Source organism: Citrus clementina, unplaced genomic scaffold (genome assembly GCF_000493195.1).
Source record: "Citrus clementina cultivar Clemenules unplaced genomic scaffold, Citrus_clementina_v1.0 scaffold_7, whole genome shotgun sequence".
In the NCBI taxonomy this organism is placed as follows: Eukaryota; Viridiplantae; Streptophyta; class Magnoliopsida; order Sapindales; family Rutaceae; genus Citrus; species Citrus x clementina.
In genome coordinates this window covers 1,916,032-1,986,077 of record NW_006262075.1, presented here as the reverse complement: position 1 = coordinate 1,986,077, position 70,046 = coordinate 1,916,032, and the positions used below count along the sequence as shown (strand labels likewise).

The window sequence follows — 70,046 nt, the reverse complement described above, 5'->3', positions numbered from 1 at the left end:
CTTCTGTTATATGCATCAATCGGTATTTTGTAGGTGGGGGCAACCGATACCGTGATGGGACTTTCTAAAGCTCTCACTGAAAAACTCATATGGGAAGCTCAACAGCAATGAATTAATCCGTCAAAATTCAAGTACCTCTGAGTTGTGGGATTGAACCCATTATACTCATATCTGCAGATTGATTTATTTTTCCCGTTGAGAAGGCATTTTATTTGATATTCTCAGCACAATTGAACTAATAAACAATGATTCTTGCAAGTAATGTATCTTAGATGTGTTACAATATTTAACAATTGAACCATAAACTGCATGTAATGCATGTTTAGTTCTTTATACCCAAAGGGCCCGGTTTGTTTCCTGATAAAATCCAAGATGATGGATTGGTGATCTGTAGCCATTGAATTAGAAGCTTATCACTGAAGTTGATTCCTGGGACCACTGGAGTGTTTATAATTATTTCCAATTTGAAAAAAAAAAATATGTACCAATAAATAACGATTTGTAGTACCTTCCAAATAGAGGTAAGCAAACCAATAAGGATTTAGTAGATGCTAAATGAAAAATGTCTATATATATAAAGTCTATCATTATTAGGATCCCACATTAATTAGAAACCTTCAAGTCGAATCCTAATCTCAACCAAAACCTAGTTCTTAATAAAAGAGACTAGAATTTTATTATTATTATCTGAGCATCACTCGCTTTAACCGTGTAACGGCAGTTGAGGTTTATCGATCTTAAAACCTGGCCTTTTGCTTAATTTCTATATACAATATTATTATTAATTAAGTTGTATGATTATAGTAGTATTATAGGAATGCTATGTAAATTTTTAATTGCTTTTAGTTCATTGTTAGGATAAGTTATAATACTTTAGGCTTGCATTTTTATGTCAGACTTGTTTATAGTTTTCAGTAATTTTCTAAAACTACAATTGTAAATATGAAACGCTTTAGAATGCTGATCATCAAATGCGACACTAAGCAAGAAAAGTCCAGAAATTACTTGATTAATAAATGAAACTTCATGCTTAATGGCTTATTATGCCTGTTGTGGTCTCAGGAAATAAAATAACTATAAATTGGGTAAAGGGAAGGTAGATTGGTGACGGAAGCCAAATATTTTCGGTTTTTGAAGATTGTAGGAATTGGGTGGAAAGCGAGGACGAAAGCACCTTGTCCTGCTGCTGTGGTATTCACAAACAAATGCCCCACCAGTTTGCTGCCTCCATTCGCAGTTGCAAGCTTCCTAATTCTTACACCAACAAGGGCATTTTGCACGCTGACGAAGCTTTCAACACCAATCTTGGCCCAATACCCATAAAATAATCAAATGATTGATGCTCTACCTCCACCCATTTTTGCTTTAATTATGATCCTTTTCCAAGGCTTTGCTCTGTTATAAAAACTTTTTCTTCATACAAGGCATTTTAATTTTTATAATATTTGTACGTTATGTCACTTATGTGTGTCGCATTTTATCAAATCCTTGCTTGTTATGAACAGGTTTCCATAAAAGGCATGGCTAAAAGGCAGAGATAGTTGTGCCCATTCAAAACTATAGTAAAGTCACCGTGTATAATTCAATTCAATTGGGAGCTTCAGCCTTGAGGGTCGTCTATTATATTCATAAATATATTTTGATAAGCCAATGAATCATAAAGATTACATACAATGGTACAAAATGATTGGTTACCCTTGCGCCTCAAGAAAACAGACACCTTTAACTCATCAGCCTTGGGGCCTTGAGAAAATAAATATCCCTCACGAACCCTTTCCCCAGTTCGCCCACAGCTTTTAGCACACCAATTGAATCTGTTTCTTCTTCAGGTGCTTCCTCTCGTTCGCGTTTCTAGTAATATTCGAGGGTTCAGAACACGTAATTAGCTACAGTTGTAACTTTATAAAGATATCAGACAATATTCTCACAGGACATTTTGGTTATATGTTCAATTTTAATATACCTTTGACCCAACCCTCTCCCATGTTAGTCCGATGGCGTCACCTCCCAAAGAATCATACCACAACTTCAATTTTTTTGAGTACTCTTTCTGTACGTATAATAACAGCATGTTAGTAAAGAATCCAAATCAATATTAAGGAAAAATAAAACATTATAGAACACTTGCCTCTACGTCCCCAACAAAGCATCTTAAAGGATCAAAGTCTACCATCATCTTATTTTTAACTTCCTCTGAGCTTCCCTTCATTTCCTCAGGCACCAAGAATGGGCCAAAAGCCTTGCTAGCATTTACACGAGCCACATGCCTCCCTGCCCAAAATATGCAAATTAAGACTTGCATTAATCAAAATAAGAATATTTGAACAAACTGGACATTGGGATTGGGAAGGGGTAATATCTAAGAAATAGCCATTGGAGGTCATTTTTTTTTTCAATTTTTTCTATATTATTAAATAGGCAAAACATAATCCGATGTAACGCTAATAAAGCAGTCCATTTAGGAAAGATGCAAAAGTTAAAAGGTGTCAAAAAGCCCTCACTAGGAGTCTAGGATATACCTCTGTTTACTTCGGACGGGAAAAGAAGGCGACGTGGGTAAGGTAACCTGTCCCTGTGGAGAAGAACCACTGCATCATAATTGTTCAACGGTGTCCGGAAAAGGCACTGCAAGTGGAAAATAGCACTGCTGTAATGCATATAATCAAAAAACAATGAGTGCAATAACATCTGACAAAAGTTACTCACACACCTCCCATCTGCAAGAATCAGTCTGATCCTCCAGTATGAGTTTAGTCAATAAGTTTGCACTGCTTCGAGCATAAGCTACTAGCCTCTTTAGCTCCTGTTACATCGAGATAGCCACATGCCAATGAGGTAGGCCAGGAGCACCACAAGTAATAAGTCCACATGTATGCCACATAAATTTATAAGTATTGAACAGCATGTAAGCATAGGGTCAAGGAACTGCCAACATGAATTCTTACAATTGAAGAAGTTTCACCAAGGTGACCACTCTTAGTGGATAATTTAATTAAGAACTCTGCATATTCATCAGTTTGTCTCAAATTACAAACCTAAAAGCTGGATAAAAAATCGGCTTCCATGAATTTAAACTTTAAACAGTAAGTTTACAGAGAACAGGTTTGTGTGTGTGTTATATTCTCCCTTTTCTGGGAGGGGGATTGTATGGAGAATAACAAATAAAGACATAGATGATATAGAAACAAGTTTTTGGAAACAGCAGCATCCAATAAAATGTAAGGAGGGAGAGACAAATGTGAGGGAAAAAAAAAATTATTTAGCAAGCATTAAAGATATCAGCATCAAACAAATTTGGAAGGACCGACAAACCGTAAAGTTTGGCGAGCATGTGGTCCAAGCTTCAGATGCCTTGTCATAAGCAGTTGCCAGAAACAATGCTGGGTTTACATTTTGCACATTTTCTTCAGATGCTTTTCTACTTGACATGAAGTTATCCTGAACAATCATGATGTAATTAGAAAATGTTTTTAAAGCTTCAAAAGACCAGTAGTCCAGTATACATTATACAGTTTAATTCTCAATTGGAAAACCTACGTTAATCACTTTAAAGTCCTCTGGGCCAAAGTCATTATTTATGTCAACAACCAAAGCAGAAAAGGTCCAATCATACTCAGCTAGAAGACGCAGAAACCTAACAATAAGATAAGTTTTGCACAAAAAAGAATTGTTAGAGTTCCCCCAGGGGGAAAAAATAGGAAAAGGAAAGAAAGAGGTTTCCAAGCATTTACAGACCATTGTAAAATCAACACAGCAAACAGTCTCCTGCAGCTCAAATGTAACTTTTTTTCTTTTAAACGAAAGGAGCCTAAATGTACATATGTTGAATAAAACAATCAAGTTTCTGCTTGTTTGTAGGTCCATAGGCTTTGTCTGTTCTTAAGGTACAGTAATAGACTTTCAGGATATTGAAAATAAAAACAAAGAACATGCTGACCATTGTAGTAACCCTTGCTGGCCAAACTGAATGTATTCTCAACAAAAGACAATTTTAAGCAGCAAAACAGAACTTAACCTTAAGAATCCAGTAACCCGAGAGCACGGAACATTAAATGGTAAAGGCTTCAAAAACAGATACGCAACCAATAGTTCAACAGCCTCCTCTACCAAGCAAGCTGAAAACAAATGTGAAGCAGCCCACCTCTTTGCAACCCTTAAGGATATCAAAAGTGAAGTTAATATGAATTGATTTTTTCTTGGGAAGACAGGAAGTATTTCAATCATCACCAAAACTGAAAAGCATAAAAGCAGCAAAAGTAGAAACTGGATACATTCATTAGCTTACTAGTAGTTCAAGAAATCTCACCTAACAACTGGGCCAAATACCGGGTAACGACCCTGTAACCCATTAATCATGCTTGCATGCTGACCACGAATAAAAAGTATCTTGTCTGTTGAATAAACCCGCTTTGCTTTATTTCCATCTACAAAATGTAGTGGTTTCAGGATGTCAAACGTCAAAAGAACCTGAATTGCAAGTATGTGAACTAAAAATCATATATAAAACCGTTCTTACTTTCACTTTTCACTAAACTCAACCCTCTCTCATGCAAAATCTTAAGACGAAACGCATATCCAGACATGAAAATATCAGCATCATCCTCGGTAGCACTACATGTCATCCCCCATCTATTCTGGAGACTGAAATAATACCATCATCAGTTAGGACTTTCAACATATATACAGGTGGGTGTAGCAAATGAACATAGAAAGTTAAAAAGGTTAGTCTGATCTACCTCTCTCCAATTTTAATAAGGAAAGCAGATTTAGTTTTCTCTATTGCTACATGGTCCATTGGCCAATTCCCAGAGCCTTCTAACTAGATAAGAACAATGAAAATTTCAGAAATAATCTGAACATACATATTTAATGTATGAAGAAAAATACTATTAAAAAGTGATCATGCCTGAATCATAACTTCCAGTGGCTGAATGCATGATGGGGTGAGCTTATGTAGTCTTGAAACAGTATGTCTTTCATTGGCCAGCGGGTGAGGTTCAGGAGGGAAGACAGATGTGAACCTGAAAGCTGTCAATTATGATAAGCATACATGAATTTTATTGGTCAACAAGGGAGAGAAGGCTAAGAAAGATACAGACAACTAAAACTTCGGCTATAGTTATACATAATATGCCGACCAATCATTTTTCATTTTTCCAATAGCGCAAAATTTAAGCCACTCAGTTAATGAATAATGATAAGCATACACCAATATTTTTTGGCTAAAGAAGATGAAGATGTGGAGAGGCTAAGAATCATTATATTCATAAGGAACAAAACCACAGAAACAAATGAAATCAACTAGGAATTAAATCAAACTTTTCTCTATCCTATAATTTCAAGAACATGTTATTGCCTTCATATTAATTAGCAAGAATTTCATAGAGGACAGTAAATTTACTTCACAATAATTATACAGATACAATGATGGCACAGCAAAATGAAGGAAAGTCTAACATGGAAAGCAACAAAAAATAGCATTAAACAAAAAATTCTTTAATGCTAAGAGGTAATACCCGAGTCCAAAGGCTGCACACTAGATATCTTCAAAGGGATATCTTCAATAAGATGCAAGCGCTTTGATAAAACTTCAAATGCTTCAAGCAAACTTGCAGAAAACGATACAAGATCTGAAAAAATAAAAACATTGCTTTTGTAGAACTATATGATTCCAAAGTACAGGGAAATAAAACAAACAAACAACCAACCAAAAATCACAAATATTATAGCAGTGAATAGTATTACCTTTAGCTCCATGAAGCAGAGAGAAGTCAAGTTGATCAACTATTTGCACTACGTTTTCTTTCGATAGAGAAAGATGACGCAGAAGCACATACTCGATAATTCCTTTTAAAATGAGGTGTCTCGTCCACTGCTCACTTTCCCAAACTGTCAAGTTGAGAAACAAAATTGTTATTTTAATCATTGTTGTCCATTTACTGTCAACCAACAGCAACGAACACAAAAATATTAATGCCCAACCTGTGCTTTCCGCAATTGTACCATCTTTAAATCTGCGAAGCTCTGCCTTCTCCCCCCAAAACTTTCGGAACCTGAGAGCCTGGTGCAAAGGTTAAGTACGATAAATACTTGAATCCAAGAAAAAATAAAATAATAAAAAAATGAACATATATGACTCTTCAAATACCTCTTCTTTATTTTCGGCATTTGGACCAATATCAACTATCCTAAAAAGTTTCTCAAGAGAGCTCACTGAAATACCAACAAGTAATGGCTCCCTATCAAGTACTGCTAAGCCCTGGAATCAGAAAGAAAGAAAGGAGTTGATAGAAGACAGTGTATCAACAATATAAGATGTTTTGAAGTTTATACTTGATTCCATACATTTTCTATATTCCATTCCGAGGGAGAGTTTCTCCAAGTAACACGAATGGACTTTGCTCTGTCAACCAATCCTTGATTCAGCAAACTATGCACCTTCTGCTCATACAATCTCCAACATTCATCATCCAAACAAAATCCCAATGCATGAACCTCAGTATGTCCCCTCAGATTTAATCTAAAAGGGAAAATTTCATAAAATAAATGCAAAGAAGTTATTATGGGCATAAAATTGCAGCTGATCAAGAAATTAAAATCATAATGCAACTACAAGCAACGGTAATGCATTATTCTAAAACCTAGATCTCACACCAATGAACCTCAAGTTGTCTTCTTTCGTAACCAGTTATGCATGGGCAAGGCACTTGTCATCATTTTCATGCAAAGCTATTTGACTGGCAATATGCAACTTTAAGCTAATTCAGAAAAACTTGTCTGACCTTCGCTCTGGCAATTTTATTGACTATATGTTTAACAGTCAACTAGGCCAGGACCAAAAGCAGTCATCAAAACGACAATTGAAGTGTCATCCTTATATAGTGTACAAAAATCATTTTTAAAATAAAATAACTGTATTGTAACAAAATCCGATCGAATGTTGTGGACTTGCAATTGTTTGATCCAACCTCCCCACAAAACGTAGCAAATTAAACCAAAATACCTAACACAGTAGTCATATTTAGCAGGAAAGTCAATCTTGGTAAAAAATGTCTCCTCAAATCCACCATCTCCGCATTTATCCATGCACTGAAGTGTTGAAGCAGCCTCATCTTGGAGCTGAATGTGAACCAAAATTAAAAGAAAAAAAAGATCTTCAGGCACTTGCAATATGGTCTAAAAATATTAGAAATCCCAAAAGAGATCCACTTCCATAGATCCCCCCTTCTGAACTGTAACTAATCAATTCATCAATATGCTGGTTTAAGAGTACCTCACAGAATCCAACACTTGTCATCCGAAAAGCCAGATTTACTTGAGCGGATGGGTCACATATAACAACAGGAAATGCTTCCTTATATTGCAATTTTTCCTGCAAGCCCATAGTAATAATAACTCAAGTATGATAAATAAGAAGCATAAAGATGATCAACATTGCATATTTAAAGTCAGGTAACAATGATAGAACATCCTGAAGTGGAAACTCATAAAAATAATTAGCAGACTTCAGTGAAATTTGGGATTATCTCAATCAATAAGATATAGACAAACCCCTTTTGCATCCTCCAATTAGCTCCTAAATCTGATCAGAGCCATAACAAACTTTAGCAATGGTTAAGTGATTAAGAATTGCACAGCCATCGTGGATCTTATGGAGGAGAGCAACCTAGAGGATGCTCACACTAAGAACATCTCCACTACTTCATCTTTTATTACCGTGTATGGTGAGTCTTGGCGGCGTATAATGGAGTATTCACAAAAAACTAAATTTAAAAAAGAGAAAAAAGATAGAACACGCAAGAGATTCATATTGAGCAGCCAGAAGAAACCACACATCCATCTAGTAAGGAGCTATGAAGTAACAGACCTCCTTTGAAACACCTATCTGGCCTTTTGGTGGAAAGTAAAGCCCACGGTTCCACAATTTTGAAGTGGCTGCATACAAAAATAACAGTTGGTAATCCTGGTTATAAGATAATACTCCTCTAACAATTACAGTAACATTACCCAGAACTTTCTACTAAACTCAATTGTAAGGAAAGAGTATTAGGACTTCAGAAAAAGACCTTAACATACCAATGAAGTCTAGAACAACACGAAGTATCTGCAGCGCTTTCATAGAATTGTTAATTTTATCCAGACTCACAAGGTATGACAACAAGATAGAAATTAGATATCCATTTAAGCAATCGTGAACATATATCGAACTTCTCTGCCGAGCCCAAACCTACAACACCATTAACGAAGGTTCATGTACAAAGAAATTGCAGCAAATAATCAAAATGATTGAGATATCTAGTATTATACCTTCAGCAAGATTAAAGCCTCTCCCAGTTCCTTCCATCTGCTAATAGTTTTCTCAACATATTCTGCATTATCCTCCAGAAACATGTCTTCCAGAATACTACTATTGTACTTAGGTGTAGCCCGAGGAATACCATCTTCAGGATAATTCAAAACACAAGTAACTAACATATGATTAACATAACCACATAGCTCAAAACAAACACCACACTCAAACCAAAGCCAACACACTACCTTGATTAAAGGCACGAACATTGTTCCGCTTCAAGTTCAACTTTGCAATGTTGAACAGGGATGCTGCCGTAGGAATTATCCTTACAAAAAATCCAGGAGCCTCAACAGACTTCACGGCTACATTATTATTTTCCCCATTTCCAACAGTGTGATAAGGGTTACCAAAAGTTATAGAAACAAGAATCTCGTAACTCAAATTAATGCAATGTGGTCAACCATTTTTTCAAAAACATGCAAGGAGAAACAAACCTGGGTAGACAACTAATACAGGTTTTCGGGCCTCATTCTGCATGGCAGACCATTCCACCTTATCAAATGATGGGGAGGATTTCAAATGTTTTTTTATTACACATAGGTAAAGGCACCTTTTGGCATGATACCGGTGATTAAGATAATCTTTCTCATGGAAACACTCCTGTTGGCCAAAAAGCTCTCAGAAAATAAACTAATAAAAAGACCTAAAAGGGATGTATATATCCAAAGTACTGAAGCAGGCAAAATAGTATGGCAACTTCACAAATGCTTATATCTTCAGGTTTTCAAATAAAGTAATTCATCTCAATTCTCAAATCTAGCTGTTGCTACCCAACTTTTGGATGGTATATTCACACACATATTTTATCACTCATAGACTGATATATCATCAATTTAAAATAATATTCCACATATGTAGCATTATGTTTGATGGTATTCACCGTGAAACAACACAAAGCTTGTTGTTTTGAATAATGCATTAGCTAACCTAATTGAAAATCACACAATCCATCCATACTTCTTCCTAATTTTATCACAGTTAAATGGAAATTTATAATCCCATCTATACTTATCAGTTTGATTTGATAAATTACCTTTGGCAGCCCAACAAAAAGATCCACATTCACAGCAGGCTTGACTACACAATTTATTGAATAACTACCGCCAATTTTAAAAGTTTTGGGCTTGTTAAACTTGAACTCTACTTTGTCTGCACCAATGTCTCTCACAAAACCAGGAGCTAAATCCGCCGTAACCTGCACATATTGTTGACGCAACAAAAATTCTCAATTAAAATAAACGACTATATTCAATTGAACTTCATGAGGTTTTAACATTACCGGAAAGGCATCGGGGATTTTACTGATTGATTTTCTTACGGCCGACACGGTGTCGTCGACGAGCTTGGTAATAGCAGGTGCTCGGGCGAAGTGGACTTCTTTCAAAAGCTCTTCTACTTTGTAGTCCATTGGATCCGTTAACGTGACAGTGGTATCAGCATCCATTGTTGTTCGCCGGTGTATCGTTCCGTTGGGTAAACGGCTTTAAAAGGAGCTGACTGTTGGTTTATCGGCAACCGGTTATTACAAATTAGGGTTTAGTAGGGGTTTAGCAGAACAGAGGTGGCTGGCGGGAGAAAAACAGGAGCGAGAAAACGAAACGGCTGAGAATTTAGAATTGCGTTATTTTTGGGCCGGACTATGAACATCTAATACATCAGTGGAGCTTTTGACACCCCTCCAAAATCCTTGTAACACTCCTTTTAAATTATATTTTTTAAAGTTCCCCAGCTTAATTTATAAAATACTAACCCACAAACGACTAAGTATTTCTTTTAAATTTATATTTATAAAATGTATACTAATCCTAAAATCTTAAGTTATTTTCTTCTTGTCATATAATTTTTATCTCTATAATTCTAAATTTTTAAAAATCTCTTTAAAATTTTTCAACTAAAATTTAAAATATTAATATAAATTATGAAAATGGGATGGGTGTAAAAAAATTGTAAAAAGAATAATTTATTTAAATGCTTAATTAAATTTTCATTCAAAATAAAAAACAAATTAACTTATGTTTGGTTATTTAGGTAATTTTATAAGGAAATGGGTTATTTTTTGCCGCCCCAATAAGAATCAACAAATTTTACCGCATACTCACTTTTTTCAACAACTATCACCGTGCACCCAGTCCATTAAAATTACTGTTGGGTTATTCTTTGAATTAAACTAGCTATAAGTACTAAATTAGCTAGCATAACTCAAAAGAATTTAAAAATGAAAGTTTATTATAATAAATTAAACATGTCATTATAATAAATAGGATTTATTATAATATATAAGTATGTATTAATAAATTTATTAATATAATAAAATATATAAGTATGTATAAGTACAATAACAAAAAAAAATCAAACTCTAAAACTAAATCCACAACTTTATCTTCTTCTTTAAAAAAATAAAAAAAAATAAAAAAAAAAAACATCGAAGCATCAAATCCCATTTCTCTCATTTCCTAGTATGCACCGTAGCAACAGAACCAAAAAATTAATCTGAAAGCACAACAATAACAACAGTAACAACAACAACAACAGGTGATTCAATTTTACTGCACAAAAAAAAAAAAATTATTTCAAATAAATCATTCAAACCTAAAAACACAGCAAATAGTAATATGCAAGCCCAAAAATATTAGGACCATGATTTTACCACTGCCAATCTCCGATACTGTGTCTGCTAACAACTTAAACTAGTGGCTCGCTTGCGCCTCTTGGCGCGCTACAAAATTGGACTTTGATTGTTGCCAATGCTTGCGCCTCTTGGTGTACTACAAAAATGATTTTTTGGTGGTTTCATTTGTAAAAAAGTAATATACTTTGTAAATTTCAGGTAGATTGCTGCAAAAAAAAAAAAAAAAAAAAAATTGTATTTTTAATAAAAAATGAAATACCATCCAATCGGTCTTTTGTTTTTACCAATTTAGTGATGGTTGAAAACCATAAAAGTTTCTTAATTTGGGTTTCATACCTTAAAACAACAAATCTAAGATGAACAACAGAAAAAGAATGGTAATAGGAAGAAAAAACTAGAGTTTGATTTATTAAGGAAAGAAAAGAAAAGAATTAAGGGCAAAATGAATGAAACTGATATTTTAAGATGCATAGTGTGATAATGGAAAGAGAAAACACAAAATTGTAAAATAAAGAGAAAATGACTGAATGATAATTTTAGGATTTTTAATTTTAATAATTATTTTTTTTAGACGTACATATAGAAAAATTTAATGGATTCAAATAATCCCATCCTTTTTATTAACACCTATTTTTATTCCTTTAATACCTTGACGCCATCTTCTTCCATCTTCCTTAATAAAATCCCTCATTTTCCTGCACCAATACTTAGTACCAAGAAGGCAAGAATGGCTTTTTTTTTTTTTTAACTTTATGAATTTTATTTACCATAAAAACTCAATAACATTTGAAAACAAAACGCACATTTAATTATTATTATTTTTTTACCTACTATTCTTGACTCAAAGTCTCAAACCCACATGATCAGTTTCTTTATAATTTTATGAAATCATAAGACTGTCAAATCCATCTTGTGCTCAAAAGTTCATAAGACTTTTTAGCGATTAGCAATTGAGTATTGCAATAAGTGAAGTTTTTGCTTTTATTTCTTGGCTCTTGTACAACATATAGTCAATAGAATAAAGAGATGGTTGTTGTCCATTAATATACTCTCAACTATCACTAAAATGGTAAATACAAAAGACCGATCAGATGACGTTTTACTTTTTATAAAAAAATACACTAAAACCTTTTTTTTTGTAATTATTTACATAAATTTACAAAATATATCACTTTTTAATTTTTCATTAATATTGTTAGAAGATTTACCAGAATATTAGCAAAATAATTATTTTATCGTTGAACATGAAAAAGATTGTTTAGTCTTTGTTTAAATGACAAAAAAAAAATCATTTTGTGGTTGTTGGGATTAATAACAACTACAAAATTAGCTATATTAAATTATCAAATCTACCAATTTAAAGAGATAAAATCACCAAAATAAGAACTCTAGCTAATTTGTAGCTCGTTTACAACATAAATCAATAACCATTACTAATATAATCTATTCTAAATAACATATCTTCATAAAAATAAAAATAAAAAAATCTTCAACAACAATAAATATAAATAGTCAGAGTCCTGCAAAACGCATTTAGAACAAACATAAAACCAACTATGAGAAACTTTAAATATTATAATTTGTTCCAATCAATATCAAATAACAAATAAAACTTGTTATGGAGGAACCTAGAGTTTACCCTTTGTGCCCGTCAATTCAAAATAATAATATATTTTCCAAATTCACTTCTTATAACATATATTACTTGATCTACTTACCTAATATTCTGAGCACAGGAATTTCTAGGTGCTAGTTGCGAGTGTAGTGATATCTCTTATATTAAGTAGGCATTTGGACTGTAGAATAGGGGGATAAGGTGAGGAAGGGGCAACAATCTTATGTTTACCTTACTTGGGAGTAGTTAAGATTTGGCAATTGATTGACACTATTGATCAAGACAGTGTTATCTTTTCTTTTCATCTAGATTTTTTCACTTAAGATTTGCTCAAGAGAGTGCAAGACAGCAAGAAATGAAATAGAAAAGTAAATCATTACGCCACTGGCTCCAAATCTTTTTGTATTTTACAGAGCATTTTCACCTTCTAATTCAATCTTGAATTTGTATCACTTGCACTAGCTTGTGGGTACGTAGCATGCAATGATAATCAAGAATATCCAACAAATAATTAATAGGTGAATTAGCTGTTTTATTGTTCAATTTTGACGGCCAAAAATCATCTTGAACCGCATAGCAAGCCTTAGCATTTGCCTTTGACCATTGCGTGTCTCAACGATTCATGCAGACGCATGATTTCCGGAACAAGCCCAGATGGGACATGTCATTGGCTGAAAACCCAAATCACAGTACTTTGGGTTTTTGTTAGAAGAGTGAAGATGCACCGAGGAAACAAGGAAATATAATAGGAACGAGTGGGGAGTGACTCAATATCTTTGTTGATAGGGGTTACGCGAAGCAATCACAAGGAAAAGACGTTTTATATTTCTAAATGCTTTTGCTCGTAACTCTTGATTCTTCTCCCGATTCGAAGAGACTAATGGTCTTGACCGGTTCAAAGATTATTGTAATTAAAAAAAAAAAGAAAAAAAAAAAGAGAGAGTGCCATGGATTTTGAACGTTGCCGCTAATGAAATATGGTTTATTTACGTTCTTTGCCTTCATCTGCAAAAGGTTCGGACAGATTCAAAGCGTTAAAGAAAAAGAACTTATTATTATTATGAAAGGGACAAAATCAACCGTCATGTAAAGAACATGTACTGATGTTATAAGACCAGATCCAAGCGTGAATGATACCTCTCCCAAGATCAGGGCAATATTCTACCTTTGACATCTTAATTAATTCGATAAAAGAGAAACAGTGAGTTTGAGCCTTACCTACTATTTTCCTTGTATTAATTTCCTACATACGACATGTGTAAAACATATTCTATAAATTATGCACCAATCAAATCAGATAAAATAGGAACTTACCAACAGCTAACTACTGCAAGAATCTAGTAACACATTCTCATTTTAATTATTAAGTAATACAATAATGCTATCTATATTGGGTAGGAAAAAACAGTCCAAATAATGTCTACATTAGCATGAACGCATATTTTCGTCCTTTTTTTCTGATGATAAGTGGTAGCATTGTGCAATTACCATTATATCCCACGGCCATTATTCTTGCAGCAAAGAAAATGTCTCACGGAACTCCGGCATGGCAGTACTCCTTACCGTACGTTTTGATAAAGTAATGATGTCTAAATTAGTAAACTCCAAGTGCGAGTTGATATGTTTATTCATCATCGTACCCAAAACGCTTTATTGTGGTTTACATCTTGCGCAGCACAGTACTAGCACTAATCTTGTGCCAAACTAATTAATTTAATTTAATACACTTAATGCTAATTCCTTTGATAGGTATGGCCGCGAAGTAATAAATTTTTGTTACAAGTAATAAACCTTACTTTACCCGAGCAGCAGCAAAACCCACAGATTGGATAAAGAAAATATTTAGAAGACTTGGAAAGACATAAAGTGGATAAATCCTGAGGCTGTGAGGCTGTAGGCTTTAGACTACCTTAGAGGAGACAATTAGAGGTTACAGTTGAGCCTTAGATATCACGATGCTGACAGCAAGTTATCTTTTTTAGGACGGCTTATTATAGGGTTTCTTTCTCCTAGAAGCTCTCCTTTATGAATGCTGGTCCATTGGGTCTTCTCTCCATCGACCCCTTTTTCTTTTCACAACTCATTTAAGTATTATTACTTTAGCCTTCCATGGCAAAGAAGATCTCAAAATTCCTGTCAACAACAGACAGTGTGTGTGACCGAGAACAATCACACTAAACCTTTCAAACCGGCTAGTTTGAACCTCTATGGATACTCTGTCCTATTTGTACAAAATGTAAAATATGTATAGCTTTTTTCTTATATATATATATATGCATGCATATTATACAACAGTTAAGAAAAAAAAATCATACCACAAAAATTTCAAAACAAAACTCTTCATAAAGTTAGAGATTAGAGATTGCTCACAAAAAAAAAAAAGAAAAAAAGAAAAAAGATAGAGAGAGAGAGAGAGAGAGAGACAGACAGACATTCCAGTTGTATCTTGTTGCTTTTGAGGAATGTAATTTTGATGAACTCAATTAACACTACAGTTTTCAAAGCTCATCATAATTAATTTACACGTCTCTAGGGTTTGTTTATTAAATTTTTTTTTATTAGTGATAACATTTTGCTATTGCATGCATGCATGCAAGGGCGAAGATTTGTCCACGACGCCCAGTGGCATGCATAAATATAAATAAAAATAATCTTGATTGTAAATAAAGGCGAGTGTGATTTATTTTACAAGGCAAAATCAGATACGGTCCTTCGGCTACTCCTTTATCTTGGAAAAGTGGAAATACGAGACCCAATTTAGTGGGTCCCACGAAATCCAACGAGCCACGTAACATCATGATTAATGAGCATGTTTGTAACCCAATGTGTGTGAGACCGAGAGGCGGTGAAGGCTTTAATTAATTAATTAATTTATTATTATTATTTTTCATGATGATTAAGCAAATCCCAGAGTTCCATTAAAAAGAGTACAAACAGATCCTCCTTAATGACCCGTTCCATTAAACAGAGTACAACCGTAATCTCCCACAGTCTCGCCAGCGGAGCGTGTGAATCACATCAACACACGTTAGTTAACAAGTAAAAGCCACGGAAGATGAGATCGCGTGAGGGCATAAACAGTGCATGTGTAATCGCGAATGCAACGCATAGTGTCTTGGGCTGATCGTAGTTTTTTGTTGGTGGTATTACACAAAGTGAATAAATAGAGAGAGCATCTTTTGGAAAGCGGTGGTCGTCCCGTTTGTCGAACTATGAAAACGCACCAATCTCTAGACGATCTGATTCTCTCGCTCTCGCTCTCTCTCTCTCTTCGTGTTTTTTTGAATCTTTTGATCAAATGGGACCGATATTCCAGAGCAGCTTGTTCGGGTTCGGCTAATCAATATCATGAATGTGGGGTTTTTTTTTTTTAACCTTTAAGGACTTTTGTTTTTATTTATTTTGTTTTTAGATTAGCAGTACACTACTCGTAACGTTTTTTTTTTTTTTTCTCTCTTTGACTTTTTCTTTATTGAGTTTCCATCTTTGACTCAATCAAGATCTCTTCTATCTCACTCACACATCAGGCCAAGCAAGGAACAGATGTTGCTTTGATGATTGCAGAGTATCTCGTTTTGGGGATACTTTTTATTATCTCTCTTTAGCTTTCTTTTTGGACTCTCTGATCAAAATCTACGCATCTTCTCTACTCGTTTACTGTTACTATTACTACTACAACTACTACACATCACAAGAAGCTTTTTCGGGCTGTGGGGAATTTTTGATTCGGAACTTGAGGTGATTATCATGACTAAATGGTCTTCGTTTGGTTCACGTGATTTCAGGGTACGGCTCCTGTGTTAATATTTACTGATTCATCATACAGTAATACTACTGTTTCTTGCTGCAATAAGCTTCAAGCATTTTTTGTTTCTTTTTTATTGCCTCAAATATTTCTAAAAATGAATATATTGAAGAATTGGACTGCCGGCAGGCATTAACGATCCAAGGAGCGGGTAGACATGCCTTTTTCTGGATCGAGTAGTGGTCAGTGGCACTGTTCCGCTGTTGAAAGTAATGCAACGTTTATGATAAATATATGAATGAAACCAAACCAAGCGCTGCAAAGAGTGTGAAAATTAAACACAGTTTTATATGTCGCTGGAGATGGAGAATGATCGCACGACTCGCATTAATCGACAACTATATATTAAATGATTCTCAATTGAAAGAACATATAATATTGAGTTATCATTAATTTAATTAGAAAACGGAAAAACCATATAAAAATTGATCAAAAGCCAAATTAAATCAAACAGCTGGCCCATGGGTGAACGAATTATTTAATTTTGAATTGTTATAAATATAGCGGTTTTAATTTGGCAGAGAATGTGGGCACAATTAAATAGAAGCGGAGCGTGTGAAGTTAGGGCGCGTGGGGGAGTGAGGGGAGAGGACTATTCCATTTTCCTTGGGAGGCTGGCAGTGACAAGAGGCAGAGAGGATGCGGACAGAGGTTTTGATGTATTGTGCTTAATACTATATCATTATATTATAAATATTACAATTAATAATAATAATAATTATTATTATATATATATATTTACCAACATACGATACAACACAAATTAATATATTTAGATAATGAGCAGTAGCAGTGTGACTGTGTGTGGGGGGTCCTCGTGATCGGAGAAGGCAGATCCATGGAAGACTGTTCCCGCTAGTCACGTGGGCTCTTTTGACTATCCAATGACCAACCCATCTGCCTCCCTCCCTTACCCTTCCGCTTTGTTATGAGCGCCCCTGCCCTTTCTCTCCCTTACCCTACCCTTCGCCTCCCTCCTCACCCGCGTTACACCACTCAAATACTATTTTATTTATTATTTACCCTCCCCCTCCCCTCAAATATTACATAATTTCATCATATTATTTTTATTCAACTACATTTTCATTTTGTGAGGGTGGTGAACCAAAATTTTTGCCGACTGGGGCTTTGCCGGCTCGGCTGCTGACGCTCTCGCGGGTCGTGGCTATAAATTGAACTTGTAATGCAGCAAGTTTGCAATTGTACTTTGTAGTGAGTGGTAGAGGATAATATTACATACACGTAATGTGTACAGTTGCAATGTACACTTGCCAATACCCTACCACTACTAAACTCTAAACTGACTCAGTCTCAGTCTCAGTCACTGACTTTTCTTTTTCTTTTTATTTTTTTCCTCTTTCTCTCTCTCTCTCTCTCTCTCAGAGTCTCTCTCTAATATAATACTTTAATCTCTGTCTCTCTCTGAGTATATAACATGCAACCTGGGTCCATCTCTGTCTCTGTGTCTTTATAACCCCTCTTACTATATACGTATGCATATCTCTCCAATTGCATTTCACGACAACGTGGACTGCAGGGGCTGACTGTTATTTCGCCCTCTTATTAGCTTATAAAGCTACCAGACACACAACCAACTCTCGTACCATTCACTATCGCCCCTGAAGCTCTCTCTTTCAAGTTTCTTCTCATTCAAACGCTATACTAATTATTATATCCCTTTGCTCTCAGTTTACTATTTGGCTTCTACTCTCTGCTTCTTCCTTTTACTATTTGCAGTTACAGACACCTCTCTTTCTTCTTCTTTCTTGTTCCTCATATCATATATTCGTTTCGCTATTTTTTTTAATTGGAGGAAAAAGATATTAAAAAAAAAAAAAAGTAATGATGCATAGGTGCAGTAGCTCTCATGGAAATATGGTTGGATCATCATGTTCATGTTCAAGCGGTCTGTATCCAAGCCAAAGCAATTCATTTTCCATGCTATTTTCAATGCCTAACCACAAATCTTACGATGAAACAGACATGTACGCTTTCATGTCTCCTTCTTCCGTTGATTGTACTCTCTCTTTAGGCACCCCGTCCACTCGTTTATCCGAAGACGATGAGAAGCGGATCCGCCATGATCAAAGACGCTCAGCTTCTAATTGCATGACAGACTTTTGTTGGGATTTTTTGCATACCAAAAATTCGCCGTACAATACAGCCCAACAAAATCATAAGACCAGTCGCGGTGGCAATAATAGTAGTAACACCATTAGTAGCAGCTCCGGCAATGATCCCCTCCTCGCCCGCCGTTGTGCTAACTGTGACACCACTTCTACACCGCTTTGGAGAAACGGTCCTCGAGGCCCAAAGGTATCTATATATATATATAATTTTTTTGTGCTAATTTATTTATTTTGATTGGTCTGTTTTACGATTGAAAGCAAATTTATTTTTACAGTCACTATGCAATGCTTGTGGAATTCGGTTCAAGAAGGAAGAGAGAAGAGCCACAGCAGCAAATGCAAACAGCTCAAACATCGCGTCAGCAGCGGAGCAGCCACATGGCTATTACAACAATTCATGGGTTCAAGTTCAACAAGCGCAGTCGCAAAAAATGCCTTGTTTTTCTCCTGCAAATGAATTTAGGTTCATTGAAGACAGTGATCAAACTTCTGATACGGGCGTTCCCTTCCTTTCTTGGAGACTCAATGTAGCAGACAGGCCCGGTCTTGTCCATGACTTTACAAGATGAAAGCATATTATACTACTTTAACGGCCAAGATCAAGATCAAGATCTTCAAATGACTTTATAACGTGCATCGCCAGGATGATGTTGAATACGTTTTCGATGGTGATGGTTGTTATGTGCGCCTTGTCTCGTCAAATTCTTTTACTTTTCTGTTGCTTTCTTTCTTTAATCTTTTTTTTTTTTGGTTATCTCCGTCTTAGTTCTTTCATAGATGGAGTGAAAATGGGATAATTCTATGTTCTTAGTTGCTTTCCTCTTTTAAGTTCTTTAGCTTTTTTTGGCTAAACCTTTCTGTTAGTTGGCTTTCTCATACACTGATGGAGCTAGCTAGATGGTGCCCAATGATCTTGATGGACGGCAATGATGGGAGTTGGAGCACTACCCTTTTAACCAGTTTGATGTTATATGATCATATTGTAGGACTAGAATTACTTCTAGCTAGTTTGTACTATTATAATTATATATAGTATCACATGAACTCGGAGTTTTAATTATTATAATCAACTGAGCCTGAGGGTACAGTTAATGCAACTCTTTGTTATAATGATTTTTTTATTTTATGCATTACTGAATTTCATAAGAGTAGCGTAGCTGCTGGTTCAATATTGCATATGATTCTGTTTGAAAAATCCGATAGTCCAATCACAAAGTCCATAAACGTTACAATGTATATCTCTGAGCCGGAGCAGGGACACTGTGGAGTCAGACCGTGATGGTCATGAACTTGTCCTATTTGATTGGCTGTCAGGAGAAAAATCTGACCGTCCGATTGGCCTAATGCACTACACTAGTCTGTAACAGGTAGTGATGTGTCACCTTGACCTTGTACTGCCAGATCATCTTTTTTCATACCATGTTGAAAACTTAAAATTTTGAATCCATTCTAAAACCATGCGACATATCCGAGAGGACTCTCCATTCAGAGAACGCGGGAGAATTCAACTTGAAAATTATAGGATTCCACAAATGATGTTTCATAGGCTTCTACTGATTTGATTTACGTTCTATCATGCAATCTGGTACACGTCAAAAAAATAAGATAATATAAGTGTTGTGACTGGCAAGAGAAGACATTAATTAAAATTTCTTTAATTAAAATTTTTTAAGTAGTGATCATAGTTAGGTTTCAGTGCTTGGCAGAAAGAATTACAGTAAATTATGCTCGGAACGTAGGTGTTTTCTCTTCAAATAAGCAGACAAAAAGTTTATAGACTTTCCATAGGATGTCAATGGCCAACTAAGACTCAAACCTTGCTAGAAATCGGGTTAATTTATAAGTTGCTGAAGCGGATATATATGTGAAGTGATAAAGTATAAGCAGGTGCTTTATATTAGGAGCTTTTATAAGTAACGTATTACATGATGTGTTGTGATTATTTTGTCTTTCCCCATTCCACTATTCACCATTTATCTTATAATTATTTAATGAGCAATACATTACATCTGTTCGTACAAATCAGAACAGAACCAACTCGAGAACCATACAACTGAAGGCAGAAGGAATCCAGACAAGACATGGGGTTGGGAAGTTTGAATCGCCGAAGCACATACTGTTTACGAGCAAACAGTACACCACAACTTGGAAGAGTCATGAAGACTTTCTATAGACTATAATACAAGCATTTCGTCACAAGATCACAAAGAAATTTAGACAGCAACTCACAGCTCAAATAGACGTCACTGTATTTGACACTACAATGAGTGTGTGTGTGTGTGTGTGTGTGTAATATTTATGTAAAGCAGCCATTGGACCAATTTTATCTATGACAGAGAGCCTACTCGGATCCGAGTGGTTTTGAGTGTTCTTTAGTGAGAGAATGATTTGACTTTGTGTTGACTGAATTAGTGCGTTTGTTTTATTGTTATGTTCCTTGTCTGATTTGTTCATGTCGCAGTGCTGAATCAGTGAACCTCGACTTAATGTAAATGGAAGAAGCTAGCATACTCACGAATTTCTTATTGCTTTCGCATTGCAGCTGTGTGTGATACGGAGGAGTTAATTTGATTTTTTGGATTGTTTTCTAGCGAGAGTGGGCCTCGATTAAACCATTCATAGTTTCTGGGCTTCTCACGGATCATGCTGATCATCCACAAAAGTCTATAAAGCAAATGGGGTCTCACCCTACCCTGTCACACCCCCCACCATGCGATGCTCAGACTCAAAACATTTTCAGCAAATAGCAACTTGAAATTTAATTTGTTGAGAGCAGTCTTAAGTCCTTGACAGTAGTGATAAATTAACATACCTTAAAAATGACGTGGCTAGGCTGGTTGCATGTATATGTGTTTTGCGAGCGTGATTGCCTGTGTTTGAATTATAATAGGAGTTGAGTGCGAGATAAAGAGATTTGAAAATCAAAATGATCTTTAACTACTGCGGGGGTTTTTTTTTCTGACTTGGGAAAGGAAAATGGATGATGGCAGAACCGAATCTGTTTGAAGAAAGGTCAGAATGGGAGTGTAGAATTGGTCAAGGCTTCAATAAACCTGCAAACGTCACATTTAACATATATTATATAAAAGAGAGTCAAATATCATTAATTGACTGGTTTATTATGGGTTAGCAAACAAACATGCGATGGCGATTAGGCGGTGTAGTTGATCAAAATCAAACAACCTTGGACGCCAATCCTATAAACTATTTCAAACCCTTTAAAGTAAACAAATGACAAATAGTTAAACAAATCTAACTACGCAAAATGTTAGCAAAAGATTTTAAGATTTCGTGCAAGATTAATGTTATACATATATCTTTAAATAAGATTCGCGTTAGCCCACGAAGTCATCATTTTACCTATAGATGTGTGTGTCGTATTCAAATGCGCTGCCCATCATCTTACCTATAACAACACTCAATGAATTCATACGAGACTCAAGTTATCGAACCACGTATAGAAATGTTCTGCATTCCTAGAAATTTGAAGTAAATTAAAAGATCTCCTTTATATTTTTATATTGACAGCAGATAACAACCCGTCACCAAACCTGCCTTATTCACGTTTAGTTTTTAAACCTCGCCCTCTCTTTATTTAGAATCTCTTGGGGACTAGTGCTGCTGTGTACTTGATCATCAAGAAGCAAATTGGAAAAATGGTGAACTTAGTGGCAGCCCAGAGGCCATTACTGCAAGGACTGATGAAGATGGCTGGAGTGCAACCCCACGCAGTAGAAATCGAGCCAGGCACTACGATGAACTTCTGGGTTCCGCGTGAAACCATAGAAAAACCAAAGAAAGGTGAAAAGATCATCGAAAAAGAAGCACTGAAGAAACCAAGCAAACCAGTTGTTGTTCTTGTGCATGGCTTTGCAGCTGAAGGGATTGTCACATGGCAATTCCAAGTGGGTGCCTTAACCAAAAAATACTCGGTTTATATCCCCGACCTTCTATTTTTTGGTGGCTCTATCACTGACGAAGCCGACCGGTCGCCAACTTTTCAAGCTCAGTGTTTGGCAACGGGTTTAGCAAAACTCGGGGTGGATAAGTGTGTGCTTGTAGGGTTTAGTTATGGGGGCATGGTTAGTTTTAAGGTGGCTGAATTGTATCCAAACTTGGTTCAAGCCATGGTGGTGTCTGGTTCGATTTTGGCCATGACTGACTCCATCAATGAGACTAATTTAAACAGGCTCGGCGTCTCTTCTTCTTCGGAGTTGTTGCTGCCTAATTCTGTTAAGGGATTGAAAGCACTTCTCTCTGTTGCTACCTACAAGAAGCTCTGGTTCCCCAGTTGCCTTTACAAAGATTTCCTTGAGGTAATCAATATGCACCATTCTTATTTCTCTGTGTGTATGTATATATTTAATTTTTTACCCTTAATTTCCTTTTGCGTCTTTTGTTATCTGTACAATTAAATGCTGTTTTTTCTTTTTAAGTTCATAACACCATGTGTCTTTATTTTGAGAATTGCTCTTTGCATGACTTGAAATCACAATTTTTGTTTTTAATTTTTTTATGGCATAATTGACTACCATGACTAGCTAACAGCACCAGTTAGGTAGAGCTTGCACAATTGCTCAGACCGAGTTAAATCGATAATTGAAGCTTTTGTTTATCTAAGCTAGGTTATCATTGTTTTTGTAAACATCTCGTTCATCTTTTGTTTTGTTCCCTTCAAGCCCACCCATTAGGCGCATTACTTGATGGTGCATATATGAGCATGGCTTCAACAGGATGTACAAGCGAAATAGCACATATTTACAAACCAATTTGAGTCGTATTTCTTGGTTACGATTCTGATAAGATCAAAGTACGTACATCAAGAAGAAAGTAATTGAGATGTGAAAGGGCAGTGCAATAAGTTACTCAACTACAGTGGCCCTTGATGTTGGAAGCTTAGAGATGGGTGAAAAAGATTAGCCATTCTAAGCAGTTCGTCGGTCAATTTAGTGTTTCGTATTTTTGTAATTCTAGAATCGCTTCCGCAACTGGGTGAGGACCGGTAGTGTGGTGATAACAACAATAAATGATTTTAGCTCAACTACTAGGCACCCCACAACTAGTGCGGAACATGATCCTCTTTTGATATGAGTATTATTGAGTTTTTAATAATTTTATCATGTGTCTTTTAGTAGTAAGATTTAACTTCTTTTATTTTTTTATTTATTAATAACCAATCAATAATTAATTTATTTACTCAAAATATGATCAAATCATAAAAGAATCTTGATCCTAGTCATAACTATAATGTAGTTCAACGATACGCCAGGGAGCAATGACCATTATTAATGTGTTGGAGATTGCAATGACAGGTGATGTTCGCCAACAGGAAGGAGAGGGCTGAACTCTTGGAGGGTTTGTTAATCAGCAACAAGGATCCCACCGTCCCGAATTTTCCACAGGTAGCTCAATTACTGCCTCTCTTTCTCTTCCTATATTTCTCCAGAAAATGACATTTTTACTTGACAAATTTTGCAGAGAGTGCATCTCTTGTGGGGTGAGGATGATCAAATATTCAATGTGGAGCTCGCCCACAACATGAAAGAGTACGTCAGATTATATACACCGGCCGCTTGATTGATTCACTAGTTACACTTTAATAAGCTGATTAAGATCATTAACAACCACCAACCCACTGACCAACCAAATGGTCAAAATAATTATAAAAGTAAGTCAGTAATCAATTCTAAAAGATGGCTTTCCATGGTTGATGACAGGCAACTGGGGGCAGATCATGTCACATTTCAGGGAATAAAGAAGGCAGGTCACTTGGTTCACTTGGAACGACCCTGTGCCTACAACAGGTGTCTCAAACAATTCCTTGCTTCTCTCCACGCAGATGGACAATTCACACCATCCTGAAAAGAAAACAGAAAATCCTCCCCCGCTTTCCTTATCAACATTTATTATCACATTATCTGTATTATGTACCACTGCTTTAAGTTGTCAAGTGAAATAAATAACTCCTTTTGCTTTTTCTTTTTTTTCCCCCTTTTTTGAATTTATATGAATAACTCTTTTTATCCACAAAACTGGAGATAATTATTTACTATTACATAATGTTCCAGTGAAAAAGAGTAATTTATCCATTGTTCTTTCCTTTTCCCCTTCAACAACACCACAAAGCAACTGTCGTAGACCGCCCCTACAGATGATACAATGAACTATGGTGCAATGATGGAAGCAATTCGCACAAATAAAAGCGCATTGACATATATTTGGGAAGGATTAGGACCATGAGTGCAGAAGCTCTTTATTACAAGTGCAAGCCAACAATTTTATCTGAAGGAAAACTGAATTTCTTCCAGACTTCTTCCTTTGGTTTCAGGAACCCAGAGAGACACAAAAGCAACAGTGAAAGCACACACTATCCCGTAAATCAAGAAGGTGCCTGTTGACAATGAAGACACCGCACTCATCAAAAATTAAAGATTGTCCCATCCACCACACTTAACAAATATAAAACCCACAGAACAGACATAAATAGAGAGAGAGAGAGAGAGAAAGTGAGAGCTACCTCCATTGCTCCAATCTAACAGAAAATTTGCAGTCATTGTGACAATCCACGATACCAGCCAGTTTGCCAACGTTGCAACACTGCCAGCAAGGCTCTTGATATTCACTGGAAGTATCTGAAATTTGAAACGAGTATAGAATATTGTAAAGCAGCCCCAATTTAGTAGCCTTAAGAAAATAAAATATTAACAAATATTTAGGTCAGCTAAATCTTAGTCTTTGTTAAAGGTAAACCCATGTTCGAGCGGCAGCACGAGACTTCAGTTATTCCATTTCAATTTTTTGTTCCCTCTACCCGTCAAGAAAGGAATAGGTTCACCAAAAGCAATCATTCCAGCCCTGCACTAAGCAGATCTATGTGCTGAATGATATAGGGTGGCAGAGAGTTACCAAAAGTGTGTATATGATTTCAAATGCTAACAGCTATCACTGATTCGGTTTTCCAAGTTCAGAGGCCTATGAAAACCACCAGCCACAACTCATCACCCCCATCAATGGCTCAGTGCAATAAATCTCGTGCCCCAGAAATATACATAATAAATCTCAAGAACAAAAACGTGAAAAAAATTTTGATATTCAATTTTTTTTCATACCTCGGACATTATAACCCAAGGAATAGCTCCAACTCCCAAAGAGAATGAAATCACTACAGTCTGGAAGCATTAAAAGGGAAAAAAACGTTTGTTCAATGACTAATAAATCCTTAATAAACAAGCATTATTCCCAAAAAATATAGTTATAATCTGCATACAGAAGATATCATACCACAAGACCGACAAGCGACAATATCCCCAATATGCTATAAAAGCGAGAATCTTCTGACACAAAACCCTGGTAGTGGTGAAGAAAAACAATAGGAAGAACAGAGTATGAAAAAGCCAATCCTCAATTAATAGAGGAAAACTGGGAAAATGTATCAAGTAGGACATGTAAGATCTAAAAACTGATGATTAACATATTTCGCACATTCAAGCTAATTAAGAACAAATGGAACCTATTTGCATGACCGACCTCCAAAAAGAATGCAACTGAAACAAGGAAAAAACTAGCAGCCATTCCAGATGATGATATCTGCAAAAATATATTTCAGATTCAAAATTATTTTCATTTTATCCGTTCTCTTACAGGATTACAGATTCAAAATTGAAAAATAAAAACAAATGAAGAATTTGTTCAAACGTACTAAAAGAAGAAGCCTGCGGCCAGCTTTGTCCATCAACCATGTATTGACCCCAGTGGCAACAACCTCCAAACATTGTCAGGATCTTATTAGATTATTCTGATCAAATTTCATTTGCTGTGTTTGATACTGTAAGTGGAATATAACTTTGCATGCACACCGCGTTTTACCTGAACAACCCCAAGTCCAAATGTAGCAACGTTACTTGATGAAATCCCTGTTCAAATTTATACAGCTTTGTAAGCTATTAATGCAGGCATTGTAACAATTACTTAGAATAGCAGTGCCACTCTAGCATGCATAACAAACAAACTCAACTCAAATTCCAACAGTGATGCCATTTACTTGGGATGAGGATGTTGGAAAGTGAGGTAAGGAGAATTCTTTTATGTTGCATAAACAATGAAGTTAATATGTAGAGCTCAGTGGGTATGAGTACCAGTGTCACACAGGATGACAGGAACTTGCAATAATACAAACTCTAGCATACGGAATAATTAAAAAAAAAAAAAGATTCCTTCTTTCCATGTCATAATACAGAGTATATGTCAGACAAAGAGACTGGGTGACATCTCATGGCCAAACCCATATTGTATACTGTCAAATGTGTGTTTTCTACATTTTGGAGTCTTCATGTTAAAAATTATTCAATATATGTACTGTTTAAAGCCTCAACGATTGGTAAAATAACATCCAAAGAAATATTGATCTTACCAGCATTAGCAAAAATGTTACTGGAATAGAATAAAACACCATTGATGCCACTGAGTTGCTGAAGAACCAGTAATCCTATTCCTATCTGCACCATACGAACCGTCATTAAAACTAGAAGTTCTAAAACTTCTAACACAAAGAAAACCACATCAAAAAAATCCAGGATGAAGCAGTTTACCATCAAAGGAAACCAATATCTTTTTCGCTTAAGCTCGGCAAATCGTATTGCGGTTCTTCTGCTTGATGATGCTACAGACCTCTGCATATAGTACATGCTTAGACATAGTAAGTTTATGAAAATTGCACAAGGATTGCAGCCTTAAGAGTATAATCTGAAACTTTCATGCACAGTTTGTCACGTTAAATCCATATGGCATAAATATCATTCAGGTGTCGGGAATAAATTGGTGTCAGTCTAGTTCAGCACCTTGATTTCATTAACTTCAATGGAAATGTCTGTATCAAAACCTCGTAAAACTTGCAAAGAGGATTCAAAATCTTCGGTCATCCCCATTTTAGCCTGTATGCCAACAAGACAAATCAGCCAAGATACAATGGCAACAAAATTCTTAAACGAAAAATTAATCTTAAAGAGTTCTACTACCAGCCATCGAGGAGATTCTGGTATGAAAAACAATCCAGGTATCAACAATGTACATGGCAGAACTCCTGCATGAAGTGCAGATGATTCATTGATTAAAAACTACGAATTAATCAACTTATTTGCATGCAAATAATGTCCAGTTGAACTTAAGCTATGAAGAGTTAAGAGAAACTAAGATGTTTGAAATATTCATTGGAAAATGGGCAGCACTTAAAGTGAGGTGAAAGGAATTTGTAAACTAAGATGTTTATGCAAACCCCACACATGAAGTTCCAAACATTTTTGGTTTCCATGTTGTTCAAGTCCTGAGAAAGCATATACAGTCTATTTAACTGCTACCACTCAACAACTGTCTTTCTGCTGTATGGAAGACCTAAAGTAACTTCTATCGCCTTACCTAAAACCGCAAGCACTCTCCAATTGACAAAAAGCCCCAATAGATACGCCAGCATAATTCCAATCGTAACTGAGAGCTAGAAAAATAAAAGGAATTTGTTGAACTAACTAGTCGTTGTTGTTAACAGAAGAAGCAAAACAAGAATCAGACAGATTGAATGAACCTGATTGACAGATCCAAGACTTCCTCTCATATTTTGAGGTGCTATCTCAGCTATGTACACGGGCACCTAGACAATGTCAAAGACAAAACCATAACTTGTTTGCAATACATATTCTAAAGGAAACAGAGACTACAAAAGAGCTAGAAAAAGTTACCGTGTAAGAGATTACACCAACACCAAATCCTTCCAACAACCTTCCCATAAATAAAAACGAGGAATCCTACAACCCAGAACAAAAGTTAAAAAAGGAAAGAGACTCGCATAGCATATATAATCAGCAAGTGCCAGATTATCAATGATCACTCACTTTGGAGAAAGATATGATGAGCCATCCTATAATATTAGGAACAGCAGCAATCATTAGGGACTGCGGTTCAAAATAAAGCTACAGCAATCAGTAGGAAGTATTTGAAACAACTTTTCAGTTACATTAAATTGAATGACTTGATTAGATACCCCTTTTCGGCCAATGTACTCTGCTATCTGACCGCTAGCTATTGCACCAACCATAGCACCCACATTGGCTAAAGAGCCAAATATAGAGAACTGTATGCAATAAAATGAAATTAATAACACAATTTATTTTTTTTTATAAAAAAAAAATGAAATACATGATCGTCACACCTCCGAAATTGTAAGTTTAAGATCGCTGATGATTTCGGCTTGCGTAGGTGAAGAGTAGCCACACTGCAACAAAAAGAAAAAAAAAATCAGAACAAAAAATTGAATAAACAGATGCTATATGTGCTTCAATTTGTCAACAGTGGTAGGGTGAATTAAATACAGTGAAACCGAATTGGATGGGGCCGAGGGCGACGACGAGGACGCAAAAGACAACGGAGACGGAGCCGTCACGAAGCATCTGAGCCGATGACGACATGATACTCGACTGTCTGGAGCCCATTTTGTACCAACTCCCCGTGTGGAGAAACGGCTTACGGAGATTAGCCGCTTCTTCATTATCGTCTCTAAAACTCATTGCCTCTCGTTACTTTGCGATCGACGGAGACGGTGTTGGTGTTTGGATGATTATTGATTTGATGGAATGCTTCAAAGAGATTGATCGATTGATTGGAGTGGTCGGTGGGAATGGGATTACAAGACGTTATTCTAGGCCGTAGCTCTGAAATTGGATTAATCAGTTTAGCTGGCTGGAGTGACACGTGCGAAGACGTGGCGGGTGTGTTATTCTATTTGGATAAGCAGCAAGCCAGCAAGGTTGGAGATGTCAGAGTCTTACTCTTCTTTAAACAGAGTGGCTAGATGGTCGCGTTGTTCAACTTTAACGACATTTTACAGATTTAGTACAACAACGTCATCTTACAGCGATCCTACAATGTCGTATTTTTGTTTCGAAGTTGTTTTTACCATCAAATTTTAGAAACTTATTCAGCAAGACATCCATCGTTCATATTTTCTCGTGTTTGAGTTGGTCTCTCGCTTTTTTTTTTCTCTCTCTCTCTCTCTCTCTCTTTTTAATTTAATTAATTAACGCATCATTCTCCGGGACGATATTTAGAAGACATTCATTTTGAATAATTGTTCCATCTTTAATTAAACAAAGATTAAAGTTGTTGAAAAATCCGATATTGTTTTTTATTAGACATCATATCGTTTATGACAATATCTTATCTTTCTATTGTTTAGCTTCTTCTCATCGCTTACTGTATTTTGCTGACGACTGATTAGTGCCTTACTTATCATTTAGCTGTTTAATTCAATTCAATTACCGTGACATCGTTGCATGTTCATTAATTAAGAGTCCGCCGTCGATATAGAATCTAATAATAGGTGAAGCTGAAACATAGAATTTAGATGTATATGCTACGACATCGTTTCTTGGTCAAACGAAGAACTATCTTCAATTGAGTGAGAATCGTTGATTTAGATCTAGCGGACAACAGCAAATTCAAATTGAAAGACTAGATATGCATGACACGGCAGCGTTTCTAGGTCAAACTGAGAGATCGTTTGGATTGTTTACGAAATGGTGGGCCACTGCCCTTCTTCATATGACGAAGGATTACCCTTTCCTAACCCTGGCAGCGCGCGGTGGCGGCTATTTTCCTGCACAGCCCAACAACCAAAACGAACGACACCCACCCTCCGTCCATCCCCCTCTCACAAATGAAGAAACCAAATCACACCAGTGACAATATTTCACAAAACCCCTCAGCCTCGTCCAAAATCACATTCCCACCCCGAAAAATCCGAAAACTCACTACCATCACGCCCATCACCAAGATCGCCGAAATTCCCGTCGCCACCGCCATCAGCACAAACTCCGACAATTCACCCAAAATTTTCAAACCGCTAACATTCAAAGGCGAAGTCGATATCGCTTTACGACATTTACGGGACAAAGATCCTCTTTTGGCAACACTGATTGACGCTCACCGGCCACCGACGTTCGAATCATCCCGATCGCCGTTTCTCTCTCTCGCAAAAAGCATCCTTTATCAGCAACTCGCTTACAAAGCCGCGAAATCAATCTACACTCGGTTCGTCGCTCTTTTCAACGGCGAGGACAACATCCTCCCCGATGCCGTTTTGGCAGTATCCCCTCAACAGCTTCGGGAAATCGGAGTCTCGTATCGAAAAGCGAGCTACCTTCGTGACCTGGCCGAGAAATATACAGATGGGATTTTATCTGATGAGTCAATTGTAGAAATGGACGATGTGACGATGTTCAAAATGTTGACGAGTGTGAAGGGTATTGGAGCGTGGTCTGTGCACATGTTTATGATATTTTCACTGCACAAACCGGATGTGTTGCCGGTGGGCGATTTAGGAGTGAGGAAAGGCCTGCAGGTTTTGTATGGGTTGAAAGAGTTGCCGGGGGCATTGAAAATGGAGGAGGTCTGTGAGAAGTGGAAGCCTTACCGGTCTGTTGGGTCTTGGTATATGTGGCGGTTAATGGAAGCCAAAGGAGTTCTGCCAAATGTCGCAAAAGCAGCCGTCACGAGCGTTGAAGCTGCGTAATTTGTTTCTGTTCCTGCACCAAACTTAGCTTCGGGTCATCGGGTGTATGCAAACTGTCAAAGATTCTCAGTGTTTATTTTTTCTTCGTCTTTTCAACTGGTTTTTGTCATTTTGCTCATGAGATTGTTGGTGTGTTGTTGTTGCAAGTGGTTCGGTTAGCTATCGCAGATTGAATTATTGCACTACTCCTGGCAACTGATTTAATCCAAATTCGAACAACAATTTTTCCCCCCTTTTGAAAATACAAGGATATTATTAGTTGTAATTATTAAAAGAAAAAAATTGTCAATGATGATCATGTCAAATGAAATGGGCATCACTTCGTACAAAGTCTTGTTATCTCATAGTACCACGGACATTTGAGACACAAGTAGCGGTCGCAGAAGTGATCTTGGTTGCTGTTTCTTGTTTCGTTTTCTGATAAAGTTTGATCGCATAAGCCGCAAGGCAAGGCAAGAGGCCCAGAGCCATTTCTATGATCCCCTTTAACCGACCAATACGTAATTCGGCCTCGAGTATCAACTCAGTAGTGAGTGTAATCCACAAGGCATCAGTTGGCGTGCTGTATTGACGTGTGTTTGGGCTCACTTGGACATCCAACTTGTCACAGCCCAATGGTACGAACTAGTCGAAGACACCCATCGGAACATGGACCACTGTCTCAAAGCCCTTAACACAGAGGGAAGCCCAAGGCAGTGTAGCCTTGTCTAAAAGTACACCAACAAACATGCCTTAACAGTTTTGGTAGGCTGCCTAGGCACGTGGAATCGTGAGATGTGTTTAAGCTGAGTGGGCCTGCAATCTATTACCATTGATTATTTAATTTTTATTTGGTTCTTGTTTAGTTGATTACCACCCACATACACACACACACACACACACACACACAGGTGAAGCCACATTATGCACTCCTAGTGTTCCAATCCTCGACAACACTATTTTCACGAAAGAATAAGACCATAGATTCTAATATTATTTCCACCTTGCAACTTCAACACGACAACACCTGTAGGTCTTGAGTTCAGGCGTGGGGGACGAGGGGCAAGAGATTAAGTAATTATTATTATGTTCCAGGAATGATGGATCGGAGCGTAGGAAACATGGTTTAGAGCCCACCAAGTCTTGTAGGGTATGAGTGATTTGTGCCCAGGTGAAAAGACACTGATAAGGTCAGTACAAGAGACCATTGCGAGTAACCGAGTCACTTACCACTTGGTGCACAGAGAAAAGTGCAACGGCCTTTTTATCTTTTTCTTTTTTTTTGGGACAAAATACCAAAAAGCCCAGAGAGACCAACTTGCGAAATTGTACTACATGTCCTTGTAAATTAAAGATGCCTCCATTGACAAGTGCGGAGCCAAAAAATTGGTTCATGAGCAACACCATGGTAATAATTTTTTTTTTTTTTGGTTTAATGAGAAATGATATTATCAATCCTCTCTCTCTCTCTCAACTTATTACTTACCTTGAATTTTGGAATTTGTCCTTAACCCTTATAGTTGATCACTTTGCGACTGATTTGACATAAAAATGTTGTCAATGAACATCGTTGGTGTCGTTTTCCAACGATTGTATTCTCTACTCATTACCAATTCCCAATTGGAGGACCATCCCAAGCAGTTTAACAGACTGTCCATGTAATGCTTTTGGCTTTAGCTTGTATTCCAAGAGGGCCGAAAATGAGGGAATTTAAAAGAAGAAGGAATTTCCAATTTACGATCGGGTGCTCGATATCCAACCATCTGGACTCGCAGACAGATATTGATATAAAGCTATAATTTCAGATTCGTGAAAGGATAAAATCAACTATCTTTTTAAATTTTTTTTTTTTTTTCAAAAAGATAACAACGGCGTGCAATATTCACAACCAATTTGTAAGCAAAAGGACAAACCAATTAACCAGGCGATAAGATGTGGGTTGGCGCATGCGTTGCGCTTATTCTCTCATCTTTTCCATCGCTCGTCTTTAATTCGAGATACATAATATAACGTCACTGGAGGACCCAATGTTTTAAATGTTCATAGGGGGGGGACGGGGGGTGCCATGTTCCGGTAATTTCTTGAAAGAAAATATTAACAATATTGGACACACACACGACATCAAGGAGTCGATAAATATAGAACAAATTCACCGCCCCAAGTCAAAAAGTAACGATCAAATGAAAAAAGTTTTTTTGAATGAAATCTGAAAAGAAAAGAAAAGAAGAAAATGGGCCACCCTGCCCTCTCTAGTGCGATTTTTAAAGCCTCGTACAATTAGCTAAATTAGATGGCAGCACTCGGGAGTCTATTTAGTACTGCGTTGACTGGCCTGGCCCATGGGCCCTGGTCGTCTCTTTTCTTTCTTAACACGTGGGGGAGTTGGTAAAGCTGGTTTTGAGTAAATGGAGGAAAGTTTTCGGCATTATAGACAAATGAATTGATGTGTTCATGTTACAAGAATATTAATTATCTTATATGTGCATTCTTACAATTTTGATCAAATTGACGACTAAGATCCGCAGTTCTCTTCATACTTAAATTTAGACTCCATATAATGAAACGTTAATGTTAAGAACAGGGACCGGTTCCCCACTTGAACTTGGGACAAGCCAAAAAATTAAAATAAAAAAATGATTTTTCGCATTGTCGGGGTTCGCGTGGGGTTTCTATTCGGAAACAACATTATCGTTTCTCTGACGTTAAGAAGAGTTAGAAAAAAAAAAAAAAAAAAAAACAGTTTTTGAAATACATTTTTATTGATTAAAAAAGATCGATAATAATAAATTAACCCTATTACAATTCCTAAACCCTAAAATTAATTCGAACTCTTCATAGGGAATCAAATTTTGTTCCAAATTAATTTACTACGCTTTTAAAAGAAATAAAGTTATGAAATATTCTTTCGCTAATCTAAAACTAATTCAAATTATTTCCCATAAATCAAAATTTTTTTATGAAATAAAGGGTAAATACTCGTTTAAACCTTATATTTTCAGTTAAGTGGCAGTTTAGTGCTTATCTCTTAAAAAAAAAAGTCTCAAGACACCATTGCTATTAAATATGTTATACTCTTACCCTTACTCTTTTATTGTTTTTACAATAATATTCTGGGGAATTGTAACAAATCGCTTTAAAAGTAAAATAAAAATTAGTGTTTTTTTTTTGTTATTAGTTTGTTTGGATTAATTTTGTAAATTATTATTTTTTATATAAATAATTCATTAGTAAGATTGTTGTAAGGGTGTCAAACATTACTTAAAGTTGACTGGTATTAATTTATTTATAAATAATTAGCAAGATTGTTGTAAGGGCACTAAAAACACTAGTTCTTTAAGATTGATTTTTATTAGTTAATTTGTTAACAAATTATTAAGTTTTTCAATAGGTAAATTAGTTAATGTCAAGAATATTGTAATAAAGGTATTACTGCAAAAGCAAAAAAAAAAAAAAGAGCAAGAATGTAACGTATTTAAGAACAGGGGTGTGTTGAGGTCTTTTCTAAAATATAAGCATTAAACTGACATTTAAACTAAAATATACGGACTAAACAATGTTTACTCTAAAATCAATTTTTAAACTCTTAAATGGAAAAAAAAAGTATATGCAATTTATTCAAACACTTTCTTGAATATAATTAAAAGTCTCCCAAGTTTCAAATAATTAGAAAAACAACTGAACATATATATAAGCCACATAACAATAAATCTGGTATAAATGCAAGTTTGAGATTGTCATGGATAATAATACATTAAAAAGTAGATTCGTATTTGGTAAACTATATTATCGTGGTAGCTATGAATTTGAAAAGTTGAGTATAGAGTTTGATAATAATCACAAGTTTAAATTATTTTATCTAAGTATTGGGGTTTATGAAGAAAATAAGACATTATTATCTTTTTATTAAAAAATATTAAGGTTATAACATCAATTTTAAAAAAGTGTAGTGACTGCTCATTAAAAACAACTCATATCCGTTTTTAGAAGCAATTGTTTATGAAATAAGCAAACTTTTAAAAATTTACCAGATATTATATTTTTACAAAAACTGATGAAAGAAGTCGCTTACAACATTTGAAGCTCAATTCCAAATGGGTCCTCAATAGATTTGATATCTCGCACTAAAATCATTCAAATTTCGGGTAAAATGCTTCTTACATCTTATACTTTGGCTTATCTCATCACATCCTACAATTTGTAAAATATCCCAACAAACCATTGTTTCTCCATTTTTAACACAAATAGTCATTTTTACCCTTGATTAATTTAGAAAATTTGAAAAATGAAATAAATCATTTAATAGTAGATTTTTTCCATTCTTATCCAGATGAAAATAAATAAATAATTATTAATTATGTAAAACATACTTTTATAAGGAAAAATTGATGAATATTGACGAAGAATAAATATTTTATTTGGAATACTACTATTAATTATTTAATTTTCAAAATTAAATTAGAAAAATATTCAAAAATTTTCTTCATTTATTGGAATTTAGTGCTGATTAAACACACGAGAAAATTAAATAAATTATATAATCCACACTTATTTTCGTTTAAAGCATTATTAGTTTTGTTAGAGGATAGTTAGGGTTTTAAGGCTAAAGGTCTGTTTAAAATTGAGATTGAGCGGTTGTATCTTATAAGTTATAGTACTAAAGTGTTTGGTAAACACTAACTAGTATATCTTGAAAGTTTAGTTAATATGATTTTTCAATTATATGATATCTTTAATAATTTTATCACGATTACTGTTTTAAATTTATATTTACTACATATTATTAACTTTTATTTTATAATTACAATTTTTTTTCTCAGCAGTTGTAGCTTTCAATCCCAAATAGGACCTAATTAGTGGTCCAGATTATGGATGCTAAAATCATAATTAAGCATGCATTAATTGTCAACAAGAAAACGAAATCCGGATGCTTAATCCATAATCAAGCATGCATTGTGAACAAGAATATAATACGACTCTGCAAAGTCGGAAGGTCTTATCTTCTGAGGTTAGTGGATGGTTACAATGAATCATTTGCTTACAAATATGTAAAATCAAGCGAATTATGCTTGGATTATTAGAGTAATGATTTTAACTATTCCTTTTCTTTTCTTTTTTTCTTTTTTAAATCAAAACTTCATCTTCAAATTGTTTGCCAACTGGCAACTACAGTGTATATAGTCCAAAAAGGGGGAAGGACCTCACGATCCCAAATAAATAAATAAATAAATAAAAGGGAAAAATGAATGTGACATGACCAGTGAATTGACCCTAATTGATCTAACCTTTTACCGATATCATATGTATATTCTTACTATGCATATCAAACTTCTTCTTTTTTCCTTTTGCGCCGGGATTCAAATTTCGAAAAAAAAAAAAAAGTGAAAGATGAAACATTTTTTCTTTTGGAAAAATACAAGTTCATTTTATATTTTTAAATGATCATAGTTCACGATTCTCTACGATTATAGATTATCTCAAGTTTTTATCTCTTTTGAGTAGTGCTGTTGGGACCCCTCAAATATGCTCATACAACCTCTATTCTTAAGACCCCCACAAAAAATAGTTTAAACAATTTTTCACTCTAAAAGCACCCATTCTAATTCCATTAATGACCTTACTCGCATCCCTCTTAATAAGTTACAGTAAGATTTTGACCATCTCTCTCTCTGTCTATCGAACTTTTGAAGTTTAATTTAAAATTATTCTTTCACCTTCTGAGTAACATTAGAATCTTTGTTGTTATTAAAAAATGACTCAAATAAATAAACACATCAGTTTACCATTGTTCTATTAATAAGTAGATCATCTGACATTTTTAAAAAGAAAAAGAGAGAGAGATTATCTTTCAATCAGAAATGCATACATAGTTCATAAAAATAAAATAAAAAATACATAAGCAAACAACAAAACTAAAAGATCCATCTTCTTCCACAATCAGTTTCATTGAATATCCAAACCAACGTTGAATAACCATGCACAAAGTAATGATGAATAAAATCGAAACTAGAGCTTTTAATTCTTCGCCAAGAACAAGTTGTATCACATTAGTCTTTTTTTATTTCATTCAAATCATTCTTTTGTGGAATTAGTCTGACGTCAATCTTAATGTTTATTTGTAAATGAAAGCCTCATTTTAGGATATTAACAATAAATTAAAAAAAAAAAAAGAATTTGAAATTAATGTCTCTTTGTTCGATTAAGGTTAAAATTGTAAATGTGAGTGTGAGGGGTTTCATAAGAGTTTTGAAGGGGTGCCAGCAGTTTAACTCATTATTTTTTAACTGAATTTTAGAGGAAAAAAGAAAGAGGTAATCTCAATTCAAAGGTACTCCGAGATTATGAAACTTTATTATTTATTGATGTGTCGGTAAAGTTGGAAAGAGACAAAACCAATATGATCTTATCGTATCACAGACAGAAAATCGCAAATTCATTCGAAATTGAAACTTTAGAAAACGTTGAGAAATCTTATTAATTGATTCGCTGCAATTATAAGAAACGTCATAAAAAGGGAAAAACATAATCCTTCCAAAGCAACTGGGGTACTGGGATTGGGAGAGAAAAACGATAAATGATAGACAAGGAAGCACATGATCCAAGCAGGGAATACGAGGGGAACCCTAGGCAAAGGGCACAGCCGCGAACCCTATGGCCTATGCGTATGAGCGTGAGAGCTTTTAGTTTGTTTTAATTTGTTGGATTCCATTTACTCAACATATAATGCGAAACATCACTATTCCATTTACACGAGATACCCGCGTGCAGAATGCAGATATTGATGTTTACTCTCGTAGAACAGGACCCCACATATCCGGCAGCAACATTTCACTTTTTCTGATTCTGGATTTCGGAAAAAGGCCAATTCTCATGTTTGGATCCGTATTATTATTGTTGTGCGTTGCTTTCTTTGTTTGTGTATCGGTGGCCATGAGTCGGTGACCGTCCAGTGTTTTTTATCTTCTTCAGTGCGTGCCAATGGTAACTTGACTCACTTCACTTCACATCACATCAAAGCACGTGTAGTTAGGTGATCTAATGCGACTCCTCGTAGCTAGGGCTCAGCTTCTGTTGAGCGGCTTTTGAATTATTTTTTTTCAATTGTTTTGATAGAGGAAAAATTACTGGGTGCTCATGGAATATTACTCTTTTCTCATTCTCTCATTTTCATGTTTATGCTTCAATCAATTATGATGATATGAGAGCACCAAAAGTAATGCTATAAGAGCACCAAAACTTCCTTGAGCCTAAGTTGTCGATTATCAATGTAACACATGGTTCTCACATCCTTAGGAGAAGTCGCCGACACATGACATTAACAAATAGATTTGTTTGAATGAGATTCAATCCATCTCTGATCATCCAAGTTTCATAACTCCAAAGTAAATAAATGAATTTAATGCTAAATCATAATCCACATATTGAAACACAATTGTATACTAAAGAATTACATTCCGTCATTTCAGTAAAAACTAACAAAACTACTTATTTATCGTTTAGGATAAGAGCAAGTCGATGATTTCGTTATATTGGTGTTTTAAAAAAGGGTAGTTCTTTAATTAAATTTTACAGTCGATACCTTCAAATTTATGTTTCATTTTCTTAAGAAAATCATTTGAGGTCCTAATTTCAAAAAAGAGAGGAAAAAAAAAAAGAAAAGAAAACCATCTTAGTAAAATTGTTTCACCAGAAAGTCGTTTTTGTTTGATTACTGCAAATCATAGCAGTGTCAAATTCCTTTCTTTTTTTAGCAAGAATTTTTGTATTTCTTGAATGCTTACATTTTAATGCAGGAAGACATACCTATTTAAAAAAAAAATATGTAAGAAGAAGTGAATTGCGGACTCTCTCTTCTTTTGTTGAATTTTGACTTTCTTGATTTTGGCTCTTGTTTGTTTCTGCTACACCTATTTTTGTATTTTTAGGACTCCATCGATTAATAGTTAAATATTACGAGATTTGAATGATGAACCCAGAAACAATTGGCTTGGATGTCGCCACGTATCGCAGTTCCTGGTAATTAGTGCTTATGCATTAATGAACAACGCACAGCTTGGCTAGTTGATTAGTTTAATCATTGATCTTTATTCCCGTAATTTAATAATTTCTCCTACTCGGAAATTGTTCCCTTCATTTAATACAAATTAAAAGATGGCACCCCAGTCCGAAATATAATTTAAAAATAGTAATGAATAATTTGGAAATATCAAGAGATAGTCTTCTATTAAACCCTAACCATGAATTCCCAATTAGAATAATAAGTCCGAGCAGCTACACAGTGTATAATTGACCGTTTTGTTTCCCTGTTGGTGATAGAAAACAACCGTAGTGTCAGGAGAGAGAGCTAAAAAGGTTCATGCAACTTGACCCACATCCATATAAATATAATCTTCGATTAGATTAGATGCTTGAATGATCGAGCAAGGATTTTTATTTTCAGTCAAGTATCAATTCTTTTATTTAAGCCACGAAATACAACAGAATCACCGTATATATCTATACTATAATATGAAAGTAGGGGTCTCATGTTTCAGTATTCAATTAATCCAGCCCATTGTAATTTATTTATTCTGCATATATAAAATCATGATATAAAATTATAAATTCAAATGTTAAAAAATTATCAGACTAGTAACAAATAGAAGATCGCTTTTTACTTTTCACTTTTCACTTTTCACTTAATTCAATCCCACCTCATTGACCATAAATTCACTTAGAATTAGCATTAGTCTTAAATAATTTAATTTCAAGAACTTATAGACTCTCATTTATATAGACGCCTGATTAAACAGCAAATATTTCTCATTTTTGCACTTGTACTATAAGGAAAAAATTTACTCTCATAATATTTACATGATGCTCAAATTTTTGACCTCAAAATAATGGGAGGTTGTATCTAACACTTGACTGAAAAATAGTTATCGATATTTATTTTTAGTTGAGATGAAAGACGTGTGCATCTAATATCCCTAAAATATTCAAATGCAATGGGAATTGATTCTTCAAAAAGCAGATTTGAGTTATTTTAAATCTATGAAATGAGCACGATATGACAATCTGTTTATTCTAGTTCATATTTCACTAGACTGGGCCAAATTCGTTGAAAGGACAGTCGTGCATGCGCATGGTACACAATAATTATGAAAGACAGCACATTAAAATAGATTGATTTTAGAAGTTTAACGAGATACAGTAATAAATTATGCCACATTTGATGCAAATTGAATGGTGCAATAAGCATGATTTATTGGGTTCACGGGATGTGATCCCCTACCATTTATAACAATACGTCCGACTTTACTAGACTGAAGTTTGACCCAACTTAGGGTAAAATAAGTATCGGCTAAAGCCTAAAGGTGTCTTAGTAAAAAATTTAACACAGTGGAGTTTAACAAAAAATTAAGTGACAAGATAATGCAAAAACATAATCAATTTAAATACAAGTAGGTTTTGCCATTATCCCCCAAAAAAACTTGAGGATTCTAATAGAACTAAAGAAAAAATATCGAGCCAAGAGTTCATTTATTAAAATCGAAAATAATGGATTTGTTGCTTTATACGTCTATCATTTAACATAGAGAATACCACTAAATTTGTAGCGTAGTGGTAATCAACGCATATGTTTAATTGTTTAAATCTTCATGAGGTTTATTCTCTTAATATATTTATTCAAGTAGATTTAAGTATTTGAATGAAGACATCACTTAGTCTACGACTTTTTTTTAACTATTTTAAATTTTCACTAAATCAGTAATGTAAAGACATATTAATTTGTACAAAAAAAAATTATAAAAAAAAAATTATAGATATAACATGACTCATAAATATATCTCTCCATAATTTTCTTTTAACTATGGCTTTTGGCGTCTAATAATTAATATAAATTTTCTAGTTATGCTTGATACACCATTTAATTGTACTATAAATGAATCAAAGTTTATACCCATAGTATAATGTAAATGGTATACGTAGAGTGTAACTAGTAAGTAAAAGAACCTAGAGGTAGGTAGCTATTTAGAATGGACCAGAAAAGAACAAAACATGATCTCGGAGGAGAAAAGAGGAAAAGAGTCAATAATAAAGTAAAGAAAGATATCTCTTGATGTTGGCTAACGTCACACTCTAATCTAACGACAAAGGCCAAAGTAAACGATGAAGCGATAAAAGATGCCCAATAATATAGTGAATAGAACACAGACCCCCAGCATCAATTGCAACGCGAAAAAGAAAAGAAAATTTGGAAAAATGGAGGGTTAAATAAAGTCATTGGCTAGGGAAAGTGTGGAGTTTCAGACCTCGCTTGCAGGCGGCACACAAACTCGAAACAGGCCTCGAGTAGAGAAAGAAAGAAAGAATCTGACACACACACACACACCACTAAAAGGACAAGTGCTGTGTTGCATGTGGACCAGCATTCTAACACTTTAATTCCCTCAACCCACCAAAAGAAAAATTGCTCTGTTGCTGCTCTTTTCAACTCTTATTTAGCATCTCCGTCACTTATCTCTAATTGGGGTTTATGTCTGATAAACACACATCTTAAAACAAATCTAGGAATGTGAGATTGCAGGAAGATTCCAGGCAAAGATAGATAGCAACCCCAAGTCATGAGTCATGACATCTATATTTTCTTCGTTCTTACATAAAAACACATATTCATTATATAGGGTCCGTTTAGGGTTGCAGTGAGGTTGCAGAGAGTGGGGAAAGGCAATAATTAAAGAGCTGGACCAGTGTGCAGGCTTTGCAAGAGAAATAACATGAGCTTGTCGGTTGTTTCCCTCTTCTCTCTCCTGCAAAAGCTAGCTACCTGATCACTGTCATTAACCTCTCTTAATACTCGATTTTATTTTGTTGGGTTGAACTTGGATGGATGGTAGGAAGCACAAATTTCTTTTACCCATCTTTCTTTGTCCTCCTCTCTCTCTTTCTCTATCTCTCTCTCTCTTTTCTGATTATTTGATTCCAGATTTCTCTCTTATTCAATGTAAGAATCATTCAATTTCAGCCTGTGTTTCCTAATTAATGATCTCTTTTGCTAGTTACCTCTAAATAACCTTCAGGGTGTTTCCTATTTCAACTGTACTGTAACACCAGTGCTTTCGTTCATCAAATCTACCGCCTGCTGCATTGAGGTAAGTCTTAATTTTTGTTAATTACTTCACTTGTGAATTAGCTCGACTAATTAAAAAGCCATTAGGGCCCATCTTAATTGTTCATCTCCTGTTTCAGTTTATAAACTTCTTTTATTTCAATTTTAAGATTTTGTCCGAATTATTATTATTATTATTATTATTATTATTATTATTATAAGTGCTTAATCATAAACCTTCTAAATATCCACTTTTACTTGTCCGTCTTCTACTGCTCATCACTCACTTGCTTACGTCTTGGGAATAGGGTTGCAATTAGTGAAAAATGGGTTGGTGGGTTTTAGCACCAAGCATGTCAAAATCAAATTAAACACACTAATCTTTGGTTGTATTGATAACTTCTTTGATTAAATGAGTGCTCTTTTTCTTCTTCTTTTTTTTTAATTTTTTCTTCGATTTTCTTATTAGTTCGAAAGATGGTCAGGATTAGGGTTTGAAAAACTACAAGGACTGTAATGGTTACAAAGAGAATCTGAATTCAAGAGGTAGATCAAGGTCTGTGTCTTAAACCAGATTCGATGGAACTGCAAGGTAAAGAAAAGGAAATAGGGATGACAAGCTCTATGCGTTATAACAGAGATTCTTCCTCAACAGTATCAACACCAATAAACTCAATTGCGGGAGAAATGATAAGAGATCAAGGTACCGTTCACGGCGAAGCAATCTTTAATCTTCCTCAAACCCTAGATCAGCATCAGCACCCTCCTTATCGTCATCACCAATTGAACTCACAGCAACAGCAACAGCCACAGACGCAGCAAAACCTACAGAACAAACCAAGTGCTGGATCATCAAATCCAGAAGCACAACACCCAGATCCAGTTCCTGTATCGGTTGCCAACACAACCACAAATACAAAAGAAGCTAATAGATCAAACCAAAGATCACCAGCACAAGCACCAACAACATCGACAGCAATCATCACTGCATCTTCGATTAGATATAGGGAATGTCTGAAGAATCATGCGGCCAACATGGGAAATCACGTTATTGATGGCTGTGGTGAATTCATGCCAAGCGGTGAAGATGGCACCCCGGAAGGCTTAAAATGTGCAGCTTGTGACTGCCACCGAAATTTTCATCGCAAAGAAATTGATGGGGACTCGCAATCTCAGTCACAGTATGCAGCACATTCTCTTTATCCTTATAACTACCCCAGCAGAAACAACAGCACCCAGAGAAATCATCATCATCAACAACAGCAGCAGCCTCCTCCTCCGTTTCATCATCTTCAGCAGCATCATAGAATCTCTTATACTAGTCCTCAGACGGCTTCGATTGCACCTATGATGATGACCTTCGGCGGCGGGGGCGGGGCCGGGGGCAGTAGCGGGGGCCTTGATGAGTCGTCAAGCGAGGATCTCAACATGTTTCATTCTAGTGCAGGTGGCCAGACATCGATGCAGGCCAAGAAAAAGAGGTTTAGGACAAAGTTTTCCCAGGAACAGAAAGACAAGATGATGGAGTTTGCAGAGACGTTGGGATGGAGAATTCAGAAGCAAGATGATCAACAAGTGCATGATTTCTGTACTCAAGTTGGAGTGAAAAGACAAGTGTTCAAGGTTTGGATGCATAACAATAAACAAGCCTCCAAGAAGAAGCATGAGTAAGCATGAGAATTAATAATTTTATTAGATTCTCCAAGATGATGATGCAGATCAATTCGTGCACAAGTAATTAATTAGATATTAGCTTTAGATGTGAATAATCAAGTAGCTAGGGAGGAAGATTACACATTAATTGCAACTAGCTAGCACTGAAAATTATTTATTGATTTTCCTCAGTTTCTGGACAATGTCAATTTAATTGACATTATTGCAAAATATTGCAATCGTCTGAAAAATTATTTATCCTGAGTTATACAATCATCAGAAGACATTAGTTTAATCGTCTATGTTTTGTTATTAAACATCTTCAGATCTTACCTCTCCTCTGCACATTGATGACTCGAGATATTTCACTAAAGGAAAAGTTTAGAATAAAAAGAAAATCAAAGAAAAGACAACGAAAAATAAATAATAATAGTTATAATAATAATAATACAAAGTAATGAACGTGAGTGTAAATTTCATGGTGTCAGTGGCTTTGTTTTAACTTCTGTTTCCTTCAGCTCTAATTTGGTTGGATATTTTATGTAATTGTTTTCTGCATTGCCCAATTGGCCCCTAATCATAGAAGCCCTACCACACATAATGATCCATTTCCCTCAAGAATTAAAGCCATTATAGACGGATCTTGGTGTGCTTATGAAAGTGACACTTCATACATTTCCCGGTTCAATGTTTTTCTCCCACTATTCTTGATTTATGTTTGAATGTGCGCTCTTTAACGCCGTCTGAATGTGCACTGTTTAAAGTAATTTCTTTCTTTTGATTAATGCTCATGATTTGATGTTAAATCTAAGTTGATATTCTTATGAGATAATGCATAATATCTCCCAAAAAAAAAAAAATAGAATAAGCCGTGAACTAATGTGTGTGTGTGTGTATTCAATGGCGTTTACATCGCCACATGAAAATTTCTATAAACATACACACTCCCATATATATACACACACACACACATAATAGTTCCTCTCTAACATAGGCGCCCTCAGTTTTTTTTTTTATGCAACATACTTTCAAGTGTTGGGATTCAAGAGAGTTAATTTTTCAAGTTATTATACTGTACGACCTTATAATTCATTAAAAAGTAATCTTATTAAATCTCACAACTTAAGAGAATGTTCATATTTTAAAGGAATAACGGCACCCGCTCCTCTCTCTCTCTCTCTATATATATATATATATATATGAATGTCACGTCATCACAGCAGATATTTGAGAATTCTTCAGAACTTTCAGACCTGTTTTTTAAAATTTATCCCCGGAGGCAAAAATATATTAACTATGAAGCCCAAGAAGGTCAGTATTTGGGAGTAAAATGGTATTAAGCACCAAGGACAAGTTTCTAAAAGGAAATCTGTATACAGTTGATGAGACCATCACGTCAATCTTCTCATGGTAAACCATTTGGGTAAGCTGTGTGCAAATGTTGACTTTCACAGTTCATTTATTGCGCACAGCCTGGCCCAGCAGTGATGTTCATGGAAGCACACATATCCCACAAGAGGAGATGAAGAAAAATGAAAATCACCAATATTTTCAAGTGCAAGAAGAATTATTATTTCACGAGAGAATAGAGAAACATATAAATACTGCCTTCACATAATGGTTGCATGAATAATGTGCATACACCGTACCGACAGAGAGAGTCGAGTATGGATATGTTTGAAATTGAGATTGAACAGATATATTTTAAAAGTTACAGCACTAAAATTGGTAAACACTAACGGCTGTAATTTGAAAATTATGTTAATATGATTTTTCATTATACAAGTGAAAAATCATATTTAAGATTTATGATTTATGATTTACTATATATGTTTTGTTTTATAATTATAATTTATAATTTTTCACTTGTATGATGGAAAATCTATTATATGTTTAATAATTTTGTAAAAAATATTATTTAAAATTTATATTTACTATATATTAATTAATTTTTATTTTATAATTATAAATTTTTTTTTTCATACCAATTGTAACTTAAAAATTAAAATACTTCAATCCCAAATAGAACCTATATTTAATAATCAAATGATGATATATAGAACAGAAAGTTACATTCATATGCGCCGATGAAGGAATAAGGTTAGTGCACTAAATCGAGATACAAGAAATCTTTACTAGGAAGTTATGGGAAAGTTAGGAGGTCAACCAAGAGTCACAATACTTATAGCAAAACTCAAATAACTTGCAAATTAACAGGGAAAAATAAAACAAACAACAAATGTATTAGAAAAAAAAAAAAAAACAAACACATACACTTCTGTACTTAGTTCTTAATAATCATCAAGCGTCCCATCTAGTTACTGGAACAACTAATCTAGCAGCTTCCTATCTATGTCTGCCTATACATTTACAAATTTCAGAACGTTTTCTCTACCCATAGGAGTTTGATCTCAGTACTTTTTTGGCATGGAAAATCCCATTTCTAGACCTGTTCTATAATATTGTTAAGTTAATCTCATTGGAAATATTTCCTATGTTTTCTTCCTTAATTGACATGCACGAGCTTAATTCATATAATTAGATATTTAGATTTTAGAAAGAACTGCTAGCTTTCACGCAATATATGTTATTATTTGCCTTGAAATTTAGTCCTCGTGAATTTGCTTCTGGAACACCAGAGAAATCTAGTACTATTTAATCTGGTATTATTTAGTGAACTTATACATACAAAATTTAGATCAATGACCCGCTCTAACAAATGAACTGGTCTCTCACCTTTCTCTAGCCCTTCCAAATTCCAATGGCCTCACACAAAGTCTTGAATCTTTATCTATTGCTCACTATACAATACGAAAGCTTGAATTTCTATAAGGCAACAATTTGATCGATCACTTACAAATCTACGCAGTGACAATTGGATTGTCGGAATCATGGCGGTTTCATAGCAAACAAGTATTTGGGAATCGGATCAATTGATGATATGCTTTTTAGACATGTGTGTGAATGACGTAGGACTTTATTGCAAATTGAAAGTAAATACAAAACACCGCAGACTGCTTATTGCTACCATCGAAAAGTAAAAACAGATAAATACATAGATGACGGATGAATTCCATCAGGAAGAGTTTCGAATAATCATGAATCCTGAAAAAGAAAGTATATATAGTAACTAAATATAGTGACTCACAATTAAGCAGCAGGCAGAGTTGAGCTTCAGCTCATGACAGCTGCTGCATAATTAGTTAGCTAGCATAAAGGTCCTTTCCTTCTTAATTAAGTTGTCATCTTTTTACCAAGATCAGCGGTGGCCTTCGATGCCTTCTCTTTAGCAGCCTCATAGTTACCCTTGATTTCGACAGTGGCGGTCTGTGATGCCTTGTCTTTGGCCTCGCCCACCTTACTTTTAGCTTCGTCATATGCCTTCGCTGCCTTAGCTGTAGCATCAAAATTCTCCAATGTCTTTCTGGCATTACCAGTAGCAAAGTCTTTTACATTGTCCATTTGATCGCGGGCCATGTTGGCTGCCTCACCTGCCTTATCCGCAGCATACTGTGATGCTCCTGAAAACATATATAAATATGCCACAGTAACATTTTAAACAAAATGAACAATTACTACCGCATAATTAATAAATACAAGGATATGAGCATAAAACTAATTATTACCAGAAGCAGCAGATTTCACTGTGTCCTTAGCCTTCGAGGCAGCATCCGCAGCACCGTCCACCAAATCATGACCCACTTCAATACGCTTGTCTACTTTGAATCCCCTGGGGAACAGCATACCAATACCAATAGCATTAATTGCAACAATCAATATCAAAAACTTTTTATTCCTTATATCTTATAAATAATAGTTGGCTATCTACATAATAAATCATTAATACTATTTTCCAATCACCTTACTATTACATAATGCTGGTGACTAACTAAGGAGACAAAATACAATTAATGTGTGTAAGTAAGTAGAAAAAAACAAAAAATGGACGTGACCAAGAAGGCTTAGGGAAAAGATGGTACGTACGATTCTCCGCCCTCCGTGTCATGAACCGCCTCCCAAAATCCAACGGCCACCGTCAGTAACATCGACGTGATCAACATCAACAGCACCACCTGCCCTTTCCCCATGGTTTCTTAACTTTCTCACACTAATAAAATTAATTAATTACCAAGTTGAAATGCCTCACATAAACTCTTAACCAAACCGGCCTTTTTCAATATCTCGTATTCCTCCCATGTCTTAGTTCGCTGCTCTGTCATATATACATATAGAGAGAGAGAGTAGAGCCTGTTAATTGCTGAAACGTGGCATCACTCAGAGTAACGTGGCGATCTAGGAGGGCCTCCGTAAAGAGCAAATTGCTAGTTTTTTGACACTTGTATCATGGCAAGACCACTGTTGTCCGCATCTTATGCTTCCCTTTGAATTGAATTGAATGCTTACTCTTCTTTCTTTCTCCGGATACTAAGGATATATGTCATTAATTATGAATTTTAAAAGTTGTTGATATCATACGTATGAATTAATGAATAAGGTCCATGCAATATAAACATGGAATAATCCTCAAAATTATGTAATAAATTAGGTTCTTTTTTCTATTATTCACATTATTCTAGAAATTTAAGTTTTTGAGTGGTACTAAATAAATAAGAGTAAAGTTTATTTGCCCTCTTACTATGGTAATACCATAATTTTTAAAATAATTATTGATAGTTGTATTGCAGAAATAATAATAATAATCGTACTTAATTATTTGATAAATTCTATTGAAAAAGTTATTGCAGGTTTCTAGTTGATTAAAAATAAACCTATAATTTCCTTTGATAATATTATAATTTTTAAAATAATTATTAAAAATATATACATAATTGTTTTTGCTTTTCTAAAGTCTTTGACTAATAAAAACTCCTCTTTTAGGATTATATATCAAAATCTCTTTTATAAAGTCGTTTGAATCAGAGTATCATCTAATATCACTGCAAAATGTTAATATCAAAATCTCCTCACGAGTCGTTTAGATCAGAACAAATTTCGTCTCAATTAGAGCGTAAGCTAATCACGTTGACTAAAATGTTATTCGAACGATTTCTAATGTTATTTGCCTTATCAATTGGCTTTAACTACTCACTGTTACACAAAATTTATGGGAACTAAATTTAAATCGTAAAAAGCTATATGACAGTATTATTGCTCTGTTTGCAGTTTCTATTGTATTGACAGTATTTGGAAATTAAAATTTATTACAAAGATGTATATTTAATTAGGTTATAAAATTAAAGTACCTGGTGATTTTTATTTTTTAAAATTATTTAAACAAAGAAAGGGGCTGGCTTCTAATTCTGAAAAAAGAAAGGGCAATGGGTTGGGGGGTAGTAAGAGGATATGAAAGGGATGGCAGCAACATACATTAGCACCCATCTAAAGAGAAACGACATCAGATGGGCCACACAGCCCATTCAGACAACAGAGAAAATTCAACCACTCTTCAATCTTCATTGTCGTGCCAAGTTCAGCAAGGAGCTAAGAATAGGTTTCATTCTTGCAGTGAAAAAGGGCAAAAAAAAAAAAAGAAAATTTGAGACTATGACGTTATTTTTGGGTGGTTGACTGGTGACAAGTGGCAACCTTGAGAGAATCCCTGTGTCTTCCGAGCAGCCTCTAAATTCCAGAATCATATCACCAGACAAATCAAAATGGAGATTGAAACGCTAGCTAGCTCCTCGTCTTCTCCTCTCTTTATTTGGGAAGTGGTTAGTGGCCGGTGGGTACTTGATCAATTTGCCATCAACTGGTAGGCACGTTAGAAAGCTATTTACTTGATGAAAATGAATAAACATATTAGAAGAGCCCAACTTTCTCTCCATTCAAACATGCTATTGCTGTGTGTGATCATACAGCATGCACATATTTAACATATTAATTATTCAATCCAAGGCCACGGAAATTAATAAATTATAGTGTCTTTCAAAGTAACTGAAATTTGCCAGGAAGAAAGAAGCTATAAATACCTGCAGCCAGCCAATGCAGCAACTCCTTCTCTTGAATCAATTAACAAATTATTACCGATTGAATCAAATTGATACCCAAAAGAATAAGGATCCTTTTTTTTTTTTTTTTGTATTTTCTTTCCGAAAAAAAATGAGTAGTTAAGATTAAGTTTTGAATTTTAATATTGACAATCAAATCAATTTTTTTCCTTTTCGTTTCATTTGTAATTAAGCCAATTTTTTTTTTCTTTTTAAAGTTTGAAGTCTAGAAGAGAAAAATATTAGGAGATGATCTTAAATCCTATCCAAAAACCTCTCCACATTTTACTGTTTTTAACAACTTTATTAAGCGAATCTCTAGATCTTAAAAACTGAAATTTAATTCTTCATGTATATTTATAAAGTAAACATTATTATAAAAAAACAACTCAACATCTGATAACTAGCAACATATATAAAATAAAAATAAAAATCAATAAAGTAAGTACTTATTTTCACCTAATTTTGTAAATGACGTGTCAATGATTAATAAATTGTCATATGTTTAGTAGTTATATGGACTTTTTTACGTTATCAGATAACTTTACACTACCAACGAATGAATGAAACACAGCTTAGGAAAATTTCACTTATACCCTTTTTATTTTTTCAATTCTTCATGTAATAACTATTTTATTTTTAAGTATGTCCTAAATTTAACGCTTTTGTCTTTTTCAATTAGAATTAGAGACTTATTTTATAAATTGATTAAATTATATCTTTATTGAAACAATTAAAATCATAAGGGGACTACAACGTTATTTCTATTTTAATTTATTATAAAAAGCGTAACGATCTGATTTAGTTGAAAACAAAAATGTGTTAATATATTGTAACATGGTCGCTAATATTAAAAGGTTACAAAACGATATAGTAACAATTAATAATATTTTTTCATGGTTCATTTCCTTCACAATCATATACACTTGTCCTTTTTATTTTTGTTAAATCAAATTATTTTAGTATTTCACATTTTCTATCACTAAAATAAACATGAATTTCATAAATAATCTTTTTTAATATAATTTTACTGATTCATATTATAAGCTTATTGTTGTCATTTCCTTTGTTAAATATATGTATTTAAGAATTTTAATGTTGTGTTACTTGATATGTATGTTCTTTATATGAACTGAAATAATGAAATTCATGTACATATTTAAATAAATTTATAAATTAACCCAGCAGGGAAAAAAAAAATTCCTGCATCCATCCCCACATCAAGTGACACATTATTTGAGATAAAACTCTATTAGAACTATCTTATCTCATGGTCAGATTGAAAACTTGAATTTTTAAGTTTTATAAATTTTGAATCCTAACATTTTAAGCATATCATTACTCTAATATATTAATGGGCGATGGATGCACGTAGATCACGAAGAAGACATTTACGGAGAATACTGAATAGGGTATATAATTGCTTAACACATAGTCATCGGCTTATCCATCTTCAATGGGACTCCTAACAGTCCGATTCTCCATTGGATTTCCATCAGCCACAATCCCACGGCCACCGTCAAATTCATCGTCATCAACGTCAAAGCCCTTCCCCATCTCTTTCAAACTACAAGTAATTACCATGTTTAATTAGTAACTCTTAAGCAGACTTTTCAAATCCTATTGCTTTTGCCCTTAAAAACACCGTCAAACTACTGTCATATGTAATAATTGCCATGTTCAAGTACATATAGGCATAATCAGAAGCTTTAAATTAATAATTATTTTCACATATTATTTCTTGTTATATGATAAATTGATGTGGCAGTTTTTGTATTTTTTAAATTATTTAATATGTGTGTGTATTTTATTTGTCATAGATTAATATAATTGTAGTATTGATAAATTATTAAATGAAATTAATCTAATTCTATGAAATCACATGCACGAGATAAATTTCTAATGTTTGCAGGATTATATGGCGAGCTCTGAAAACGCCTCTTGAATGCTACAAACATATGATAGGATAAACATTTGCTTCAAATAGTCCAAACACGCCCCTATGTTAAACTCCTACCGCCCAAAAAATTATATTTAAAATAAATGAAATAATATAAATAAAAACCTTCTCCATAAGCCAAAAAAATAAACATGATTAATTATACATGACCTTACAAAACAAATAATCAATCATAAGAAAATTTCTCCACCATATATATGTGAATATAGATGAGATTATGAGAAGCCCCTCTCCCCGAAAGAAGGGTTGAAAAAAAAATTAATAATAACTCGAGCAAATTCCCTGACAAGGGCCATAACAGGACGTTTTATGGTAGAGGCCATTTCATCGACAAAAATGCAATTTTCTTTAACAAATAATGGGTGATGCTTTCATAAAAATGAAAATTTGAGCCTACTACTGATTTTTAGTTGGCTGACTACCTTCAGCTGCTAATTTTATACGTTGGTGATGCTCTTCAACTTTGTATTCGACAACTTCTCTAAACAGCTGGGAATCCAATACACAGTCTGGGCGGGCGTAGACAGCTGCTTGAACACTGGCCATGAGTTTTGCAATCTCACGGCCGGAGAATCCTTCTGTCTTCCGGGCTGCCTCTTGAATCACGTTGTCAGACAGATCTTTTATAGTTATCTTCTGCTGCTGCTTCTTAAACAAATGACCCCATTTCAATGAGCTACTATCACCTTCATCGGAACAAAGATACTTCTTCAAATAGAGTTTCAGCAGTTTGAAACGCTCCTCCTCTCTGGGAAGTGGGAACTCGATCACTTCGTCAATTCTGTCAGTGATAGCACTGTCAAGATCTCCTGGCCTATTGGTGGCAAGAACAAGAACTATATCTCTTGACTGATCACCAGTTCGAAAGAGCAGAGCATTTAAAGCACTCCGCTGAGCTTCACTCATATGTATACTGTTGCGCCTGCATTATATAAAATCTTGATTGCTGAAAGAAACTCAACCATAATTCATTAAAGAGATACAAATAACCTCCAATGGAAACATACTATTATTAGAGTTCAGAAATTTTCAAGCAATTGCACTTAATATATTAATGAGAAGCTTTAAATTGGCTAGATTGAAAAATGGAGAATCAAACACAAATTAAGATGCAGATTTCCAAGCCAAAGAGAAACTACCAAACTCTTGTTGAAATACAGTAGTATGAAGTCATTGTTAACGCAAAAAATAGAAGCCACCCAATAAAAATTTGCTGAACCAGTATATTTCAATCATTTTTCAAGGACCAATTTGATAAAATATGTGATGAAGATTGTAACTTACTCGCATAAAAATGCATCAGCCTCGTCAATAAAAAGCAGCAAGCCTTTCTTTGATTTCTTCGCCCAATCAAATATCTCATGGATCTTGGTAACAGCCTGTGCACCAAGAGGTGCAACATCTCCTCCTGTCATCATGGCATAATCCAATCCCTATAGTATAAGACGCAAGATTGAACATCCTCAAATGCATTGACAAGAGTGTATATCAAAATCGTTAACATTAGTCCATACGTTTACTCATGCTGCTATTTATCCTATAGAGATTTGCTCCATCTCAAGACACAGCGACAGTAGTTATAGACTATATATTGAAATGTAACAAAAAGTTTAACAAAAACCATAAAAGCAAAATAAATTGAAGCACTAGCTACACCATACCGATTTTCTAGCTATCTCTCTCGCAACCATAGTTTTACCAGTACCCGGAGGCCCATAAAACAACATGTTGCGAAAGGGTGCTTGGTGAATCTTGGTGTTGGAGGTAGCTTTAGCAAGATGCTGTATCCTTCTTTGTAGTGAAGGATGCAGAATAATATCTCCATTATTCTTTATTGCTTCAACGGGCCCTGCTGTCCCAGCTGATGTCTTATTCCTAATAACTTTGTTCATGGCTTGAGACAATAATCCTGACCATGGAAATTTACCAATGGAAGATTCTCGAATTAGTGATGGCTGTCCCAGTATACGGTTAACATAACCCCATGTAACCCTAGCACCTTCTCTGAAAACACAGCAAGAAAAATCAAAGAGATTTCAGATGGTGAGTCCCATAGCAATTGACCATTTTAACAGGGTTTTGAATTAGGCAATAATATCCATATCAATAGAGTTATACCACCTAAAAAATAACGTTTCAAAAACAAATTTGAAAGACCTAATGAAAATCAACATACATCAAGCTATTGGCAAACAGTTATTTGCCATATGATTGAATTAATTAATGGGCTAACCCGGTGAGAGTTTGCAACTTTACAGTGGTGGTGCAGAGGTGTTGCTAGTTGAATGCAATGATATCAGAGGGGGGAAGTGGCTGTACAGTGGTAGTAAAAGTGGTCAAAATGCTGTAGCGGTTTCAGTCTAACATGCTTCTAGATAACTAACTCGTGCCTGGCATGTCCAATTTGTACCCATTTATCAGAAGAATCAAACTTTCCATATAAAATGTTGTGAACAGCGCACGCTATTCGCATCCTAGTGAAGATAAATTTCCCAAAGAAAAAGCATATGATTAAAAAAATAACACCCAGGCAAGATAAATATGCAATGCAAAATTTATTCTCTCTCAGAGTAGCTGAAAAATGAGTTAATGGCAGAAAGGAAAGAAGCATTCATACCTAGTTGTATAAATTCCTGCAGCCAATGCAGTAGCTCCTCCAACAGTCATAACCAACTTATTCCTATCAGTCAATAGACTCCTAACACCCTCTGTAAATTTAATTTTAAAAAAAGGGTTATACCAGATGCAAGTTTTTATTGATAACTGAAAGATGAAAAAAACTTATGATGTTAAATGTGAGAGTGTAACTTTTATGAGGCAAAACAAATTAATTAAGCAGATTCAATTCATTTCAAGATAAATTTATGTGATCCAGGCTTCAGATATTGTAAAGCAGAAAGTATTAAAATATTCCCATCAGTCTTCAAAAATTACTGAGAAAAACAAAGTCATAAAAATCTTAAAAAGAACCCACAGAAATGACAACTACCTAGAATTAGAGATTTCATTCAACTGATTATTTATGATTAAATTTCTACAATTTCCATGAAGTATAAACTTCTCTGTTGTATACATTAAAACAAAGAATACAATTGCAAAAGCTAAACAACATAATCAAAAACTAATTCACTGTAGAATGTTGATGTCGCAATTATGCTTTAAGCACTATGTTGTATATAGCAAGCTGCTTATAACATATGAAAACAAATAGCTGGTAAGCGAACAAAATGTATAAGAGGATAAATAAATGATGCCAAATGCAGAATTGTGCGGTCATGGAAAAAGAACAAGCAGAAAGCCTCCATTTGAATAAATTAAATATTATTCGGATATGTTAGCAATAGTGTTAAAGTTATATCCAAAGGGAAAACATAACTAGAGTCAGCCAAAGCTACAGTCAACATGGATAAAAAAACATGTTATTCAGTTGCATACCTTCAATGTGACTAAAAGTTGTATTAATTGCAGCAAGCCATTTCTCTCTTTCACCATTTATTCGTTCTATAAGCATTCTCCTGTTGTGGTCCTCGGTTAATTTTGCTTCATGGGCTCGGCCCTCAGCCTCAGCCATAGCCTTAACCCTAATGGTTTCCCTTTCGATTTCAGCTCTTTCTTTCTCAGTCAGGCGCTGCTGAGCCTGTATTTGCTCTTCGGTAGATCGTCTTGCTTGTTCTTTTCGTATGGAAGACTCTTCTTGCATTTTAACCAATTCAGTATTATGCCGCCTCTGAGCTTCATGATCTGTCTGCAAAGAAAGACAGCACCATATCATGTGAATGGTAGAAATATTTCTGTCAGGAAGAAAGGAATTCTATAAAAAGAACTAATAAGGAAGCTTAGTTGACTTGCTCTGATCCTCATTTAATTTCAACTAATAAAACAATGCATGCCCAATTTTAATCTATTACAAGATCCAAGAAATCAGGTATAATGAAGCTTAAAACATAGTATAGGCTCTGCTAGTTGACAACCAATGGCTGAGCAATTTGATGACTTCTTTCAACTAGCACAAAGATTTTTCAATCCAATTTGTAATAAGCTTATATATAAAGTTAGTTCATGCACCTGCAATCTTTTCCTGGCCAGCTCATCTTCATTTCGCAGCCCTTGCGCCCTTGCTTGCGCTTTTTGCTGAACTAGATTTCTGTGTTCTTCAGCCAGCTTTCGTTGCCTTTCCTGCCAAAGCATATAGTTACATTATAACTTGAAGTCCAGAGCAGTTTGACAAACATTTATGCAATAAAGACGGCCCCTGTGAGCTGGTGTATACAAGGAAATTCAGCACGCTATCAAAACTAAAATTCCAAGCATAAACAGTTACATAATGCAACATGTGCAACAAACTTAGCAGAAGGTTGATTGCAATACCCTGCATGGGAAAAGCATCAAATATTCCCATAAAAATTTAGGGGGGAACAAAATATAAAGCTTTATCACTCACAACATCAACTTGAGATTGAATTGCTTCATAGTGAACTTTCTCAACATCTAACTCTGCCAGCCGTGTTTGCTCCTGCTTTCGCATAATATCAAAAGCCTGTCGACATAAAAGCGATTCTCTTATTATTACATCATACGAAAAATTAAAACAAGCACTCTCGAGCTAAGATAAAACAAATTAAAAAATCTATTAAAAAACTATTACTACCTCTCTGGCGTGACGTGAGCTATTGAAGTCGCGGAGAGCTTTGGCAGCTCTCTCTAAGGCCTCGGGATCGAATCCTGATCCTCTTGGCTCTTCAGGCTCTCTCGATTTCTTCGCATCAGCCGTCTGTTCCGCTTCATCATTGCCACTCGACGTAGGCTGAGGAGAGGAAGAGAAGAAAGAAAATCGCGACGGCGCGTCCGCGAATGCTCGGTTTGAGGCCGTAGAGAGGGAGGCCACCGCGGCGGCCACTGCTAAACATGAAGATAATTTCGACGCAGGCATGGGTAATGATTAAGTAATTACTTTATGTGCTCAATTAAAATTAGGTTTTGAATTCGAGTGATCATGTGAAAATTGGGATTTTTAGGGTTTAGCGTCTGACGCCACCGGATAAACCCTAGAGACTCTGGTTGATGGGGTTTAAGCAAAAACTATTGCACTTACGTGGAGCAAAAGCCAATTGGAGGCTAAACGCACCGTATTGCTCGGCGGGGGGCGGGGCGGGGCGTTGAGTAGAGTCTCGGGTGGGCCTTAGGTTGTTCGGGTGTTAACAGTTTTGCGTTCTAGTCCTGGGTTCGTTCATTCCTGCATCGGTTGAGAATTATTTCGCTCCCTCGGTCAAACGCTACTGGGTTTTCTTTATTTTTTACCAAATTATTTCTTTTAAACACCCAAAAAAAAATTGGAAAGTAAAAACAATTAGGATTAGGATAATTTAACCACTTAAACGCCCTTTTGCTCTTTTAAAAAATCACATACTTTTTTATCTCACTTGCTATTTTTTTTTTCTAATTGATGAAAATTATTAGGAGTTTAAACAATGATTAGATTTATTCCTTTATCACCTTCACTGGAACTCATAAATTAATATTTTTTTCTTTTTCAAGATAATATTTTTTCCTTAAGAAAATACTAAAATGCAGTAAAAAATTAGCATATGTGGATGTTTTGCATGGTTTAGTTAGAAATACTAGTAAGTAGGGGTGGGCATAAACCCACAACCCATGGGTTTATCCAAACTCAAACCAAATTAAATGGTTTGGGTTTGATAAATCATTAAAATGGATTAAATGTTGGTTTTATGTAGAAAACCATTTCATTATGGTTTGGGTATGGTTTACTCATGGGTTATGGATAAAATCCCAACACTTAAATTTTCAAATGAAATAAATGAAAACAAAATAAATTAACACAAATAAGTGAAAGACCACCATTAAATTTTTTACGGCGTGATCAATTGTCAACAGTTAGAAAATAAAAATAACAGTAAAAATAAATTTAAATTAAATAAATATTGTTGTAAATAACATAATTTTTTTTTCTTATTTACAAAAATAATTCCTCCCACATGGAAATATCATCATAGAAAGAGCAGGAGACTCTACTAATGATCACTAATAACTCGGCTTGGATTGGGTTCGATATGCTAGATGTCGGCTAATTTTTTGTTAATAATTGAATGTAATGCCCATATTAAGTATTAAAACAAGAAATATATATTTTGATATGAGTAGAAAAATTAATAATAAAATTTTTTCTTGTAATTATTTATTTTGTGAACATTTTCTTATAATAAATATTTTGTAATATTTTAAAATTAAATGTAAAAAGTATAGGTAAAATATTTTATTATTTATCTTATAATAAATTTTTATTTGTCAATCAAGTTTTCTTATAATAATTTTTTTATCATTTGACTAATAATTTTCTTATATATTTATTATAAGAAAATTTTCAAAAAATAAATAAGTATAAAAAAATTTTATTATTAATTTTTTTGTTCATATCAAAACAAATATTTCTTATTTTTAATGCTTTATTTTTTATTTAGTTTCTATTCATGTGATTTATTTAATTTAGAACAAATATAAATAAAAGAGTAGTTGAAAATAAGGGTAATATTGTAAACTTATACTATTAGAGGAGTTTTTGGCCATTATAAAAGCAGAAGGGGGAAAAATAATATATGTTGATTACTGTAGGGGGGAAACTGGCAATCTCCCTAAAATTAAATATATAAGTAGACAACATAACGCAAAACTACCAAAACGATAAATAAAAACAAATATTGCATAATTAAATAAATAACAAGTGGCAAAATTTATTATTAGATTGTTAATGTCATGTTTGTGAAAGTTTATTATTAAAGTGTACGTTTTTATTTACTAGTAGTAAGGGCCCATTGGGGATTGTTTTTGGGAAGATAAAAAATAATTTTGAGAAGATAAAAACTAATTTTGATGTTTGGTATTTTTTTTTTTTTAACAAATCGTTTTGCAAAAATTACCTCATCGTACAACAGATTTTGAAAACCAAAAAAAGGAGTAACTATTCAAAATCTGATTTTAAAAATTACTTTTATACTTAATATAATTTCATATATGTCCTTATATATGTTATAAAAATCTAAAATTATCTTCATAAATTTTAAACAGATTATTATTATTACCAATTATATTGAGATAACTGAATATGAATAAAAATAAAAATAATATATAAAATATTTATTTTAGTTATCAATTATTATGTGTACACAATATTTTATCTATAGGATAATGATCTCTAAACCATCAAAGTACTATTGGCACCTATATTTTAAAAAGTATTTTAGTTACTAATATACCCCAAACTTAAATTATGATTTTAGCCATTAGACAAGACAATAAAAACTAAAGAAAAGAATTCAATCCCTTTGCTCTTCTTCAACAGGCACCTATACCGTGCCTTCAATCTCAAGTAATGAAGCCAAACAAAAGAATAATGTTTAGTCAAGATCAGATTAGGCACTTTGAGACAAGCTTCAGTGCGAAGAGAAAATAAGCATCAAGTTGACTACAAATTGAAGCTTGTCTGCGGAATAAACATTCCACCAGCAAGATGATGTCTGGTTTCAAAGTACACGAAACCAGCAAAAAATCCTTTTCAATACAGATTTTTTATTAATTATGATTTTGCTTTTTATAAGTTTCTAATTTTGATTTTGGTTTTGGCTTGTTATGGACACAAATGAATTGATGTATTGTAAACAAGAAATTCACGCAAAATTTTAAATCTAATTTGTTAATTTATGAGAATAATTCCAATCAAATACCTGTTTAGATGATTGATATTGATCCACAATATTTTTATATTAATAAATTAGTTTATATTTTGAGGAAATCAATTGGAGTATTAGTTGGTAGATTTATGTGTTTAAAATCATCTGAGAGCATGTTTGGTATTAAGGCGGGTGAATATAGTAAAATATTTATTTTCATATTTTAGTAGTGAGTTTTTTTTTTTAATTAAATTGCTTTATAGAGTATTTTAGTGGGCTCAAATAGTTTTAGTCTTATATACATGTTTAAACATTATATCTAATTTAGTTATGTATATTCTTACAACAGTTTAATAGTAAAATTTATCAAATACATACACACAACTACTTTTAAACTTACAGTTGGCACTTTTAAAAATAAATTTTACCCAACATTTAACTGATTTTTTTTACAAGTGATTATTTCTATACCTAGTTAATAATTATTATTTTTAAAAGTTACAGCAGTATCAAACTGGCCCTAAATAATATAAGATAATTTATATCTAAGTAAGATTGATTGCAATTTTTCATATATGTGAAGTAAAATCGACTCTTGTATTATGTTCAATGATTCATTACTTTTAAAAGATAAATACAAGTATAGCATAATTCTAAACTAAATCTCTTGTAAGCTAGGTTTGAATCTTATTCATCATTATTATTGATCCCACAATGTCGTTTCCAGTGTCACAATTCACAATAATAATATCTTAGATAAATTTCATTATCAACAAATGAGACTGAGATCGATCCAGGATTGAAATATATATAATGAAAATTATCAACGTAATTAATTATTATTCATGGCTTAATTATTAGATGATCCTCATTATTCATCAATATATGTATATATATAAATAGATAGATAGATAGATAGATAGAAACCTATCAGGTTACTAATACATTAATTCATCTATTCATTTAGGAAACAGGAATTATTTTTCGTACACTCTGGAAGCAGAAACACAACATAATAATTAAATCTATTACATGCAAACTGGATACAATATCACTAGTAGTCCACGGAAACAGAAACAGCTAGAGGAATACACATAAAGAAGAAAGAAGAAGCACTTCCAATAACAATACGTATATCTTCATAGTGGACATCACCATTTAGCCAGTACTTATCTGCATCTACTACTTTTTTCTCATATATACCTGCTCACGGGTTACATAGTTCAATCACGCAGTACACAAAGGGGAGCTTTTTAACACTTCAAGAGTGCCTGCAAGGAAGAAAAAAGTTTCAAGTTATATGGAAGCAATCTTGGCTCACGAAGGGAAAAACTTCTGAAATTTCCAAAAGGGTTACATACATTCATTTAAATTAATAATTCAAACTGCCAACAGGATTATCACTATTTAAAAGTAAAGTAGCCAAAAAGTTCCAGATAGGTTGGAAAAGTTTTGGTCCTGAATGAAGACGAGTGAGAAATAATAAATAAAATATTGAGTTTGGAGTTTACAAGAGAATCCTCACGGGCCTGAAATTTTGGGGGGAAAAAAAAGGTGTTATCGAGTGACTCTTACATGGGGACTTATTGATTGAGCTTGTAACATTAGTGAGATCTTTGGGCACGTTAATTATCTGAAAAGAGTAAAGATTAGATCTCATGTGGGCTTTGTTTGGCTTAGCTAGAGACAGGATAACAAGTTGAAGGCAGTGCGGTCAGGAAATGCCTTTTTCTCTCTATTAATTTAAATATTATTATAAATGACAAGCAGTTTAGTGATCAAGTGGAAGCTGTTCTTATTGTTTGTGATCAATATACTTGGTAAAGGACCACTGACAATAAGCGCTTTGGAGTTCTCCATCCCAGAATGGCCCCACCGCAATTTGGCTTCTTTAGCGAACTAGAGTTACGATAACGGAGCACAGAAGCATGATTGTCACATCACTCAACACAAAGAAAGAAAGAAAGAAAGAAAGTGACGGGCACTGTGGATACATGCAGAAAAGATATTCAAAATCATGGCCGATATAATTAACGAATGAAAGAATGAAATACCTTATAAATACTCTAGAATCTTAATCGTAAAAGCATCCGAGGAGATGATCAGTTGCCGGTTCCAGTAGTAGAGCGATAGTTGGGGTGAGGATACCTGCCAGCTTCAATGTCATTGATATCCTTAACGAGCAGTTCATAATGTTTCTTGACGTCTTCGACTGTTTTGCCGCTAACAGCCTTAGCAACATTGTCCCAGCGGTCAGGGGTGTCCTTGTCATAAAAGGCCAGAGCTGTCTCGAATTGTTTGTTCTGTTTGACAGTCCAGGATGAGCCAGAGCTGCGTGAAGAAGTCATGGTGTTGGATGCCATAAATTAATTAGCAGCAGCAGTAGCACTAGCAGAGTTAACGATCAACTCTCGACGGAGAAAATAATTTAGGAGTGATAAGAAGATAACTAAAATTCAAAGCTCTGGAGAAAGAGAGATATCGTTGCACTTGGAGTAAGGAAGAAATTAAATTAGACTTGGAGGCCAGGGGATGGATTAATGGGGTAGAGTGTGAAGAGAGATGAGCAGAGCAGCTCCTTATAAGCAGGAGCCAGGAGGGAAAGTGTGGTGGGGTAAAGCCAGTTGGACGAATATATCCTTTTATTCAATACAGCGACTCGTACCACTTAAGAACCACAAACCCAAGGAGAAAAAGCCACTAAAGAGATTGAGAGAAGAATTAATCCGGTATCAAAGGACAACCCGCTGTTTAATCACAGTATTTGGTTTGATATTCAATATTCCTTGATTATATCTGGCTACCAAGTAGCAAGTGGGATTTTTCTCTGTTACTTCCATGACATTAGACATTATTAGTGGATATTAATTCAGGTCATAGTCTTCGAATAATAATATACCACTATTATACATTTGCATCAGCTTAAGGCATAATTCGTTATCTTCCCCCAACTTCCCCCCCACCCATTTTTGGTCACCACGCAAGAGTTTATATATACTCTTAATAATTCATATGTCGATCACAAAACTTGAGGCTGCTTCTTAGAAAGGATGAGCTTCCAGGCGAAGTAGCTGCTTATAATTCACACGTCGATCATCCTTAGCAATTTGGCTTTTATAATGGTCAAAGCGCGCGAGAGGTGCTGTCGCTCGCGCTTGCGATGTGTGACAGGCTCAAGCGTGCGCAATAGGTGCGACAAGCTGCCTGTCGCACTAAGTTTGTGCGACAAGCTACCTGTCGCACTAAGTTTGTGCGACAAGCTGCCTGTCGCACTAAGTTTGTGCGACAGGCAACCTCTCGCACCAAGTTACAATTTTTTTTTTTAATGTGAAGTTATTATTTTGTTATAAATGCAATGTAATAATGTTATAAATACAACAGATACATGGTGAAATCAGAAGGATTAACACATGAACTGGGCAGGATAAAGTTAGCTTATGCCGATCACTTCCCGGGACGAATTTCGAGTATGTGTAACTTAGCTACAGTCGTAAAAGCCGTCAAGAGAAACTTAACAAAAACGATAGTTACGTCTATTCAAGGACGACATATTTGGGCATTTCTTGGAGTGACGAAGCTTTCCGTTCAGTGGCGTAATTTTGCAGAATGTGTTGCTTAGGCAAGTGGCCCATGGAGAATACAGAGAGAAGGACCAGTTATAGTTTCAAATTGGTGAACATTTGATACGTTTATCAATTGAAGAATGATGTCTGGTTACTGGACTTTCCTATGGTGTAGATACCGCACTAAAAAATTCAAAAACGGTGCATAAGCTATTGAATACATATTTTGATGGTTTGTTTCGCAACATCAATCTTAAGTAATTCGGTGTATTATTTGAGGAGTTGGACTTCGAGGCTATATTCATTGGGATTTATTTGTACGATCTCATATACTCTTGCTAAAAACTGATCAAACAGACAATTTTTCCGAACAAAAGAAGTTGTATTCTTAGCATTCACGTAATCCATACGGCCATCTGCTAAATCCTCCAACCAACCATCAAGCCTGAAATTATTAAAAAAAATTAATTACGTACTATGAAACATAATAAAGAGAATAAGCAATACAATTTTATATATAACATTAAAAAAATAATTGTATTTCGTATGACAGGCACTTAGAGACAGTTTCGGTGCAACTCACTCTTAGTGCGACAGGCACCTGTCACACCAACATACAATCGGACTGAAACTCTCCTATCACATGAAATTAAGTTGACAAAACACCTATTACCACTCGGTGATGCAAAAACAAAGTATAAACAATTTAAGAAATATTTCATCAAACACTTAATGCGTAATATTTTTACAAAGTATATGAGCTCTATGTCACTTTGTTAGAATCGTGTCAATTAGTGTTGGATCCGGATGGATTAGGCTGTATTTGATCAGAGTTCACTTTTATCGTTCGCAGTCGTCGTTTACCGTTGCCGTTTGCTATTGCCGGTGATGATTCAAGAGTGTAAGATTGTGTTTGGTTTGATAAAGAGGGAGAAGAAAAGTTGTGTTTGGTTTGATAAACAAGATAATTTGAAAAAAAAAACTTTTGTTTAATTAATTATGATAGAAAAAAGTTTGGAATGTGAATTGTAAAAATTATAAAAGTTTTTAGATTATTTTTATAAATTTCCCCAAAGCTTTTAGCTGTATTGGTGGAAAATTCAACTCTAGCTCGCCTTGTTGCACCACATAGAGACAAACAATTTCACGTTTTTCGCACGAGGACTCAGCTTTATTTCACCACTGTCCACTGCAGTCTGCGGATAGGGCTTCAAACAGCTAATGAATTTTTGATCTTATCCGAGTAAAAGCAGTGTATGGACAAAAATTATTTGAGCCGTTGAATTCAATTTACCACAAAAGAAGAAGAGTAGTGGATGAGGATTGATTGATGGCAAATTTTTAATAGCGGAAGTAATACTTACCATGCAAGGGCCAGGGGCCCTTTTGGATAAGGGCAATTGGCCCAACTCAGTAGGAACTGGGAAGGAAGGGGAAGGGGGGACTCAATTAGTTCATTTTACACTTAAGTATCAATATTTGAATCGAAGAATCTAATACAATAGTAATAAAATAATTATAATATCACATAATGTTATAGTGTTCGGTAAAAAATTAATACTATTATACTACATAGTTTTACAGTCAATTATCATTATTATTAAGTAAGCGTTACGCTTTTTTATCATTATTCTTTCTATTTACATGTTCGGTTCTATCAACAATTTTGTCTTTGTTTTGTTTCACTATCGTGTGTTAATTGATCCACATGCTTCCCCCCATTGGCGACAACATTTATTAAATCAAAAATGTCTCTTTCATTATTTAGGAAAGTTATTGGAATTTTTCAAAAGGCTTCGAGATAATGACATGGCTTGATGAAAGTAATTTTTCATGCATGTGACTTGATCACAACAGTGTTGATAAAGATTGGTAGGTAATGGGTTTTGTCTTGTCCTCACTGTCTGTAGCTGTAATAATTATTATTTTCTGAAAATTCTTTTTAAATAGTACTGCAAAATATAAAAATCGAACTCCTCTCCAATCTCGAAACAAGCAAAGTTCAAAATTAACCTCTTGAACCATTTGAAAATATCCTGTTAATCAAATAAGTCATTACCCACATGTCTCAAGCATTTTATCAATCAAAATAATCTGTGCCCAAATTTTGTTTCGTATGCACAGATAAAATTGATCAAGTCAATTGAAATACGAATGAGCAAGGGCCTTTGAGTGGACAACATTAGATCATGAAATCAGCAAATTAAAAGCCATTATAACCTAAAGGACTTGTCTGAGCTGTGTGTTCTTCATGTGTCTCCACGTTGAACCCCCCTTTCCTTCAAAACAAATGAATGATTCTAAGGAAATTCACAACCCCGCCCCTAGAATTCCATTAATGGGACCAGTTTGATCTTGTAGCATGTATAAAGTCAAGCTACCCATTAGGATAAATCTGTTCCTTTTGAGTTGCTCCTGTTTTTTATGGGTTGCTCTTCTCTTATATCATAAGTTTATGCTCACATCATTGAAAACTTTGACAAGCTTGGTGGAAGCGTCACTAAAAACATTTTGAGTGATGGGTGGATTTAAACATGCGCCTAACTTACCGCTTATCTTCTAATTAATTATCAATAAAGTGACTTATTAAGGTTATCTTTAGAATTGCAGTTAGATAATTATAAATTTTGAAGTTAAAATATTAAAGTATTTGCATGTTTGGTAAACACTTACTATTGTAATTTAAAAATGAAGTTCATTTTAATTAACTCACACTTATATAATGAAAAGATAAAATATCTTCAATATTTTTGTTAAAATTATTGCTTAAAAGTCACAATTGCCATACACAATTAATTTTTATTTCATAACTTTTCAACAACATATTAATATCAAACATAGACTAAATAACTAAATATCAGTAAATGATAGTGAGGAAGATGATGCATATACTCAGTATCATTTATTGTACGGTATTTTTGTTAGATACAAACACTACCCTCAGTACATTATACCATAAAAAGTGTACAAGTTGGGAGATCAAGCCAGAAAAATGTTTTACTTATATACTGTTAATCAGTAAGCACCAACCGGACCACTACCAAATCTTGGACGATCTAGCAATATTGAATCTTATCATGACTGGCTTTTTGTGCAACTTCTTTTAAACTTTTGGGCATAATATTGTGATACATGATTCTTCCACTTGCTGATATTCCAATCTAGATATAAGATATATGGACTCAAATTTTTTGCTGAAAAAGCTAATATAGTTTCCTGTAATATATGTTATGAAGTAACATCCGAAATTTACAGATAATATCTTGACGGATACCCAGAACCTAATTTGCGAACCCAAGCAAGTTGGTAGCAGAAACTGAGCTTTCACTTACCAGTGGAATTGTCAAGTCTATGATTCGCTCATGGAATATGTCAGTTGAAGTTGCTTTCTCCGCTTAGAAAGCAGGAAACGTGTACGGACAGTTGAATTTCTACTTCATCTAGATATGTTAGCTTTTGTTACATGCTGTCATGTCCAATGCATCATACGTGTGTTAAATGCTAATAGTTTGTTGCATTATTATCAGCACTGACCAGTTGTTACAGTGGGTCGCACAATATATAGAACGATTTCATTGCATTCAATTAATCATCCTGGTTTCGATGAGAAAACTGAACTTCACACCATTAATTGTCTCAAAATTGCTTTGTTGGCCTGGAGTGTGGGGGTGGTGTGGTGGAGTCTAATCATTTGAAGAGAAAGATTTGTTGGTATGTGAAGGGAATCTGAGTAAGAGATAGTGGTGTGTCCCTGGTCCTCCTCATAGTACCTCATCCTGCTAAAGTTTCTGGAATCCTTATCATCTCCTAGAAAGCAACGGTCATCGGGATTCCTGCTATTTTCTTTTCTCAACTTTTTTACTACTCCATTTGCTTAGCTACTTCATCATTTAACCATTTTTTTTGCTGATTCCAACTTCGATTATTCCTCTTGCTTTTAGCTATGGTCAGCTGCCTGGAAAATTACAAACCCCCCAGCTTTTAGCAGGATGCCTATTGATGCAAGCAATGACCGAATATTTTTCTGAAAAAAAAAATCTACAGAATCTAATTGATTCTAGAACATAGTTTGAAGAATTGTTAATTATGAAACACAGATGAGATATTTTGAAGTTTACAATATCGAGATTTTATATTTACTGATAACAAATGACAGAAAATGTTTGTATGTCTGAGTAGCGGAGGGTTGGATTCAAAAATCGGAACTGGCTAGTGCCTTAGTTTTGTTAAAAGCTGGAAGCACTGGCTATTATGTACAGAAATTCTGAAGTAATATTAATAATAGTCGGATGAGAATCCTCTCATAATTCTAGCTCTTAGGAGTTTTTAAAAATTATATGAGGTACATTTTAGTCATACCGTATGAATAAAATTTAACTTATTCATTTTTTATTTTTATTAATTATCAATAACTATTTAAAGTTTTGCTCAATATAATATCAGATTATGAAATAATCTTTTCATAATCTTAGACCATATGAATTGTCGGTGGATAAGAAAGACGTGATATGATTGTTGTGATGGGATGTAGAGATGGAAACTTTTCTATGGTTTATTATCTCAATTACATGAAAAAATGCATAATTAACTACATGTTCTTAATATATATAATATTTAATTAATTTGAGTAATTAAATACTAAAAAATGCATAATTAACTACATGTTCTTGATTTTGATATTGAATTTATTAAAGGAGATACAAATTACATCCCTGACTTTCTAACCAGGGAATTTCTTCAAAGCAGATAAATGCCGCCTAAAAGAAAAGACAAAGGGAAATGGATCCTCAAAGACCCTGTGCCCCAGACACCTTCCAAAGAATCTCAAACCTCTCCACCAAAAGAAAAGCTACTCTCCTCTGCCATTAATTACATGAGACTAATGCTCAAATTACAACTCATATTTAATGAGATTATTTGGGGGACACTCACTCCACTCATGTTTCAAAAGAGAGAATGATGCCTTCACTCAAATTGAGGAAAGCTCGAACTCATGACCTCACAATTGTGAGGTTTGGATTTTAACAATTGTAAGGCACCTGTTCTTGATAATTAAGTACATGTTAAAGGATTTTCTTAATACATCCATCGTGCATTATTTGTTTCATTGTGACTGTATCACCTTTCAAAATCATGTAAGTTTTGTAATTTTACAGTTGTAGCAATTCAACTCTTCAATGATCTCATATTTAATGAGATTAGCATATTGATATTTATAATCAAAAAATTACTGAAACTAATTTATAAATTTTATATAACACAGTCCAGATTTTAACATTCTCTAATATCTGAGGAACGCCCACTTCACTCATGTTTCGAAAGAGAAAATATTGCATTAACTCAAATTGAGGAAGGAAATTAACCTCCATAATGCATTGTGGGGGCACGAACTCATGATCTCACAATTGCGAAGCTTGGATTCTAACAATTGTGAGTCACATGTTCTTGATAATTATGTACAAGTTAAAGGATTTTCTTAATACATCCACCGTGCATTATTTGTTTCATCATGACCGTATCACCTTTCATAATCATGTAAGTTTTGTAATTTTAAAGTTGTAGCAGTTCAACTCTTCAGTGATCTTTGAAAAAAAAAAGATCTCCATATGGTAAAAATAAGGACGTAGGAAATAAAAAATAATCTACAAATTGATAAATGAATAAAATAACAAACATTTACTTTCATTCAATGTAAGTTCAACTTTAATTAGCCTATAAAGATTAAGATTCTCTCATGATCTGATCTCCTCCTGAGCAAAAATACATGTGGGTAATTGGTAACTAATAAATAAAAAAAATAAAAAAGTTAAATCCTACCTATACATTATTACTTAAAAATACATGGTATAAAATTTTTAAAAATTCATGAGAGTTCAGATTAGGAAATCATCTTTTTCCAACCTTATAGAGTCTCTAATGCAATATTCCAGACTAGAGATATTATTATTAGAGGAAAAGATCAAATTTGCCGGTTCCTCGGCTGATTCCTGGACGATTGATATGCTGGCGTCTTGGGCTTTTTGGAAGGGGCCTATATAATGGACTTTAAATTTTTCATCTGTAGATGTAGTATAATGAGAATGGTTGCAAGTAAAACACCTCAAAGCCCCCTCAAAATTCCCCATCCAATAAAGACTCTTTATATGATTCTAATAACACCTAGATAATTCCAAAGCAGCCCTCCGTGTCAGAGTTTCTAGGTTGGTTACTCGGTTCACACATACTTTAGTTCTCGGATTCTTGCTAGCTTCTTTTAATTTATTTTTTATTTTTATCTTAGGAAAAAAAAAAAAACTTCTTTCTTGCTAGCTTGATAGCATGGAAGTTGCACAAAAATACATTCATAATTCATAATAACATAATTATAAATAGCTATAAAGATTGTGGTCATCATACCCTCTTAGAAGATGTCTAACTTTATTGAAACACTCTAGTTCATTATTTTATGCCCATAATTCGGAACACTTTTCTCACAATTATAGCAACGGCACCCAATAGCAGTCTAACTCAAGTGAAACCCCTTCCTGAAGATGTAAATGTAATCATAATTCATCTGCCAATTGCCACTAGTTAGCTGTATCAACATCAACATCAGGTTTGTAGACATATGACCTCCATAACTCTTGCGTAGTTTGTGTTCACCAACACTTGTTCAAACTATCAAATTAAAAGAAGGATTTGCAGCACTGCTAGCACAATTTATAGGATGTGTAACGGGAATTTAGGAGGATTCTTAGTGAAATTGTACAGGAAGAAAAGATTTGTACTGGCCACAAATTGATATCGAATGAGGCTTTGCCAAGTGCAAGCTTCTCTTTAAATGAAATTTTCATCAGAGATAAAATTGTAAATTTCAAGTAAGGGTTTTAAGAGGACTTTTGACTTTTGAGGAGTTTTAGTAGCACCTTGAACGGGCAAAATCGAACCCCTTAATTTATTTGTGAAGATGCTAAAGTTTAATGCAATTATGATGAATGCATGCAGAGGAAAGCTTGTGTGGGGCTTGTTGAGGTAGTGCATTTGTTTCCGAAGACTTGTGATTT

General features: G+C 34.5%; 10 protein-coding genes across 14 annotated transcripts in view; 5 read left to right on the top strand and 5 right to left on the bottom strand.

Annotated features, from left to right (window-relative positions):
* LOC18036972 (maf-like protein DDB_G0281937) overlaps positions 1-368 on the top strand; it is a 2,567-nt gene extending 2,199 nt beyond the window's left edge. For both annotated transcript variants that reach the window (XM_006425607.2, XM_024180503.1), the window contains exon 9: positions 34-368. In XM_006425607.2, coding sequence (XP_006425670.1) covers positions 34-111 — 78 coding nt within the window. In that variant the 3' untranslated portion in view covers positions 112-368. The remainder of the gene's footprint in view (positions 1-33) is intronic.
* A 1,190-nt stretch (positions 369-1,558) lies between these two features.
* Positions 1,559-9,979, bottom strand: LOC18036971 (nucleolar protein 6). The gene is made up of 26 exons (XM_006425606.2): positions 9,633-9,979; positions 9,387-9,548; positions 8,788-8,953; positions 8,539-8,655; positions 8,308-8,441; positions 8,077-8,227; positions 7,868-7,935; positions 7,274-7,372; positions 7,004-7,119; positions 6,346-6,520; positions 6,149-6,259; positions 5,983-6,061; positions 5,746-5,889; positions 5,517-5,630; positions 4,907-5,028; positions 4,737-4,819; positions 4,517-4,641; positions 4,307-4,424; positions 4,016-4,153; positions 3,538-3,634; positions 3,313-3,438; positions 2,711-2,803; positions 2,520-2,625; positions 2,129-2,271; positions 1,964-2,050; positions 1,559-1,851 (listed from the first exon to the last, which is right to left on the bottom strand). Exons 1-26 carry the CDS (start codon positions 9,795-9,797, stop codon positions 1,723-1,725), a joined length of 3,168 nt encoding a protein of 1,055 aa, XP_006425669.1. The 5' UTR covers positions 9,798-9,979; the 3' UTR covers positions 1,559-1,722.
* Positions 9,980-18,016: 8,037 nt separating this feature from the next.
* On the top strand, positions 18,017-19,451 carry LOC18036970 (GATA transcription factor 18). Its single transcript, XM_006425605.2, has 2 exons — positions 18,017-18,718; positions 18,807-19,451. Exons 1-2 carry the CDS (start codon positions 18,245-18,247, stop codon positions 19,098-19,100), a joined length of 768 nt encoding a protein of 255 aa, XP_006425668.1. The 5' UTR covers positions 18,017-18,244; the 3' UTR covers positions 19,101-19,451.
* Positions 19,452-21,992: 2,541 nt separating this feature from the next.
* Positions 21,993-24,411, top strand: LOC18036967 (epoxide hydrolase 4). Its single transcript, XM_006425604.2, has 4 exons — positions 21,993-22,847; positions 23,844-23,933; positions 24,010-24,077; positions 24,249-24,411. Exons 1-4 carry the CDS (start codon positions 22,188-22,190, stop codon positions 24,391-24,393), a joined length of 963 nt encoding a protein of 320 aa, XP_006425667.1. The 5' UTR covers positions 21,993-22,187; the 3' UTR covers positions 24,394-24,411.
* A 153-nt stretch (positions 24,412-24,564) lies between these two features.
* LOC18036954 (sugar transporter ERD6-like 6) lies at positions 24,565-29,458 on the bottom strand. 4 transcript variants are annotated; one of them, XM_024180500.1, is made up of 18 exons: positions 28,890-29,458; positions 28,730-28,792; positions 28,562-28,651; positions 28,413-28,472; positions 28,260-28,325; positions 28,106-28,171; positions 27,943-28,018; positions 27,546-27,610; positions 27,369-27,461; positions 27,120-27,200; positions 26,942-27,026; positions 26,398-26,444; positions 26,231-26,293; positions 26,014-26,118; positions 25,813-25,878; positions 25,641-25,700; positions 25,049-25,163; positions 24,565-24,922 (listed from the first exon to the last, which is right to left on the bottom strand). In XM_024180500.1, the coding sequence occupies exons 1-18, from the start codon at positions 29,082-29,084 to the stop codon at positions 24,810-24,812; spliced, it is 1,509 nt and encodes a 502-aa protein (XP_024036268.1). In that variant the 5' UTR covers positions 29,085-29,458; the 3' UTR covers positions 24,565-24,809. The 4 variants fall into 4 exon arrangements, with proteins under 4 accessions (XP_024036268.1, XP_006425666.1, XP_024036269.1 ...); XM_006425603.2 differs by having other exon boundaries at positions 26,059-26,118; positions 28,890-29,456; XM_024180501.1 differs by lacking the exon at positions 26,014-26,118 and having other exon boundaries at positions 28,890-29,457.
* Positions 29,459-29,881: 423 nt separating this feature from the next.
* On the top strand, positions 29,882-31,208 carry LOC18036953 (DNA-3-methyladenine glycosylase 1). Its single transcript, XM_006425602.2, has one exon. The coding sequence runs from the start codon at positions 30,233-30,235 to the stop codon at positions 31,085-31,087; it is 855 nt and encodes a 284-aa protein (XP_006425665.1). The 5' UTR covers positions 29,882-30,232; the 3' UTR covers positions 31,088-31,208.
* Positions 31,209-41,315: 10,107 nt separating this feature from the next.
* LOC18036952 (zinc-finger homeodomain protein 6) lies at positions 41,316-44,310 on the top strand. Its single transcript, XM_024181389.1, has 3 exons — positions 41,316-41,939; positions 42,106-42,198; positions 42,625-44,310. The coding sequence occupies exon 3, from the start codon at positions 42,735-42,737 to the stop codon at positions 43,824-43,826; it is 1,092 nt and encodes a 363-aa protein (XP_024037157.1). The 5' UTR covers positions 41,316-41,939; positions 42,106-42,198; positions 42,625-42,734; the 3' UTR covers positions 43,827-44,310.
* A 2,461-nt stretch (positions 44,311-46,771) lies between these two features.
* On the bottom strand, positions 46,772-47,987 carry LOC18036944 (late embryogenesis abundant protein D-29). The gene is made up of 3 exons (XM_006425600.2): positions 47,793-47,987; positions 47,435-47,538; positions 46,772-47,329 (listed from the first exon to the last, which is right to left on the bottom strand). Exons 1-3 carry the CDS (start codon positions 47,894-47,896, stop codon positions 47,043-47,045), a joined length of 495 nt encoding a protein of 164 aa, XP_006425663.1. The 5' UTR covers positions 47,897-47,987; the 3' UTR covers positions 46,772-47,042.
* A 3,895-nt stretch (positions 47,988-51,882) lies between these two features.
* Positions 51,883-57,021, bottom strand: LOC18036943 (ATPase family AAA domain-containing protein 3). The gene is made up of 8 exons (XM_006425599.2): positions 56,404-57,021; positions 56,197-56,292; positions 55,821-55,931; positions 55,191-55,500; positions 54,373-54,463; positions 53,417-53,759; positions 53,040-53,188; positions 51,883-52,677 (listed from the first exon to the last, which is right to left on the bottom strand). Exons 1-8 carry the CDS (start codon positions 56,683-56,685, stop codon positions 52,152-52,154), a joined length of 1,908 nt encoding a protein of 635 aa, XP_006425662.1. The 5' UTR covers positions 56,686-57,021; the 3' UTR covers positions 51,883-52,151.
* Positions 57,022-60,375: 3,354 nt separating this feature from the next.
* Positions 60,376-61,979, bottom strand: LOC18037390 (protein RADIALIS-like 4). Its single transcript, XM_006425597.2, has 2 exons — positions 61,495-61,979; positions 60,376-60,711 (listed from the first exon to the last, which is right to left on the bottom strand). The coding sequence occupies exon 1, from the start codon at positions 61,801-61,803 to the stop codon at positions 61,543-61,545; it is 261 nt and encodes an 86-aa protein (XP_006425660.1). The 5' UTR covers positions 61,804-61,979; the 3' UTR covers positions 60,376-60,711; positions 61,495-61,542.
* Positions 61,980-70,046: the final 8,067 nt, after the last annotated feature.

Excerpts from the sequence above, each read along its gene's own strand:
- LOC18036971 (XM_006425606.2), bottom strand. The coding sequence starts at position 9,797 with ATGGATGCTGATACCACTGTCACGTTAACGGATCCAATGGACTACAAA. Across the intron at positions 9,549-9,632 it reads AAATCCCCGATGCCTTTCCG|GTTACGGCGGATTTAGCTCC; the intron begins GTAATGTTAAAA and ends CAATATGTGCAG. Across the intron at positions 3,635-4,015 it reads CGGGTTACTGGATTCTTAAG|GTTTCTGCGTCTTCTAGCTG; the intron begins GTTAAGTTCTGT and ends TCTTATTGTTAG.
- LOC18036970 (XM_006425605.2), top strand. The coding sequence starts at position 18,245 with ATGATGCATAGGTGCAGTAGCTCTCATGGAAATATGGTTGGATCATCA. Across the intron at positions 18,719-18,806 it reads ACGGTCCTCGAGGCCCAAAG|TCACTATGCAATGCTTGTGG; the intron begins GTATCTATATAT and ends TTATTTTTACAG.
- LOC18036967 (XM_006425604.2), top strand. The coding sequence starts at position 22,188 with ATGGTGAACTTAGTGGCAGCCCAGAGGCCATTACTGCAAGGACTGATG. Across the intron at positions 23,934-24,009 it reads CCGTCCCGAATTTTCCACAG|AGAGTGCATCTCTTGTGGGG; the intron begins GTAGCTCAATTA and ends CAAATTTTGCAG. Across the intron at positions 24,078-24,248 it reads CTCGCCCACAACATGAAAGA|GCAACTGGGGGCAGATCATG; the intron begins GTACGTCAGATT and ends GGTTGATGACAG.
- LOC18036954 (XM_024180500.1), bottom strand. The coding sequence starts at position 29,084 with ATGAGTTTTAGAGACGATAATGAAGAAGCGGCTAATCTCCGTAAGCCG. Across the intron at positions 28,473-28,561 it reads AGTACATTGGCCGAAAAGGG|TCCCTAATGATTGCTGCTGT; the intron begins GTATCTAATCAA and ends TTTGAACCGCAG. Across the intron at positions 27,027-27,119 it reads GATATTGGTTTCCTTTGATG|ATAGGAATAGGATTACTGGT; the intron begins GTAAACTGCTTC and ends CGTATGGTGCAG.
- LOC18036953 (XM_006425602.2), top strand. The coding sequence starts at position 30,233 with ATGAAGAAACCAAATCACACCAGTGACAATATTTCACAAAACCCCTCA.
- LOC18036952 (XM_024181389.1), top strand. The coding sequence starts at position 42,735 with ATGGAACTGCAAGGTAAAGAAAAGGAAATAGGGATGACAAGCTCTATG.
- LOC18036944 (XM_006425600.2), bottom strand. The coding sequence starts at position 47,896 with ATGGGGAAAGGGCAGGTGGTGCTGTTGATGTTGATCACGTCGATGTTA. Across the intron at positions 47,539-47,792 it reads GACACGGAGGGCGGAGAATC|GGGATTCAAAGTAGACAAGC; the intron begins GTACGTACCATC and ends GCTGTTCCCCAG. Across the intron at positions 47,330-47,434 it reads AGTGAAATCTGCTGCTTCTG|GAGCATCACAGTATGCTGCG; the intron begins GTAATAATTAGT and ends ATATGTTTTCAG.
- LOC18036943 (XM_006425599.2), bottom strand. The coding sequence starts at position 56,685 with ATGCCTGCGTCGAAATTATCTTCATGTTTAGCAGTGGCCGCCGCGGTG. Across the intron at positions 56,293-56,403 it reads GCTCACGTCACGCCAGAGAG|GCTTTTGATATTATGCGAAA; the intron begins GTAGTAATAGTT and ends TTATGTCGACAG. Across the intron at positions 55,501-55,820 it reads TGGCCAGGAAAAGATTGCAG|ACAGATCATGAAGCTCAGAG; the intron begins GTGCATGAACTA and ends CTTTCTTTGCAG.
- LOC18037390 (XM_006425597.2), bottom strand. The coding sequence starts at position 61,803 with ATGGCATCCAACACCATGACTTCTTCACGCAGCTCTGGCTCATCCTGG.